The 72,089-nt window shown below is 38.1% G+C and overlaps 1 protein-coding gene and 1 non-coding gene across 2 annotated transcripts; one reads left to right on the forward strand and one right to left on the reverse strand.

The window, feature by feature from the left end:
• Positions 1-13,762: 13,762 nt before the first annotated feature.
• Positions 13,763-13,845, reverse strand: TRNAL-UAA (transfer RNA leucine (anticodon UAA)). The gene has a single exon. It is a non-coding gene; the product is annotated as a tRNA-Leu (tRNA).
• Positions 13,846-41,110: 27,265 nt separating this feature from the next.
• LOC149022733 (uncharacterized) lies at positions 41,111-42,914 on the forward strand. Its single transcript, XM_089147340.1, has 3 exons — positions 41,111-41,556; positions 41,788-41,917; positions 42,051-42,914. Exons 1-3 carry the CDS (start codon positions 41,403-41,405, stop codon positions 42,544-42,546), a joined length of 780 nt encoding a protein of 259 aa, XP_089003466.1. The 5' UTR covers positions 41,111-41,402; the 3' UTR covers positions 42,547-42,914.
• Positions 42,915-72,089: the final 29,175 nt, after the last annotated feature.

Consider the following 72,089-nt stretch of genomic DNA (forward strand, 5'->3'; position numbering starts at 1 on the left):
ATTTTGATTGAATGCTAGTCTCTCAGATGGCAAAACTTATTGGATTAGAGTGTTCATTTTGAATAAGCTTTGAGTTCAATCGTTTATTAGAGAATTGTAGGGGGCAACTTGGGGGATTTGCAGAGGAGGGTGATTTAGAGGAACGCCATAGGAGCAATTGGTCGCTTGCAGGGGGAGAGGGTGAAGGTGTAGGTAGAAGATGGGTGAAGAGAAAATAGCTTCACCCAGTTGGGTATGAGTAGACCTATAAATGGATCGGATTCGACTCGGATACACCAGTATCCGAATTTGATTAGCAAAACTGCTATCCAAATCCAAATCCAATAGAAATTTAGAGAAAACATCCGAATTCGAATCAAAAACTTTATCGGATATCCAATAATAATCTGATCCGATAAACTATTCGATTAGTGATTGGTGATTGCCATTTTTTTATTTTTTATTTTCGATTTTCAATTTTTGATTATGGATTACCGGTTTTCAAATCCGATTAAAGCCCCTTTTTTAGAGAAAAATGTTTAATACTTTACTTTAACCGGATAATTTTTTATTTCCGATTACCGGTTACCGATTACCAGTATCCGAATCCGATTATCATCCATTTTCAGAGAAAAACATGTTGAATACTTTACTCTATTGGGATAATTTTTTTTCCGGATATTATCCGATCCGATAAGCAATAATCCGAATCCAGTTGCTTAGCAAACGGATACGGATTTTTTTTTGTAAGAAAAATTCCGGAATGAATACGAATGCAAATTCAGAGGCGAATTTCGGCTATCCATTTACAGGTCTATGTATGAGAGTATCAAACTGAGGCATTATTGTTATTTCCCTATCCAAAGGGCATTTGAGTACTCTGGAATTCAAATTTTAAATGAGTTAAACAAGGATAAGTGTATTTAGAGCCTATTCGGTTAGTTGAGTCTTGAGATTTATAACCTATGGAGGCATGGTTCATAAAATTAACTACTTGGTTAGCCTTAATCTTTGGAATGAAATTTGTTGATTCATCCTGAAAAAACATTTGTGGAGTTATGGTTCAAATGTTTAACGCTTTTATAGTAGATGTGGGATTTCATCTCATACCCATAATTTACAGATTCACGTTTTTAGTAGGGGTGCAAGTTTGGCCCTAGCGGCCCTGACCCCGCCCTAAGCCCGAATAGGCCTTGGGCTAAAGAATTTGGCCTTAAGGGCGGGTTAGGGCCAAAATATTGGAGCCCTGAACTAGGGCCAAGGGCGAGCCTGGGATTACTCTCTAGCCCGCCTAGCCCATCCCGGCTGGTCCTTGATTTTGGCCTTGATCTTGGCCCCGATTCTAGCCCTGATTTTAGCCCCGATTCTAGCACTGATTTTGACCTTGATTTTGACCCCTGATCTTGGCCCTGATTTTGGCCGTGATTCTGAACCTGGTCTTGGCCCTGATATTGCCCTAATCTTGGCCTTGATCTAGGCCCATGATTTTGGCCCTGATTTAAATCTGGACCTTCCACCCATATGGAGAGGAATTAATTCTAATCTACAAGGGTGAATACTTGACACGTGTCAAATTTTAAAAACATGATCATGTTTTGTAAAAAATTAATAAAAATAAATTCTATCCTCATTACCAATGTAGTAAGCATCCATTTGATTTTGGTCCAATCCTGACCCTAATTTTGACTCTAGTCTTCATGTTAATTTAACCCTGATCATGCACTAGATTTTTACCCTTATATTTATATTAACATTGATATAACTATAAGTCTCGACTTTGACCTTCAGTTTTAGACTATGAATTCAGTTTTTATATTATTTTTTAAGATAATTTTTATTTTTTGAACTAAGTCATTTTTAGTTCCTGTTGAAAACATGGACTGAGGTTTCCTAATCAGAATAGGATTATGTTTCCTCATAAGTCTAGAGTTTTATTTTTATATTTCCTTTTTCTACTTAGTATAGGACTTAACTAGGTTGTAACTATAAATACCCTATTGAGGTCTAGTGAATAAAATACTTTTAAAGGAGCAATTCCTCACATTACAACATGGTATTAGAGCAAGGTTTTGTTTTCATCCTACAGAGGTGCTGTAGATATTTTTTTGAAGTCGTTATTCACATGTTTGTTTTCTTTTCGGGTATCCTGGAAATGTATATTAGGTGATTAAGTGCATGTCTAGGAAAATTTTGTCTAAGAAGTCTAGTATTTAAGAGGACCGGTTGTGTCCCTCCAGTCTTTCCTGGAAACTTTCCTGGTGTACTTTGATCCAACAATATATCAATTGGAGGTAACATGAGGAGATACTTTTTGCATGAATTAGTGGGAGTAATTTTGAAAATATTTCAGGGACTTTTTCGTAAATTTTGAAAAAGTTCAGGGACTTTTTGAATAATTTCTCCTTACGATGATGGATGATCCCATATCTCCTTTATCTGGTACATCTGAAGAGTCTCCCATGTCTTCCATTCATAAGGATCGTGAGTTTTCTCCACTTCAGATAACCACTGTGAAACTTAATGAGACAAATTATCTTAGATGGTCTCATTCAATTTTCCTCGCTATTGGTGCTCGTGGTCTTACTGGCCATCTTGATGGGACTTCTATAAAACCTTCCACACCTGGTCTGCAACTTTCCAAGTGGTATACAGATGAATGCTTGGTCATGGGTTTTCTCATCAACTCCATTGAATCTAGCATAGCAAAGAGTTATATCCTCCTTCCTGATGCGACAACTATTTGGAAAGTTACTAAAGATACATACTCTAGAGTTGGCAATGATGCATAGTGCTTTGAAATTAGACGGAAAATCAATCAGTTACAAGAAGGACCTTCCTCTTTCTCAGTACTATAACACTCTTCGGGGATATTACCAAACTTTAGATTTCTATGGAAAGTTTACACTGAAAGAATGCTAAAGATGCTATTGCCTATCAACAATGGGAAGATAAACAGAGAGTTTATAATTTTTTGGCAGGATTGAATATAGAATTTGATCAAATTCGCGCATAAATCCTTTCTAAAGAGCCTTTCCCTTCTCTGGCTCAAGCCTATGCCATGGTGATACCAAGGACAGTCTAAGGATAGCTATGGTACACACTAAAACATCTAATAGATCTGCATTGGTGGCTAGTTATGGCAATAATAAATCTAGTTCTGGTAATTTTTGCCCTCCAATAAAGTGCGAGTATTGTGGAAAAGAGCATCATACAAAGGACAAGTGTTAGAAGTTGCATGGACATCCAACAAATTCCCGTGGAGGAAGTAGAAATGGAATCAAGGGCAACAATCAAACATCTGCAAATCAAGCCAGTTCTAACACCCTGAGTACTCCAACACCTCTTTCCTCATATGAGCTCCAACACCTTCGCCAATTGATGTCCAGACTTGACTCATCTTCTCCAGTACCGACTTCCAGTACTAGTATAGCCTCTGTCATTGATCCCTCTATTGATCCACAAATTCCCACAGGTATTTTTGGTTGTCACAATGTCAATTTGACTTATCCCTCTTGGGTAATCGACTCTGGGGCAACCGACCATATGACAGGCTCATCTACTTTGTTTCATACTTATTCATCTGTCCTTGTTGCTCAGAATGTTCGAATGGCTGATGGGTCTCTCTCCCCTATCTCTGGGAAAGGATCTATTATCTGTTTGCCTTCTCTTACCTTATCTAATGTCATGCATGTTCCTAAGTTTTCGGGCTAATCTTTTATCTATTAGTAGCCTTACGCGTGATATGAACTGCAAAATAACTTTCGTTTCTTTCTCATTGTGTGTTTCAGGACCTAGAAACTAGGGCTTACGATTGGCAATGGTAGATAGAAAGGGGGGCTCTACTTAATGGATGGGTCCCCATCAGCTCTTTCTACAGTCTCTAGTTCCACCTCCCCTACACTTTTTTCCTTATTACAGTGGCTAGTCATCTTGGCCACGTTCCTTTACCTATTTTGTCCAAATTATTTTCTTATCTGATTAAAATGTGCAATTTAAATGATTTTTATTGTGTGGCATGTATTTTGGCCAAACAGACCATGCATGTTTACCCTATTTCAGATAATCGTAGTAAAATTCTTTTTTCAGTCATTCACTCTAATGTGTGGGGTCCTTCTAGGACCATGTCTAGTATCTGGTCATAGATGGTTTGTTACCTTTATTGACTATTGTATTAGAACCACATGGGTTTACTTCACCAAAAAAGTGACGTTTTCTCGTGCTTTCAAAATTTTCATAATATGATTGGGACTCAGTTTGGGGTGACAGTCAAAATCCTTCGTACAGATAATGGAACTGAGTACTTGGGTGGTGCATTTCCTTCCTACTTAGCAAACCATGGCATCATACACCAAACTAGTTGTGTCGACACTCCACCTCAAAATAGGGTTGCCGAACGCAAGAATGGACATCTACTTGAGGTAGCACGTTCCCTCATGTTTTCTATGCATGTGCCTCTTTGGTTTTGGAATGAAGTCGTTCTTACTGCGACATATCTAACTAACCGAATGTGTAATATCCAGCCCTATTCTAACCTTGACCCTGACCTGGATCCACTGTTGTATTCAGGTCCGAGGACCCGAAGCGGTGGAAGAAGAGATCTATGGACCATTCGATTGATGATCATGATTCGAGACCGAGCCCATGGACATTGACAATGATACCCCTTGCTTAATGCGTTGTCAGTGTTTAAGGAAAGTCTGCGCATCGGAGAAGATTAATATGGTTGATGTACCAAATGACCTCCTGTGCACAATCCGAAGGTATTCCCCGAAACTAGACTTCTTGATTTAATTGTGGAAGAAAACCTCACTCAATTTGACCTTGTATAGCCTTTCAAATCCCTACTTGAAGTTGCTGTTCTAAACTTGAGTTTTCTGCTGAAATATTTTGGTCGATCATTTTGGTCGATACCATCGACCAAAATATCCCCTGCCAGTTAATGATTCCATGGAATATTCCTTTTCTATTTAATATGACCTCGAGCCTTGAGCCTTTTGCAATCATTTTTCTCACTTGGGAGCGTGGGGAGAGCTTCCCGCAGCTCCTTGGTTGTGTGAAGGGTATCTCATCAAGACACTTAGTTTATCATTGATTCTTGTCTTCATCTTCCACACTGGGTATGACTCCTCCTTCCACTCTCTACCCTACCCTTTTCTACTCTTTTCTATTGTCATCTTGCTGATGGGACATTTGGAATGGTGTTGCAACCTTGCAACCACCACTCCAAGTGCCTACTCATGCTCAATCCATGATTCCCTTAGCCATTCATTGATGCTAATGCTTATATCTCATGCCTAGCATATGTATTCCATGATTTACCTATTAACATCATACCATTTGATATCAAACTGAGCTATAGAGTGTATTATGTTCATGTTTAACATTGCCATATGATTCCAATCGAATTTCTATTAGTTCCTCTAGCTATTGCATGCTATTCCTCATCAATGCAATCAATTCCAACTCATGTCATGATGTTTATCACTTGAACTTGATAGCTCAAATTGGGGCTTTTTAATTAGACCATTGGATTGGGTTAATTCCTTGATTTATAGTGTCCTACTACTGTTGTTAAGTATGCCTCCAAGTTTCGGATTGATCCGAACACCGGAAGACTCATTTCGGACCAAATCCCCAAAATCCACTATTCTCGCCGAAGACAATTTTGGTCGATACTTTTGGTCGATACCATCGACTAAGACCATCGACCAAAGTTGTTGCTTGACAGAACCTTGGTCGGTTTTGACCCAAATGACATCCGATCTTCCCGACTTCTTTTCTAACTTATTATTGATGTTTGTTTAGGGCCTTAACAATTCTATTGGACTATTCTTGGTACTCTCAATTCATCATCAATTCATCCAAGGTAAGGATGGTTATATCCATAAACATATAAGTCATCAAATATTGAACTGTGCTTCATTTAAAGAATGAAATCTCTAAATTTCCTTTCAATCATTATGAGACTGTTACATATGTGTTAGAACGAGCATTGAAATCTTTATACTTTTGTTGTGTTACTTTATCATTTGATTTGCTTATGATTATAATGATTTGTTTCAATATTATGATTTGATTTCTATTGTGAATATGCATTGGATGCATGAGAAATGATGAGATTTGATGTGTGATTGCTTACGTATGACTTGGGATTGGGGGTGTCCTCTGACACTTCGTCCTTGGGCATCGGAGGGAATAGTATGGGATGTTCTCCGATGGTGCCTATCGACACTCTCCCGAGTTATTGGATGACATACATAGGATTGTCTAGTTGTGTGGCTAGGTTCATCCTTGTCGTGTCAGACCCGAATCGGAAGGGCATTGAGACCGAACAACCCGTGACCCGTGGTAGTGTTGGTTGGTGGGCGTCTGGGCCGGTAGCCAATCCGGTAGGGGACATAAACCATGCTAGGGATACCTGAAGGGGCCATTTATTGGTAGAGTTGCATATGGATAGACTTGGGCTCACGGGCGCTTAAGGCCGGTAACCAATCCGTGAGAGGACGTGAGAGCTTCCCGTTTACTATTGTGGATGACCAATGGGGTTGATGAGTCCGAAATCCGGGATTTCGCTGACTCTAGTGTGAAGGATACCGGAAAGGATCCCGGGGCGAGGAATGGACGTATCTGAATCGACTTGACCGACCGGTAGATGACTTGCATTGGGCTAGGCTTTCTGTGACATGCGCCGGACTTGACCAAATGGTGATGTGAGAGAGTGGTGACCGATCCCCTTACCACGGCTTTTGATGACTTTACCGATCTTCCCGGCATTCCCAAGATATGGAAATGGGAGAGTGACTGACGACCCAAGAAGTACGGTGCTATGACTTAAAGCATGTCTACCCTAAAGACCAGCATTCATAGAGTCGGGCTCATATCTCGCATCATATGTTCCATATCACATTGCATTATTATATGTTCGAATGTGTATGATTTCTAATTATGGAATAACTTCCTTCTTGAGTTCTTCGAACTCATTCCTTTTGTGCAAATGTTTTAGATTACATTCCGGTGCCGAAGATTACGATGGCACCTCCTATGAGGCGGAATATGATTCCACTACTACCCTCCGGGTAGTGGCGTCGGTGAGGATCCGTATATTGGAGTCGAGGAGGATTACTATCCGCACCGGGGTTAGCCCCACGGTTGTGCGGGAGCGGCGCAGCGCTGGGTTTACTTCATCCGTCTGTTGAGGAGACTACCATTAGTATAGAAGAAACCCTAGCATGTGCCCCATTCCCCGGTGTATTTGTGGACCTTGGATTTGTAATTAACTTGTCTTTGAATTATTCCGGTGACACTTGGATATGTAACTAACTTGATTTACTTCTTTTCCGCTGCTCTGAGAGGGTGGCTACCACACCTTCTCACCCTTTATGATTTTGATCACACTTTATTATTATCTATATTCTGCACTCTGATTTAGTTAATCTTATCTTATTCATGATACTTAGTATTAGCTGTTTTTACCATTGATTATTACTGTTCATGATTGTGTTACCGTGTATGTGGGAGGCATGGACCTCAGATCATTGATCCTTGGACTGTGGATCACATCCCGGGTATTCCAAATGGGGTACCGGCTGGGTGGATGTGACAGAATGCCTTCCCGAGTCTTAGACCAACTCTGTCCCCTTGAGGTTCTTTTAGGTACAGCAGTCTTTACAGTCTCACCTAAGGTTTTTGGATGTGTTGCCTTTGTCCAGAACCACCATGTTCATGAAAGTTAGATCCTCGTGGGTTAAAGTGCCTTTTCTTGGGTTATCCTCCTACACAGAAGGGGTATAAGGGTTATCATCCTAGTTCTCGTCATTTTTTCGTCTCTATGGATGTTGTGTTCCAGGAACAAATTCTTTTTTTTTTTCCTACACCTCTTCAGGGGGAGAGTTTTAGTGAAGAGGTTCCAATGTTGATTCCTCCTTTCGATATTTCTCCTAAGATTCCTGCAGTTGATCCTCCTTTGGAAGACGGAATGACCGGACAGGAACAACTGGTGGATGATATACAGGGGGAGACTAGACCTCTGAAGACCTATCAAAAAAAGTAACAAGTGACCCTTCAGAACCAAGCCAGTCAAAAGCTTTGGTTCCTGGCCCTGAACAATCCATTCCTCTAGGTGAGTCTGTCTTTGACCCTTCTTCTAATCATACTTTAGACTTACCAATTGCATTAAAAAAGCAGCCTCGAACTTGCACCAAACATCCTATTTCCAATTATGTTTCATATCAGTCTCTATCTCCAAAATTTCAAAGTTTTATTTCCTCTTTGTCCTCTACTTTGATTCCTAACACTTGGTAGGAGGCATTATCTCACTTAAAATGGAAAGAAGCTATGGATGAGGAAATGCAAGCTCTGGAAAAAAAAAAAAATGTGGGGCTTTGTGACATTTGCCCATAGGAAAGCAGATTGTTGGATGCAAATGGGTGTTTGTGATCAAGTACAAGGTAGATGGGACTGTTGAAAGGTACAAGGCAAGATTGGTGGCCAAAGGTTTCACTCAGACTTATGGCGTTGACTACTAGGAGACAGTTGCCCCTGTTGCCAAAATGAACACAGTTCGTACTATTCTTTCATGTGCAATTAATAAAAGGTGGAATTTACAACAATTAGATGTGAAGAATACCTTTTTTCATGGAGAGCTCCAAGAATATATATATATATATCACTCGGGTATTCTACTACAGAGACTTATAGAAAGTTTGCAATTTAAAGAGGGCTTTATAAGGGCTGAAGCAATCTCCAAGAGCGTGGTTTGGAAGGTTCCATAAGGCAATGATATCTAATGGCTATAAGCATAGCAATGCAGACCACACTTTGTTTATTAAAAGAGATGGTTGCCACACTACTATACTTTTAGTATATGTTGATGATATTGTGATCATAGGCAGTAGTGAGGATGAGATTTCAGTATTAAAGACTTTTTTTGGGAACTGAATTTGGGATCAAAGATATAGGAAAACTAAGATATTTCCTAGGTTTAGAGTTGGCATATTCTACTAGCAGTGTATCTCTATCCCAGAGGAAGTATACATTGAATCTTCTTGAGGAAACTGGAATGCTAGGATGTAAGTCTGCTAAGACTCCTATTGAGCCTAACCTACACTTGAAGGCAAAGGAAGGAGAACCAGTTGACAAGATTAAGGTATCAAAATTAGTGGGAAAGTTTATCTATCTATCTCACACTAGACCTGACATCACATTTGCAGTTAGTCTTGTTAGCCAGTATATGCATGATCCCTATTCCTCACATTTGGATGCAGTATATCGGATCTTGAGATAATTGAAGACTACTCTAGAAAAAGGAATTTTAATTTCAGCTCATGGACATTTAAAGATTGAAGCATATACAGATGCAGATTGGGTAGGATGTCCAGATGATAGGAGGTCTACCTCTGGGTATTGTGTACATGTGGGAGGTAACCTTGTGACTTGGACAAGCAAGAAACAGGCTATAGTTGCACGGTCCATTGTTGAGGCCGAGTTTAGGGCAATTGCTCAAGGCATTTGTGAGGTACTATGGCTTAAAGGGCTGCTTCAAGAGGTTGGGACAGATTTGGAGGTTCTTATACAGTTATACTCAGATATTAAGTCAACAATCAACATAGCTCATAACTCAGTACAACATAATAGGACTAAGCATGTGGAGATTGACAGACATTTAATCAAAGAGAAGCTTGAGGCTGGGCTGATCCATATCACCTTTGTTACTTCAAACGAGCAACGGGCTGATGTGCTCACAAAGAGCTTGAGCACGAAGATATTCAATTACATTATGAGCAAGTTAGGCATGATAAATATATATGCTCAAACTTGAGGGGGAGTGTTGAAATCATGGATTGAGGTTTCCTAATTAGAATAGGATTATGTTTTCTCATAAGTCTAGAGTTTTATTTCTATATTTCCTTTTCCTACTTAGTATAGGACTTAACTAGGTTGTAACTATAAATACCCTATTGGGGTCTTGTGAATAAAATACTTTTAGAGGAGCAATTCCTCACATTACAACAGTTCCCAAAAGTCATTGATTTCTTTTTTTAGGATTATGGCGAGATAATATATTATAAATAATAAAAGCTAGTACATAAAGAATTAATATCTAACAAATCTACACCCAAACTTCTCATCATGAATATTGACATCTTTCTTTTGCCTCCAATGTGATATTTCAGGAGGAAAAAAAATAACTAATTAAGGAGAGATAACTATGTTTGTAACTAAAATATCATTTTCTTTAATTGCGAAAAAAATATCAATACTAAATTATCGTTGATTTACTTGTTAACAAAGTTTTGAATATGGATTTTTTTTTTTTTTTTGGTTGAATAAGAATATCAATTGGAGAGGTTTTCAATTTCCATCACCAAAGCAATGGGAGACTTTCGGAACTCAATATAGAATTATGAAGTATGAATTTATTTATGTTTAAAGCAACACTATCAACTTATTGACTATTTTATCATTTTGTATGAGCTTGAATCATCTTATATTTCTATGAATTTTATTTTTTAGTTTACTTGTGATACTTTAATTATTATTATTTTTATTTTTATTATTATTACTATTATTATTATTATTAGTATTATTATTATTATTATTATTATTATTATTATTATTATTATTATTAGATATATATATTAATGGGTTTACATTTGGCTATTTTAGGACAAAGCTAATCATGATCAAGGCCAAGAACATGGCTAATCAAGGTCAAGGACAGGGCCAATAATTAGGGCCAATCAGGGCTAATCAGTGCTAATCAGGGCCAACCCATCCCGACCCAGCACAATTAGGGCCAATTAAGGCAGAATGGGCTTGGCTTGGCCCTGTAGGTCTTAGGGCTAGGGACAATAATCCTTGGCCTTGAACTGGTCAGGGCGGGAATTGGCTCATGTTAAAACATATAGGGTTGGGCTTGGGATTGCAAAAGCCCGGCCCAGTTGCAGTCCTAGTTTGTAGTGTAAAAAAAGTGAATCTCTAGATTTCGTAAATTTAGAAATTCACACAACCAAACAAGTATAAATTTCCCGTTTGTGAATCTTTACAATCTCTGGATTCATGTACCCAAACATGCTCTTACGTGATCTTAGTAACCATTGTATAATTTTCTCTTAAGGGCCTGTTTGGTTACACGAGTCTGGAGATTTCAAATATCTAGAGATTTCAAATCTATGGAGTCATAATATATAAAATTAACTGTTTGGTTAACTGAATATGTGGAATGAAATCTGTGGATTCATCTGTGGTTTTTGTGAATGTGCAAATGTTTGGCGTTTTTATAATCTCTGGATTTCACCTCATACCCATAAATCTACAGATAACAGTATAAATCTCTCAATTCACGCAATAAGCAAGGTGTCATAGCTCTCAAACTGGACATGTCCAAGGCCTACGACAGAACTGATAGGATTGTCATAATCAGGATCTTTGAGTTCTTAGGTTTTGACAACCTGTGGTGTAAACTTATCTCTGAGTTAATTTCGTCACCCACTTTCTCTGTCAAACTTAGAGGATCGCCCTTTTCTTGGTTCTCTGGGTCTAGAGGGCTTAGGCAGGGATGTCCCCTTAGTCCTTATCTCTTTTTACTTGTAATGGAGATCTTGTCAAGGCTACTCGATGAGTACAAATCATTGAAGTTACTAAGCGGAATCAAGATTGCAAGGGGGGCTCCAGAAATTACTCACTTTTTTTTGCAGATGACACATTTCTATTCTGCAAAGCGGAAGTAGAAGAAGTGTTGGCCCTCAAAGCTGTCCTAGAACTTTTTTCAGTCAGTCGGAATGTTTCTAGGGGAGATAGAAATACGTTACTCTCAATTCTGAAGGTCCAAGAAATCAAAAGAGAAATAGTGTATTTGGGATCTAACTTGATGCCGGGAAGGGCGAAGACTAAGACCTTACAGACGGTGGTGGATCGAATGTCAAAAAAATTGGCCATCTGGAAGGCTTCGAATCTCTCTTTTGCAGGAAGAGGAGTGCTGATTCAAGCATCAATCCAATCAATGGCACTCTACCAAATGCAATGTTTGAGATTCCCAAAGACAATGTGCAAAAAAATGGATGCAATTTGCCAAAAGTTCTGGAACAGGCATCCTCACAAAAGCAAACAGTTGAATCTCATTTCATGGGGGAAATTTTGTCAACCCAAGGAAATGGGTGGTTTGGGTTTCAAGAAAATGGAAGAATATAACTCAGCATTATTACTCAAGCAGGGATGGCGGCTAATCAACAACCCGGATGCATTATGGGCTAAATTCTTCAAGGCGAAATGTTTCAAAGATCGAAGCATCTTTGATCTTGTGGTCTCACAAAAAAAGGGGTCCTGGGTTTGGAACAGTATAGCCAGTATCATTCCCCAGCTAAAGATAATGGTGTCTAGGAAGATTGGGAATGGTCGAATTACTTCTTTCTAGTTTGATCCATGGGGTCAACCTCAAGTACAAAGCAATGAAGTACCTCAAGACGTCGGTCGATGGCCCAGACAGGCAACAGTGGCTGATATGACAAAAGCATTCCAAAATCAAATTCAAAACAGGGAGATTTTTTCAACTCATTTATCCTCCCTCATCAGTTCTTGCCATCTGTCGGACCAGGAAGATTCTTGGTCTTCTTTAATCTCTCCAAATGGAGACTTCACTGTTAAACTTGCTTATAAGGAGATAGTTAAACAAAGGTTAGGGACCCATGACCCCACTTTGGCTATGTGGTGGAGACATATGTGGAAACTACCCATACATCCCAAATTTAAGGTGTTCTTTTGGAGGGCCTTAAATGATGGATTACCTTGTTCGGGCCAAGCTTGCTCAATGGTCGAGCATGACGGCTGATTGCGCTATATGTGGGAAGTCCGCTGAAACAATATGGCACATTCTCATATCATGTGATTGGGGAAAACGAATCCATGCAACTTGACCATTGGGTCTTAGAACCGAAAACTGGCAAAACTCATCGCTTCGCAATCAATGCATTAATATCTATTCACAGTTGAGCAAAGATAATGGGCGATGGGTTATGTCGGTTTTCATTATAACTTGTTACTTTATTTGGAAAGGTAGGAATGAGAAGGTGTTTAGTCTTAAACTGCCTAATCCATTGGTAGTCTTACAAAATACAAATCAGTGGATTAGAATGTTGGATCCACAAAGAAAGGAAGATAGGGACATACAAACTGCTCAGGAATCTAAATATACCAATCTTAACTTTCTTGATCTCAGTGACAATCTGTGTAGGTATACTCTACAATCTAACAAAAATATAATTATATGTGCAGGGGTTTCTCACCACCAGTTAGGAGTTACAGGTTGGAGTATTGGGATATGCAGAGATGGACACATATTGTTCATCAATTTTGGAAAGCGGGAACTTAATGGGATACTGGATACTATGCTTTTTGGCCTACAGTTAGGCATGCATATTGCAAAAGCGAATGGGATAAAGGTTGAAGAAATCTGGATCAATCATCATCAAATTACAAAGCTCTTACCAAGCCCGTCAACGGCGAAGTGGTCTCTTGAGGAATTACCAAAGTTAATGGACTTATCTGAAACAACAAAACATATAATTTATGTTGACTTCCCTAACCCAGTGCTCCAATTGTGTTTTGAAAACTTTGCTTATGTTGCAGCCACACAGCTGGATATTTGGATATTTCCTTTAATTAAAGTTTTTCTTCACCAAAAAAAAAAAAGTATAAATCTCTCATTCATAAATCCAAAGATTTCAAATCTCTGGATTCATGTAACGAAACATGACCCTAAATCCAAGCAAAACAAACAAGTTTACACTGCTGGCTGTGGGGTTCGAACCCACGCGCACTTATGTGCAGAAGATCTTAAGTCTTCCCCCTTAACCTCTCGGGCAAACCAGCCAATATCTTGGGATTGAGTTTAGATATTTAATTATTCATTAATTTATTGATAATCTTTCATTATACCTACAACTGCTTTCAGCAAAGATGAGAAGCAGTGAAAGAAAAAAAAAATGCATGAAAAAAAAAATCCATATACAAAATTTGTTCGCGAGATGAAAGGTAAAAGTTTGATTTATGAGAAGCTGTAAACTTGTCACCATTCATGGATATCGATTTTACATTTGTAGTTTCCACCAAGCTCTTTTTACATTTAACTCAGTGGAAATAAAAATAATCTTTCATATGATAATACAAATCACATAAGAATGATAATTATTTATAACCAAATACATGTACTTATTCCCTACTCACCATTGAATTTTGTGAGTACAAATATATCATCAATCAACAGTCATATAAATATTATTGATTCATTTTTCATCAGGCTAATTTGCAAGAATTATATATGTTAAAAAAAATGCTAAATTAATCAAAATATGATAGATCTCAAGCATCAAATAAACTTAGAAGAAAGATTATGAAAAATCTTGTTCTACAGGGGCGAAGATACCCTAGTTCCTTCAACCTTATTTTTTGAAGTTTTACCGCTAACCCTTTTTTCATATGTGAAATATTATCATTCCTCCCTCCCAAAAATTTGAAATTTCATCTCCTTTTCTTTCCCAAATTTTTGAAATTTCTCTTGCCCTTTTTCCATGTGTGAAATAACAATACTTGGTTCTGCACGATGTTAAATCCTAGCTCAGCCCCTACACCCTGCAACCTCTAGTATATCGTCTTTCGTATTTATAAGACAACAATATAGAATTATGAATTGCTTTATTATTTTGTGCTTTGAATCAAGGTTAGGGTCAGGGCTAATTTAAAGTAAGGCTCAAGACTGACCTCGTCGGGGGAGCACAAACTGCTCCCCGACGGCTTCCCAACCACACAAATACGTGGGGCCCACAGGGGAAAAATACTTTTTTGAAAAGAAAAAAAAAATTTCAAATTTTCACCTGTGGGCCCCCACGTGTTTGTGTGGTTGGGAAGCCGTCAGGGAGCAATCTGTGCTCCCCCGATGGAGGGAGGATCCGGACTCCGCGACCTGACCTTGTTGCAGCCCTAATTAACACAACCATGGTTGCAATGACCAATTCAGCCATAGCTACGTGTGCAATGACTAAGTTCTCCGTGGCAAGAATCATTCTTTTCTTCGTAATTAATCAAATTCATGATGTGTTTTTGTATGCATTGAAGTCCTTTTCTTTTCTTTTCTTTTTCTTTCAAGCTACTTGCTTTTGTAAGTGGTGGAAAGGGGTGGTAACAAATGACTTAATAGAAGATTATGCAGTGGAGGTCTTGTCTCAGACTTTTGTAAATAAAGATTCACTTTGTTTCTCCTCCCCTAATGATGATAATTATGAATAATTCTATAATAACTTTTTATTCTTTTTGTCGTGTTGTGAGTTTGGTGTTCTTTTCAACTTTTTCATCTTTAGGGCTTTTTCATTTTTGAGTTTGGTTGGTTGGAAATGAAACTTTTTCTTTAGTACCATTCGAAAAAAGAAGGAATAAAGAAGGAATGATATATTATATAATTTGCCAATTCCTTCAAGGAAGTCATTATTAACCATATTTAATTTATTTAAGAATAAATGTATCTTTGCATCTTTCACTATTTTGTAATATTCTTTTTCACTCATTCGAAACTCATAGTTAGCCAATGGCTTTTACTATGGTTAAAGTGGTTTTTTAACATTCAAAAGTAAAGAAATAGGAACTTTTACTTTTTAGTCATCATCACATACGTCATAAGGACTTGGGACTAGGGAATTTTTTATTATTATATTTTTTTTTTTGGGAGGGCGGGGTGAAAGTGGGGAGGAATAGAGATTCGAACAAAACATTTCTTTGGATTTACTATTTGATGAGTCCAAAAACCGATCCTCCTAGATCCTAGAAGAATGATTTGAAAATTTTGGTCAGATGTAACCTGACTGTACGGTCGAGTGGTCACCTCCGAAGGCTAAGTCAGTAATGAATCACTACCGATCTCTAGCTCGTTGCAGAGCTTAAATTGAAAACGATAATGGAGGGATACGATTCAGATACCTCAGTTGTGCGTGAATATTTAGTTTATATAAGGTTTACCTATTATTCTTGACCATCGGCTTCATTCTAGATCCTTTATTCGTAGTCATTCTATCTTAGGGTTTTTACCCTCCTTTCGGAATTATTGGTAGTTACCTTCCTTGACACGATCTTCCCTTCCATATTGTTGTTAGTTAGTTCATGGGACACGATCATCCGCTCCCGAATCCTAAGGGATTATGCCTCCTTCCATAATTATCTTGGTTCTTTGTCTTTCACGTTACATCGTTGGTTCGATCATTGGACTAATCCCAACCGGGGTCGTCGGCGTGACCATGGTAGAACTTGGTTCAAAGTTAATCTCCGTATCACTATTTTTATATAGGAGGTTACCATTATTGTACTAGAAGCACATTAAGCTAGGATGTTTGGTGTTGTGGTTCTTTTTTTTAGCCAAAAACTGAAACTGCATATATATTACATGAAAGATGAGAAGTCTGGGGACTTAGACAGACACGAAGAGTCCATAATAAACAAAGGTGATATACCCCCACTAAGATCTGTGAAGAAGAACCCAATAGCTAAAAAATCTGCAAATTCATTATCAACTCTGGATGTTGTGGTTCTTGTAGCTAGAGACATGTCCCCATGCCTCATTCTCTGTGAAATGCAAAAAACATCTTTTCAAGAAGATAATCTTTATCTCTACTAACGATGCCTCTCATGTCTATTCAAGACTTGTAATAAACCAATAGGTTTCCTTATTGTATGGCTGTTAAAAAGGAAGAACTTTAGTCCCCTAAGATTTTGTTCCAAAGTCTGGCTGTTGCATCCGAACATATATGTCATGCATCTCACATCCTTAAAAAAAAAACCAAAATCCCACCTTCCCAAAAAATATTTCCTACAAAAGAGAACACTGACTGAACTTGTGATATTTTCTACAAAAAGTTAAAATTTGACTCTTATAGCAACTTGTTGTACAATGCTTAAGATTTATGCTAAATTACAGGTGTTACTTTTAGTTTATTGTAAACCTAACATGGATTCAGAGTTCTTTGGATAACTTATATAATTTTCAAGTTGGTGCACTTAGAAATTTCTTAGCATAATTAAATTTCAACTTGGAAGACAAGAAACAAAAAAATATCTTCTAGGAGGTTTTTTTAGTTTATTATGAATCTAAGGAATGAAAATAATAAATTGTTTAAATTACTATATGATTTTCAAGTAGGTAAACTTTGAAAATTTCTTAGCTTAATTAAATTTCAACTTGGAATATAAAAGAATATCTTAGGGCAAGTAATATTTTAGCTTCAGTAGTGATGAGTTTCAAGGTTAGTTGCGTGCCTCTCTTTAATGGAATTGATTTATGTCAGGGGGTTCCCAATCCCAGACCTTTCGAACGATAGTGATAGCTGTGTAGTTAATTACCAATAACACTAGTGCTCCTTATTGGCCTTTAAAAGATCCCTTATTTGTTTCCTTTTGGACCACTCTTAGCTTTTTTTTTTTTTTTTTTTTTGGTTGTCCAACCCCGGTTTCCAAGGCTTTGCCTGACTAATCTGGTGTTCGACCCGGGTCACACACCTGGCTGTAGTGGATGAGTCTCCCAGTGAGAATTTTTTGCATCCACAAAGTTTCGATACCGGAACCTTGCTTAAGCGGACCAAGCTGCTTACCACTTGGATCAACCCCCGTTGCATTAGTAATTCATATAGAATTGCCTTACCAAAAACAAAACATTAGCTTTAGTAATTGATATAGAATAGCCTTACCAAAAAACAAAAAACAAAAAACAAAAAATTGATAGAGAATGGACTCCTCCGCAATTCCCCGGCTCTCCCAACTCCCTCTAACTTCACATAGGGCAAGAGCGAAATGACTATCTTACATTTACCCAAAGACCAATGTCTTTTGTTAACCTAGAATTAATTCAACAAAAAGGTGTGCAAAGTTCAAGTATATAATTTATTTTGTGGTCAGATAAAGACTTTCTTTGACAAAAAAAAAAAAAACTTTAGAATGGATAAAGTTTTTCCTTCATTGCATAAGGACTGTTAATTCACCAATTTGAGGCTTATGTTAAAAAATAAACATGTATTTATATCTTCAACTGTTGTGTTATGCCTTTACTTGCTCATTTGAAATTCATAGTTAACCAATGGATTTTCCTTTTTTGTGGTTAAAAGAAAATTCAGTTGAAGATGAAGATATTAAGTATGTGTTTGGTAACATTTATGTTCTGAGAGACCAATTCTTATACAAAGATATTTTTTAATGTCTTCATGTTTAAAGATCGTTCTTTGTTTGGAAATGGGTGTTTAATAAATCAGTTCCGAAAATATTTACAGAACACTATTAGAATAAGTTGATAGAAGAGAAAATGCATTTAGTGAAAATAGTTCTTACAACTACACTTAAGGCTGAAGAGATATATATTGCTCTCAACAAAATTAGGTGGAATTAGTTCTAATAACAATTTGTTTAAAGGGTGGGATCGGATATCACATATTTTGAAGTTCTTAGAGATTCCTTGAAGTTCAACCATAAGGTGTATCAAATTTAGAGGCCATATGCTATAGTTGTTGTCTTTGAGCATGGCTAGGTATTCTTTCTCGTGGTACCAGATCTCTTTGATAGGTAATCCTAGTTCCTTCACTTTGCTTAATCCTTGCAGAATGCCTCATGCTATTGCCTCCATCATTGATCGAGCCTCTATTTTCCCTGTGCTTACAAAAAGAAATTTTCCATTCCAAAAAAGTCCCACACTCTAATCTATATTGTTTAGAAGTTCATTATGTAGCCCTGCACACAATAAAGTGGGTGAACAAGATTTTACATACTCACATATGCATGGATTTGTGCTATGTATGTGATTTGCTTCAGAGTTCATACTAGTGTGTTGTAAATTTATGGTATATATGAAGGTCAGTTGTCCACTTGTTTACATTATTCAACACTCTAGTAGGGTTATGTTCATAATTTTTACATATCTTAGAGTTTCTTTCAATCCATATAAAATAGCAAGTTACTATGAAGAAGAAAAAAAACCCATTTCTTGGATTGTGTATCTCAATTTGAATTTAAAAGAAAAGAGTTGCATAGTTGGAGGAAGGAGTTATAGGAGATGAACTCCATCTGAAGTCCTAATGGTCCCGCCGCCCAAATCCTCTTTGTCCATTTATGAAAGGAAGATATGTCATTCTGATTCATTAGAAGCATCACAAAGTTCGCAATGCAATTTGGAAAGGACTGTCTTAACAGTGAACCTTGCATTCATGAGACGCTAGAAAAAGTTTTTAAACTTAGGATGAAGTGTCAATTTCCAAAAGAATTTCTACCATCTTAAGTAAACATTATGCATGTTGTGATTCTTTAATTTCCCTAAGGCTTTTCTAGCTTTTTTAACAGAGAATTCACCATTTATTGATATTAAAGATAGCCATTCATCAGGGGCTTGACACAAGTGGACAATACTTATGGAAATTTAAAAAGATAGATTGAGAAGTAGAATTAGAGAGGTTAGAGTTGATAAGATACTCCCTGCTTTGTTGCCTTTTAGAAGTGATTACTTCTTCCATTGTTACTTTAGTAGAGAAAACTTGAAAGTTTGGTTGACCCACTGTATGGTATGAGGTTGTTCTGACCCAAGGGTCAAACCAAAAAGATGTGGTTCTACCATTTCCAATTTTTCTTAGGATCAGGGTTTGGAGCATAGGTAGTATACATCATATACTATTCCAAGTCCAGGATCCTCTCTTCTTTTTTACTTTTAGGTCGAAAGGTGAAGTGTTAGGGAAATATCTTGCTTTCAAGAGCTTCACCCAAACGGGGTCTGGATTGTTGATCATTCTCTAACCTTGTTTTAGTAATAGAGCACACTTTATATCTTTCATTCTTTTGAAGTCCAAACCTCCGTCTTCTTTTGGTTTGCAGCACCTGTCCCATGAGATGAGGGTAAGCGAGTTGGTTTTTGTGGGTTTATCAAGCCAGAACCGCTGACATATTGAGTCCAATTTTCTACAGAAGGCTTTTGGGAAGCGGAAGCATTGCATGTGATAGAGTGACTATGGTTGAAGGATAGCTTTCATCAATATCGTTATTCTTACATATGATAGGGTTGTTGCTTTCCATGTAGACAATCTGTTCATCTTTGTGAGAAGAAACTATAGATTTTTTTGTTTTGTTTCTTCCATGGAATAAATTTGTACCAAGATATATTGCACTTTTATTCATTTCCGCTATACCCAAAATGGACAAAACAACACTCTTTTTCCCTTGTTCCACATTTTTTGAGAAGAAAGCTCCACTATTTTCAAAGTTAAATTGTTGACATGTGATATTTAAGAAAAGTTCTACAATAGCTTTTATTGCCAACACATCTTCTTTTTCAACTCGATGGAAAAGGAAAGTGTCATCTGCAAAGAAGAAATGGGAGATTTATAAGGCTCATCTGGCAATTTTAATACCGTCGAACATATTCAATCTCATGTATTCTGAAAGAAGTCTAGATAGGACCTTCATTACAATGGGAAAGAGATAGGGGCTTAATGGACACCACTGTCTTAGTCCTCTATTTCAAGTAAACCACCGATAGGGGCTTCCATTTAGCTTTATTGAGAAGGAAGTGAAAGATATGATAGCGCAAATCATGTTGCACCAATGTGCATCGAAACCCCATAATTCAAAGAGCTTAATGATTGTACCCCATTCAGCTCTATTATAAGCCTTTGGCATATCAAGTTTTAGGGAAACGTAGCCAAACTTTCCCTTTGTCTTATTCATAAAGTGGGAAATCTCTTGAGCCATCATGATGTTGCCAGTGATTTGCCTATAAGGCACAAAGGCTCATTGACAAGGGGATATAATACTTGTGAGAAGAGGTTTGAGGCTTTTAGCTAGAATTTTTGCCAAGATCTTATAATTGACATTACAAAGACTGATAGGTCAAAAATCAGACACGGATTTGGGTTGTTCTTTCTTAGAAACGAAGCAAAGTAGGGTGTGATTGACTCCAAAGGGTAAGGAAAGGGATGTGAAGAAATTTGTCACAAAATCAAAGAGCTCACTATTGACAAGATTCCAATTTTTTTGATAAAAAAAATGCATTGAAACCATCAATGCCAAGAGCTTTGTTTGGTTCCATCGAAAATAATGTAGTTCTAATTTCAACCAGTGATGGAGGTTCAGCCAGTCCAGAGGAGAAGCAAGCTTGGGGTAGTGGTGGGAAAATGCCTTCTACGAAAAGTGGATCTAGGGGGCTCGTAGAAGAGTAGAGATCCTTCATGAAGGAGGCAAATGCATCAACAATCTCTCTTGAGTTGGTGATAATAACTCCATTGTGTTCTAGGGCATCAATTTTTCTCTTGTGACAATGAATCTTAGATGCCAGGTGGTAGTATCTTGTATTTCTATCACCATTAGACATGTACTTTTGTCTAGACTTCCAAAACCAAAAAGATTATTCTACTTGAAGAGCCCATCATAAACAGAAGTATTTAGAAACAATAAGTTCATGATCCGGGTTAGGAGAATATTCTAGAGCATCAATTTCTATAGAGACATTCTCAAATAGGTTGTCGATACTCCCAAAAGAGGTCCTGTTCCAATGTTGTAAGAGTGCAAGTTTGGATTCTATGGGGGCTTATCCCAAATTGATCCAGGCATTGTGGATCACAGAACTAAAATCTGGATGTTGATACCAAGTATTTTGAAAATGGAATAGTTTTCTTCCATTAAGTATTGAAGGTTCAAAGGTTAGGAGAATGGGGTTATGATATGATTCAACAGTAGGGAGGGTTTTTAGTTTGGTGTTCAGGTGTAATACAACCCACAAGGGACAACTGAAAGATGATCTATCCTTTCTTTGACAAGATGGAGGGGGGTTTGCTTATTGGACCAAGTGAAATGGACACCATGGGGTAGGATTTCATGTAGGTCTAGAGAGATTGTTAGCTCTAGAAAAGAGGTGAGGGAAGGTGTTGGCTTGAAGACATTTCCAATTTTGTAATCCTGTTTGATAACTTTATTGAATCTCCCATAAGGATGAAGGCTTTATGAATAGAGGATGAGAATAAGAGAATTTTTTTTCCCCAGAAACATTTTCTATCCGAATAGGAAGGGGGGGGGCATAAGTGAATATAGCAACCCATTCCTTCTCATGTGTAGAGAACTTGATCGCAATGAAAGACAGTATGTATGTAGTAATGTGGATTGTATAGAGGGTCTTGTCAATACACCCCCCCTTGGCCCTTTCTTCCGGGGGTGTGTTGTGTTGTGTGAGGGAAGGTGTTGGCTTGAAGACATTTCCAATTTTGTAATCCTGTTTGATAACTTTATTGAATCTCCCATAAGGATGAAGGCTTTATGAATAGAGGATGAGAATAAGAGAATTTTTTTTTTCCCAGAAACATTTTCTATCCGAATAGGAAGGGGGGGGGCATAAGTGAATATAGCAACCCATTCCTTCTCATGTGTAGAGAACTTGATCACAATGAAAGACGGTATGTATGTAGTAATGTGGATTGTATAGAGGGTCTTGTCAATACACCCCCCCCCCCTTGAGCCCTTTCTTTCCACATCTGTTGGAGAATGCAAATAGGTCAAGGTATCTAATTTTTTTTGGGATGAGAACAAGGTGGTTAGAGCATTTTGTTTCACCACAAGAAGAGAACATTAGGATCATGTTTTTTAACCACTTTTTTAATACATTGCAAAGTGAAATTTCCATTCAAACCTCTCACATTCCAAGAGATAATTTTCATGTTTAAAAGTAAGAGGATTTGTAATAAATCACACAACAACGAAAAAGGAAGAGTAATTCTATGGACTTTTGAAAGCTGAGAACAACAACAACAGTAAGAAAAATAAATATGGCAAATGAGAGATTCTTCAAGGTTTCCCACATAGGTGAGACAAAAACTAAAAAGTGATTAACAATCTAAAGATCATTCAAATAGAGAGGCACCATTCCAGATTAACATAGAATCAAAAAACCGAAATGAAAGAGAAGAAAATAAAAAGATATATATCAAGCACTAAACCTATTTCTACACCTAAAAGGTATTTTGTTAATCTAGTAGTGAATGATTGCAAGAAGACAAATGAAAAATACAATGCAAAAATAAAAATCAGTGTCAAGATGATAGGAGAAGACCTGAGGGGCTTTAGTGACTTGTTCCAAGACTTGACTTTGATTCGGTGGTGTAGATATAAGTTGCATGCCAATGATCTCTAGAGTTTGTAGGTTGGTCTGAGGTGGGTGGTTATTGTAGCAAACTTCGATGCTTGTCCGAAATCGCTCCAACACCTCATTAGATTGTGCACAATTGGACAATGTGGTTTCAAGAAAATAGTTAAGGTTGTTCACAGGATCAAAAAAGGGTAGAGTGTCTGAGATTCTTCTTTTCTTGCAAATGGTCCGGTGGTAGCTCCCATATCCCCAGTTTAGATCTATCTATGTATGGCAATTGGCGTAGGGGGTTCATCTACTGTTGCATGTTGGGAATGCTGGTATCATGATTGAGAACCTATTCATTCTCAAGTACTTTTTCCTTTCTACTGATGAGTCTCTTCTTGCTTCTCTTCCTTATTTTATTTTCTTCTATCTGGCATGCAATTGCGGTGAATATGATAGTGTGGACTTTGATGGAGTGATTAGTGATATTAGCATGGTGCTTGATATTTTCCAAGATCAATTTTATACAATCATCCTTCAAGACCTCTTCTTCTTTTGTTGTGATTTCAGCAATTTTTGTGTCCTCCTTGCCTGATTTGATGTTAACAGTGGTTGTTGGAATCTGATGGTTGTCCATTGCTTCACCTATCTCTTCCCCCTACATCTTCCACAATTACCACAGTAGGGTTAGAGGGTTTCTGACCCTCATTTTTGTCCGCAATGATTGCAGCAGCGGAGATCTTGGTTAGGTTCTCCAAAGTTGGAATCGATATACAAGTGTTGGTGTTACTAGATTCACCAAGAGGTTGGAACAAGTGTTTGAATTGTTCCTTCAAACAAATCCTTACCAATTGCCAATTCCTCCAACAGATTTGGAGGGGATGAGATAATGAAACTGAGATTAATTATTTCCTCACATTCCTCCCTAAACTTCAGTAGTGAGGGAGGTTTTTCAACTTCATCCTTCAATTTACTGATTAGATCAATGGTCAATAGAGAGTACATGATTTCCAGGCTCTGGGTAGAGTGAAATCTGGTTACACCTCCCTCAATAGGCTTGGTTAGTAGACCTTCAAAATCTACATCAAACTCTCCTACCCACTCTTTGTTACATTGGGTAGAGGGGTGGGTAATTTACAAATCATTCTTAGTTCATATAGCACTTGAAGAGGGAACCCATTCTGCATTTACATTTTTATATGAGGCTTTGTACCCCCACAATTTTGTTGATGTCCAACATTATTTTAACTCTTGTTGCATCATTAGGAAGCCCGATTTTTTCAGGGTTCAAGTGCATCTCCACAACTCCCTTCCAGATCTCGAGCAGCCTTTCTAATATTATCAAGAGAGAGATTATCGTATTTGATTCCTCTGAATGGAACCCAAACAGCAATGGGGGGAAGGATATGACCTTCACGTTACTTAGGAAGTGGGTTGATGACTAGGTGGAGTAGACAGTTTCCTAACCACCAAGGGGAGAGGGATAGTATCCCATTACAGTGTTCTTCAGATGCAAAGAGAACTCTAAACAAATTAAGCCCCATCATAAAGACTGATTCAACTCCTAGGGGGAACCAAAAGTCAATAAGTTTATTGCAGGTTGTGACAACGGTATCCTTCATGAACCCAATAATATAGCCATAGAAAATTCGATCATTTTCTTTTGCTAATTTTGGAATGCTACCATTGTAGCCTTTAAAGCTTCCATTCCCATCAGAAGGTCTCCAAACAGCATACCTGGTTGCATCCTCTCACCATACCTTGTGAAGCCATGCCCACCTCCTATGTTTGGTGCAAAGGGTGGTCTATAAGATCTTGAACTGGGATTGTCACATCCACCCAGGGGGTACCCTATCTGGATTACCCGGTGGAGTGATCCACAGCCCAAAAGATCAAGTTTAGGAACGATCATATCCACTTAACACAATAATTTAATCAAAAGCAAGAACAAATCAAAATTTTCAAGTAATTTAATAATAAAAGTCAAGGAAAGGATCTCAGAAGGATCACAGAGAACATCAGAGTGAGGGAAATGATGCCAATAAAATAAATAATCAAAGTGTAGAATGAAGGGGGAAAACCCACTCTACAACATCAGTGGGAGGTAGAATGAATAAAAGCAAAGGTTACAACCGGTTCCCAAAATGAAAGGGGAACAAACTAAACTACAGTCTCAACGAATCAAATACTAGGTCAAGAGAGAATGGGACGATATCCCATCACTGGCACACAAGTGCAAAAGCCGAACTACTCCTAGCAAGTATCAGTCTCGTACTGATAGTCTTCATCGACGTAGTCACCATAACCAATATTGTACGAGTCTCCAACTTGGTCACCAAAGTGTTGACCATCATAGTCAACAGTAGTAGTACCTGTAGAAAAGTGTAACAGAAGATGTTGCAAAAAGGAATGAGTTCAAAAGAACTCAGCAAGGCAGTTATTCCATAATAACACAGATACATGATACAAAGCATAGCATGATGCAAGATGATATGAAACAAATGATGCAAGTATGAAACTAACTCTATATATGCTAGTCTCTATGGTAGACATGCTTTAAGTCATAGCACCATACTTCTTTGGGTAGGTCTCAAATCACTCTTCCCTCGACCATCTCGGTATCTTGGGTTCTCCGGTGGGAATTGGGTCCTGAAACCTTCCGGACAACCTTGGCTGGGGTTTAGGTCACCACTCTCTCACATCACCATTGGTATAAGTATCGGCGCATGTCACAGTAAAGCCTAGCCCAATGCAAGTCATCTACTCAGTCATATCATGTCAGATCCAGATGCGTCCATTCCTCGCCTCGAGCGATCCTTTCCGGTATCCTTCACACTAGAGTCACGGATATTACCCACCGGACTCATCAACCCTATTGGTCATCCACAAATAGTAGGTGAGAAGCTCTCACGTCCTCTCACGGATATGACTCACCGATCTTTGAGCGCTCGTGAGCCCAAATCTAGCTATTTGCAACCCTACCAATGAATAGCCCATTTCGGGTATCCGCAATGCGATTTATGTCCTCTCACGGGATGGTTACCGGTCTTGAGCGCCCACAATTCCACACTACTACCAAGGGTCGTTCGGTCTCAATGCCCTTCCGATTCGGGTCTGATATGACAATGACATCCTAGCCATACATCTAGACAAGTCCTATGTATGTCATCCAATAATTCGGGAAAGCATCGATGGGCATCTTCGGAGAACATCCCACACTATTCCCTCCGATGTCCAAAGACAGAAATGTCATTAGGACATTCCCCAATCCCAAATCATACCTAATGCAACCACATTCTCAATTCCATCATATCATACACCAATGATAGTTTTTCATATAGAAGGATATATAACATAACGTGATCAATCATATATGTAATTAACAAGAACGAATAGTCATGATAATCAAAGAATATATATAAACATGTTACTACTGTCTTAAAGTATATACAACAATCCTATGATGTTAGAAATACAACAATTAAGGTGAAACTACCAAATTTCCAACATAGAGGCATAATCCATGTAATTATGGTCATAACCGTCCTTACCTTAATCGAGTCTAAACTGTGACATCCAGCCCAAACCTAGCCCGGGATACCCTATTTCTTTTGGGTAAAACTTGTTTATGTTGACCTTGGTTGGACCTTGTTTCATGTTTTTCCTTGGCCTTAGGGGCCATATCCGGCCTTATCCTTACCCCGCCCGGCCCGGTTTGTTTGTCTGTTGTATGCCCGTGTGGGAAAAGTCCTTGTATACCCTTTTGGTTGATGATTTGGTGTCGGAGCCCAAGCCCATGGACATTGACGATGATGCCCCTCACTTGAGAGCGTTGTCGTGTTGTTTTGAATCTGCGCACCGAAGAGGGGTGAATTATTTGGTAGACCTAATGAACACCTGTCACAATCCAAAGTATTTCCCGAAACTAGACTTCTTGATGGACTTGTAGGAGAAAACCCCACCCAATTTGACCCCATATAGCCCTCTAAATCCCTGTCCGGTTGCTGAACTATGTCTGGAAAATCCTGCTTGTGCATCGAAGAAGGTGAGCTTAGTTGGTAGACCTAATGAACTCCCATGCTTGATCCAAAGGTATTTCTGGAAACTAGACTTCTTTATTGACTTGTAGGAGAAAACCTCACTCAATTTGACCTTGTATAGCCTTCCAATCCCTGTTCGGAGTTGCTGAACTATTCCCGAGAATTCTGTTGAAACTGCTGTTGGTCGATACTATTGGTCGATACTATCAACCAAAGGTATCGACCAAAACAAGCCCGAATCGTGAAAAAGATGCTGTTTGGATATTCCTTTGTCCTTTTAAGTGAAACCTCGAACCTAAATCATTATTTCACTCATTTCAACATCTCAGAGAACGTGGGAAAGCTCCTCTAAGCCTCCTCCTTGGCTTGGGTGATGATCTTCTACAAGAATCATTGTTTCTCTTCTCTAATCTCTTCTCCAAGGTATGTAATCTCTCACTCTCTCTCTAATCTACTTCTAACTCATCTTGTTCTTGCTACTGAGTTCGTGGAGAAGGTGCTGCAACCTTGCAACCACCTCTTCACAAGCTCTCTTGGGTTGATTAAACCTCTCTTCATTCTTTCCATGCTATGATTCTCATACATGATGTTCTTGCTTTCTTATTTTGATTTTCCTCTTCTTTACAACATGAATTCATCTCTTAATCTGATTTTCTCTTTCAATTAGGTCTGATTATATGTTAGTAATTGTCTATATTCTGCTGCTCATCATTCTATTGATTAAATTCTAAGTTCTCTTGCAATTGTAATGGTTTTCATTGAAGAACATGGGTCTTGCAAGTTTGAACCTAGGACCTCAAATTGGGGGTTTTCAATCCGACCATTGGATCATGTTAATTCTTTCTCGTAGTCTCCTGCTACTGTTCTTAAGCATCCCTCCAAGTTTCATATCGATCCGAGACCCGGAAGACCCATTTGAGCCAAAACCCAAAAATCCCATTTCTGTCCAGACTCGTTGGTCGATACTTTGGTCGATACCATCAACCCTGTATCAACCAACAGGTTCTGTCATAAACTTTTGCCCGTTTTGATCCGTTCGATCTCCGATTGTTTTGATTTCTTCTCTAATCCTTCATATTGTTTGTTTAGGGTTTTAAGACTATAATTGGACCATTCTCTTGTGACTTGGATCATCTTCTTCACAATTTGAGGTAAGGATGGTTATTGCCATATAACATAGCTGTATGACTTTTCACTGCTGTTGGTAACTTAGTAGACTTAACTTATTAATTGATTTTAGACATCATATGACTACTGTAGTTACCTTATGACAGTAACACCATGCTTAATTACTTGATTTATCATGTTTACTTATTCTTGTCATTTATTTATATCTGTATTATGAGATGTTATGACATGTTTTCAATATGATAATGTATTGTTGATATGTAATGGATGGAAATAAGCATGTGATTGCTTAGGTATGATTTGGGATTGGGGAGTGCCCTCTGGTACTTGTCCTTGGACATCGGAGGGAATAGTATGGGATGTTCTCCGAAGATGCCCATCGCGCTTTCTGGATCATTGGATGACATACATGGACTTGTCTAGATGTATGCTAGGATGCCCTGTCATATCGGCCCGAATCGGAAGGGCATTGCCGCCCCGTGGTGTGTGTGGTTTGTGGGCGCTCGCCGGTCCACTCCGTGAGAGGACATAAATTGCATTCATACCCGAGGGCCTTTTTGGTAGGGTTGCAATGGCTAGACTTGGGCTCCGGGCACTCGCCGGTGAATGTCCGTGAGGGCGTGAGGCTTCCGTTTACCATTTGTGGATGACCAATGGGTTGATGGTCCGGTGGTTTCCGTGCTCTGTGTGAAGGATCCGAAAGGATCCCGGGGAGGATGGCGTATCTGCTCATTATGCTGTAGTGACTTGCATTGCTAGGCTTTCTTTGACTGCCCAATCTTAGCCAAATGGTGATGTGAGAGAGTGGTGACCGAAACCCCCAACCATGGATTTGTCCGAGGGATCCCCACTTCCCCGTGTGGTGCGCTCCTGTTGGTGCTATGCTTAAGCTGTCTCCTGAGCCCTCTTGGTTAGTCTTTTCTCTTTGTCTCTTCTCCTCGTTCTTTGATATCATATGGCTTTGTTTATGGATAACTTTCTTGCGAGTTCTTTTGAACTCCTCCTTTTTGCAACATATTTTTTCTTTTCCGGTCTCCTCTGCTGTGCCGCCCTTGAGGACTGTTGGTGACTCATCCACTTTGCTCGGTGCTCTCGGTGAGGCTATCGGTTCAAGACTCATATTTGTCGGTGTCCGCCTTGTTTCTTTGTTTGTTTTGGGCTTGTTGTTGCCTTGTTGCTTCCTTTTTTTTCCTTCTTTGGGTTTGGTTGTCCTTCCTTTTTCGTCCCTTCCCCGTTGTCTTTTTTTGGTCTTGTTTTCCCTCGTGTTCGTGTTCCTTTGTGATCTTTCTTCTTTTTTTTTCTTGTCTTTTGTTCTTGCTTTGTTATTTTTGTGTGTGGTTGATCGTTCCTCGTCGTGGGCTGTGGATCCCCGGGGGGGGAGGGGGGGGGGGGGGGGGGGGGGGGGGGGGGGGGGGGGGGGGGAAAAAACCAAACCAAAAGAGGAAAACCACCCCCCCGGGGTGGGCCCCAGAAAACAAGGGGGAAACATAGGGGAAAAAACCTTCCAAACGGGGGGCAAAAGGGGCAAATCGGGCAGTTAGTTTGTTGACTTCATCTCTGTCGACCGATCGGTCAACTGGTCAGTCGACCAAGATGAACAGTAACGGGCTGAATAGTGAATTTGGCTCGAAACCGATCTTCCAGGGCTCAAATCGATCCGAAACTTGGAGGGATTGATTATAGCAGTATAAGAACACTACACAACAAATATTATCATGATCCAACGGTCCAATTAGGAATACCCAAATTGAAACCCTATGTTCTATATGCTAAACATCAAGAATTGAAATGGAATTTGTTGCAATGGCAAGGAATGATGGGGAATCAGCTAAAGAAGTGATAAGAACTAAATGAGAATCATAAACCAATAGTAAATCAGACCTAGCATACATATGCACATCAGTTTAGATCAATAAGACAAGTTGGAATGATAAGAATCATAGAAATGCAATGCTATTGATTTTATTGGAAGCATAGAATACCAAGAATAAAAGAAAAACAATGGAAGTGAATGGGGAAACACATGACCAAGTGTTTGCAAGGTTGCAGCACTTTAGCCATGGTCTCAATAGCAAGAAAGAGTAGAGGAATGAGTAGAATAGAGAATGAGAGAGAAGAAACATACGTTGGGGAAGAGATTTGAGAAGAGAGACTATGATTCTTCTAGAAGATCACCACCCAAGCCAAGGAGGAGCCTAAGAGGAGCCTTCCCACATCCCAAGAGAGTCCCAGCAATAGAATAAGACTTAAGCCACGAAGACCACTTAAATAGAGCTCAAAAAGACCCAAAAATCAGATTTTCTCGGGCTTATAATCCTCTGGTCGACTGACTGATTGATCGACCAAGCAGTCGACTAGACAAGAACAACAACTTTGGACAGGGATTCGGAGGGCTATACGTGGTCAAATTGAGTGGGGTTTTCTCCTACAAGTCAATCAACAAGTCTAGTTTCAAGAACTACCTTCGGATTGGGCTCGGGAGCTCATTAGGTCAATCAACTAAGCTCATCTTTTTAGGCTGCAGATTCTTAACTAACACTGACAATGCATCCAAGTATGGAGCACCATCAACCATATCCATGGGTTTTGGGTCAAATACCATGTCTTCTACAGAGAGGGCACATAGAGACCTCTTCCTTCACTTCGGGACATAGACCTACCCTAAGGGAAAGGTCTGACATGACTTCCTAAGGTTTTCAAAGGTAGTATCACTGAAAACAAGATCCAACATCAAGGTCTAACATTAAACAAGTCTTTCTTCACCCACAACAAATAGGGTGTCCTAGCTAGGTTTGGGCCGGATTTCACAAGGGTAGTATGGAGCTATATGGTCTGATTGCCTTCCCATTTGCACAAGCCAAAGAGAAAGAATGAAAAGTGGAAATCTGTTTGCACAAAAGACAGTTAGAATAGAGAAGAAGCAGAGTAAACACAACTTTTAGCGGAAGTTAAGGGGTGGTGTTTCACTATAAAAAGAATAGAAGTCTTTAAGGGGTAAGATAAGTAGGTGGGGTGGGTACTGCCATTGTACTTCAGCTTTAAATAGGAAAAAAATTGAAATCGATCTACAATAGTCGTAGGAGCTTAAATGGATGGAAGAGAGGGAATAAATAACATATCTGACTAGATCTATCAAGTTGGTGAGATAAATGGTGAAATAAATGTGATACAGCATCACTGAAGCAATAGCTCTAAAAAATTGTTGGGTTCGTCTCCTCCTCAGTTAACCTGCAAGAGCAACCTGTACCTGCACCTTAGAATCATCGTTCATCTTGTATAGTCATCTGAAGACCCCTCACGAAGAGGTTAAGCTAGCATAAAGATCAGCTGGAGGGGAGGGAGGCAAGGGAGTTTATGAACATTCTCATTTCTTCCGGGTTTAGTTGAGACAGTTAACACTTCATCTAAAATTCTTTGTGTCATTCACTTGAAACTCAACTCTCTCCTCCTAAAGAAAGAAAGCAAATGAGATAAACTTGAGCAACGAATTCCCTTTCACTTTACCTCTGTAAATGAAAGGCTTTATTTTTTTTATTTTTTTATTTTTTTTGTCTCAATTTTACTTCACTTCTATCCAACCTAACACTAAGTGATGGATAAAATCACTATTAGAATAAGTTGGTGTTTGATAAATTTGTTCTAAGGTTTCGATCGAGATCAATTTTATCACTTCTGTTTCTGTTCTTTGGTAAAAAAAAACATCTTTTTTATGTTTTGCAAATCACTTTTTTGACTGGTCTATTCTTAAAGAACAAAAAAACAAACTGTTTTTACAAATGCCTCTAACTCAACTTTCATTCTCAAAGAACAGAAGAACGCCAAAAACATTTTAAAGAACATTATCAAACACGCCCTATAATTCATACTAGAAAGAACACCTACGTCACAAGCCAAAAGGAAATGATTCACAACTTCCAGAAGCCATTGCTTCATGATCATAAAAACTTACTCTTATATTTGCCACTGTCATTTGATACCCCTTTCTTGTCTATTCAAAACTTATAGCTAACCAATGGATTTTCCTTTACTAGTGGTTAAAGTACAACTCAACTCAAAAGTAAGAAATTGAAAAGAAGGAATCAGAATCTTATTCGAGAGTGTCTCTTGCACCTAGACATGTGTCTCATGTCTCATCCCCCAGTGAGAAGCAAAAATCCCACCTTCCTTCCCAAAAATAATTCCTACCAAAAAGAACACTCAAGTATAATTTCACTGGAAAGGTGATGATCGACACTTGAAGCAAACTCTTTGTACCATAGTCAAGGCTCTAGGTTGAATAATAAGAGTTACTTTACTTTATTATGAACCCAAAATAATGAGTTCTTCCAATAAATATTTGAATTTTTGAAACAGATACACTTGAAATTTTCTAGCTACCATAATTAAACTTCAACTTGCAATATAAAAATGAATATTTGGGCAATTAATGTATTGACTTCAATAGACTTGAGTTGCTAATCTAGGGCCTGACCTTTGGGGTTACAGTATTTTATTTGTTTCTTTCTGCCCAGTACTCAGAAGGCGACATGTGGCATCTTCAAGATCCAAGCGACTGTGATCTACCCTACGATTGTAGTCATAGCAGTTGGATCTCAAAATGCCAAGTGTCGACTTTTGAGGCCGTACGTAAAACAGCAAACAAAGACTCCAGTAATAATAGTTTTAAGTACTCATTATTAAGGCTCTTTTTTGTATCAATTCTCATTCTCTATTATGCCTATTTAAAAGAAATAAGTACAAGAATTCATTATTGGTCAAGAATGAAAAATGGTTTGGTGAATTTTATCGAAAATAAATTATGGAATAAAAAATAAGTTGGGTGTCCAAATAAAAAATTGTTAGTAAATAATGGTGAGCAAGTGATAAAAGTGGGGAAAAAATATGTTTTTTATTAAAAAAAATGATTATTGACTATTTTACTCTTATCTTAACCATAAATTTTTAAGTAAACTTGTGTATAAATGAAGAGAATGAAATTCTCACCAGAATTCATAATAGACAAAAAGTTTATTATGGATTTTGAAAAAAAAAATTAAACTGATAATAAATGCCGAACAACTTAAAATAATGAAAAAAAAATCTCATAATTGAGAATGATAATTGATACGAAAAAGAGCCTAAGTTGGCATGGCCACGCTTCGAATCTCTTATCTAGCCGCTCTTGGATAACTCTCTTGCTCTAACATTGGCTTTACATAAAAGGAAACCTACACTTACGAATTGGACTTTTTTAGTTCCATATTATCGTAACTCTCTCCAAAATTACATAAACTGAAATGTCTGTCCTACCCTCACCTAGAACCGTGATCCACCCTTATCCGTGTAAAGCTAAAAGATTGAAATAATCTGATGATACATCCATCGAAGGGACGGGCCTTGGTACAATGGTTGGTGGACCATAATTGTGTCATAGGGCAAAGGTATCAAAAAAAGCCTCTTACGTACCGTTTGATACCTCTCTTGTTAATTTGAAACTTGTAGTTAACCGATGGATTTTCCTTCACCAATGTTTGAAGAATAATAAGATATATTAAAAAATAAAAAATAAAAAAAGCATTAGAATCTTGTTCTAGAGTGTGACTCTTGCACTTAAACATGTAACTCATGCCTCCTCCCAAATGAAAGATCCCACCTTCCTTCCCAAAAATAATTCCTATTAAAAGAAAAGTAATGAATGACTTACAAAGCAAATTCTTGTACAAAGATGAAGGCTCTAAGGTTGAATAATAGGAGTTACTTTAACTTTACTGAAGGCTCGCATTGATATACATGAATTGAATGTCCCTCCACTTCCTTATCTATCCTAATTCTTTCCAAACACGTTAAAAGGAAAGGTGAAATGACTATCCTACCCTTACCCAAAACCCTAATCCATCCCTTTTTTTTTATACAAGAGTTTCCTTCAGATGCAAGATGTCTCTCTCTATTTATTAGTCTATCAAATGTTTTTACTAAAATTTTCTAATGGGTGGCTGATTAACACATTGGTATCTTATTTTTTTTTTAATCCAAACCTTTTGCATCAAGACCCTTGTTGCCCAATTTGAGTGTGGAGTTTACGGGTGCAAGTTTGGCCCTGACGGCCTTGACTTTCCCTAGCTCGAATAAGGCTTGTGTTCAAGAATTGGGCCTTGAGGGCGGGTTAGGGCCAAAATATTTTAATCTTGACTAGGGTCAAGGGCGGACTTGAGATTACTCTTTGTCTTGCTGGGCCTGTTCTGACCATCCCCGGTTTTTTGCCCTAACCCTAACCTGATTTTGGCCCTAATTTTGTCATTGATGCTTGATCTCAATGAATTAGAAACAAGAACAATGATACGGCAACTATAAGATCAATCAAGGCTAGAGACAGAGCCAATCAAGGCTAAGGTTAGGGATATGACCAATCAGGGCCAAGGACAGGGCCTATAAGGACCAAAGATAGGGCCAATCAGGACTGGAATGGGCTTGACTTGACCCTGTAGGGTTTAGGGTCAAGGACAATAATCTTTGACCATGAACTAAGATTAGGGTGAGAATAAGCTTAGATTAGAATATATCAAACTAGACTTGGGATTGTAAAAGCTCGACCTAATTCGACCCAGTTGCAGCCCTGGCGTGGACAAAAGCAACATAGCTATTGACAAAAACTTTCAGGTAAAATTTTAACGTGCGTTCATACATATAAACTATGTGTGTTTTGGTAGCCTACCAGGAGACAAACTCTCCTGTGATCTCCTTGTTAGTTATTGCCATTACTTGTTTTTTTCCCTGTGACGTTACCCTTGATGATGCTCATATTCTTCTTCTCTTTTGTCTTACCTTCTAATTTGTCTACCCACCACGTACCAAACTCAACCATCTTCCTTCACCTCCGTGATTTCTTTATTTTCTACCAATCGTATCTACTACTTAAATAAATTTTCTTTGGATGTATTTATTCAATTTATCACTGAAAACCTTTATTATAGGAATATTTTTGAAAATAAATTATAATTTAATTATTTTTAGTGATAAATTTGATAAATATATCAAAAAAAATGCAATTTGGGGTCTCTGTGCTTTTTAAACATAAAATGGGGTGTCAGTGCTTTAAGGCATCCATTTTAGGATGCCAATGCAATTTATTCTAAATTTAAACATTCTATGTGACCTTCATCTAGTAATCCAAAAGACAAGAAGTATGAGGCTTTAGAACGTAGACGATTTGAATCCTTTCATCTCCTACACTTGCTTTTACCTCCACAACAACTATCATTAGGCCTTCGTGTTGATGAGATGAATATTACTTTTGTCCACAAGTATACATCTGATGTACGTATACATATGGAAGGAGGTGAGATGAGATGACCATACCACCTGAATGAAATAGGAAATGTCGAAGAAACACGCACATTTCTAAACATGTCTCTATTGACTCTGATGCTGACATATGACCCATAAGTTTTAGGCACCGGAATTCTCACAAATTTGCTTAGGGCCTATTTGGTTACATGAATTTAGAGATTTGAAATTTTTGGATTCATTAATGCGAGATTTATATCCGTTTGGTTGTAAAAATCTCTAGATTCATGAAATCTAAAGATTCATTCTGTAGATTTATGGGTATGAGGTGAAATCTAGAGATTTCATCCCTACTATAAAAATGTTAAACATTTGCGCATTCACAAAAATCACAAATGAATCCACAAATTTCATTCCACATATTTGGTTAACCAAACAGTTAATTTTATAAATTATGACTCCATGGATTTGAAACCAAACAGGCCCTTAATGCAAAGAGTTGGGATCATCTATCATACCCCTCCATCACATATTAGAAGGATCGTGGGCAACTTTGTTTAGTGCTCACGATGGTTCTCCCTCTCAAATGTGTGACGGAAAGGCATGAGAAGAGCATAATCTTCTACCTTTATGGATAAAAGATTTGGATTCAATGGACATGTAGTTCAAACACTCCATAGACTAAAGATGTTAGAGCCTCAAAAATGGAGAACAAGTCAAGTTCCTTTTTGAAAAAGAAGGTTGAAGGAGAAGCCAAAACACAATGAGTTATCTAGCTTTTTGTTCACCTTATCAATTGGGAATATTCCGGTCTAGAAGAGTTGTAATTCTTTGTTTGTCAATCCCCCTCGTAAATGTGTAGAAGAAAAGATTGAACGGCACAAAATCCTTTATCTGTCGGGATAGAAAATCTAGACCCCGATTTAGAATACCCTAGATGTGCAGTGTGAAATGTCACATTAGACCTGCATAGAAGTCCTCAAAATGATGATAAATTTCTCCACAACCGAAACAAAGAAAAAGAGTAACGATAAATCTTTTAAATATTTTAAAGGGAACGTGAGCATATGGGCATTATAAAGCTTACACGTACACCTTATGTATACCTAATTAGCTACTTATAGTAATAATTATGTATCTTTCAAATGCTTATTCTTCTCTACATTGCTAAACAAATGATAGTGACATATTTATCCCATGCTAATTAAAGAAGCATAATTAATGATACATTAATTTGTTTCTCATGAAAATTGTTTCAAATGCTCCCCCAAGAACAACTGGGTCATATGATAGTTACTTTTTGAAATTTTACCCAAAACCCAAAAAGAATAATTACTTTTTGGATATATTAAAGGAGCATAATTAATGACACATTAAATTTTTTTTTTTCTCATGAAAATTGTTGAAAATGCTCCCCAAAAACAACTGGGTCATATGATAGTTACTTTTTGTATTTTAACCCAAAAAGAATAATTACTTTTGGATATATTATTGAAATTTATGACATAAATATGATTAAAGAAAAAGATTCTCACGATGTCAGTGCGGATTACTTATCGTATCTTTTGATAATTTAATAATATAATTCATAGATCTCACACTGACATTCTCTCTTTCTGACATCAGATTGACGTATGTATACAAAACTATTTTTCGCGTCTATTGAAGTAGCGTGAAAGACGTTCTCTCGTTACAATGACTTCATGGAGAAGGCTTTGCTATAAGGTTAATTGTCTTTATTTGGTTTACTCTAAAGCACAAATATTTTAATAAAGAATATAAATCTAACATAATTCCATGTCACGATCATTTACGAGCTTTTTCTTTCTATTATTCATACTCTTTGCACAAAACTTTTAACTTTTCTTGTAAATTCTAAACATGAATGGATATCAGAAAACCAAATTATACGGTAAACCAAAAAAATTTCCTCACCAATGGCGAAAAAGGTATTTCTTAGTTAACAAGTTCTTATAGTTGGGTGTAACTCATCAACACTGCCATACATTATTTTCGCTTACAACGAAAGTAAATACTTTCATCATATTAATTACGAGAGAGAAGCCATCAGCTCTACGTAAGTTAGCATTGAAGAGACAAATATAAAAATGAATCAAATCGAAGACTCATGAATGAACCATGTGTCAAACATTGAGCCACTGTCGTCTTTAAGATAACAAAATTTAGTGGTTATCAAACACTCACACTTACCCAAACCCTAAAAACATAACAAAGAAAGTTAATTAATGTGATAAACAATGAATAATTTAATGAAACCTCAATAGCTACTAGAGCATGAAACATGCTAACTAGCATGTGATTTGGACTCATTGAGAATTTTTTTTCTGCACTGAAAACATAATTCTCCTTTGATATGGAAAGGTATCCAATCCTAATTGTTGCATATGGTCTTCCTCCTCACCAGCACTTTCTACTTTCATTGCTTTAAAATGTTGTAATCCCATATCAATCATATGAGCTCTGGATCCTTCCCTGGTTATGAAAGGAGTTGGTGAAGTGGTTTGTAAGCCAGCTTATAAGGTTAAATATTTCCATGATTCATACAAGTAGTATCAGAGCAATTGATATTTGTTTCCAACCTGTGCCTAAACAAAACACTTCACTCCCACATTAGTAATTGAAATGATACCTTGTTAGACCAATTCTGGATGAACCCACCGACTTCTAATCAGTTTTGAGCAAGGTTCGAAATCTCGTTACTAAGATTAGATGATAATCATTCAAACTTTGAACACATTTTTTTTTACAATTCACTTTTGTATCTTTTCACCCTCATTTTATAATGTATGATTAGATCAATACCAAGATCAATCTTGACCAATACCTTACCGATGTGACCAAAATCGATCAATTCAACCCAAGACTACTAACCTAGGTTTCAACTGACAAACCATCCATCGGGGAAAATAATGATCTATAAAACCTGTAGTCTTGAGTTGGGATTTTCTATATGTGAAGGTAGAAGATTGTATTTTCTTCACACTTCTTCCTCACATATTTAAGAAGATCTACCTTATAGTTTTCCGTATCAATACTCAAAAATAGACAAACCTTCTATTAAATGTATAGTAAAAAAATATAAAAAAAAAAACACAATCCTCTACAGTAATGGAGAGAAGATCCCAGCTCAAAAATATAGTACTATGTAAAGGACTCACAAATACACAGCCTTCAATATTTAAATGCCCGAATCTAAAGTGCAGCAAGAAAGTGATTGACAGTGACAGCAGCAATAGAACAAGAGGCACCAAAAGGAAAATATAATTGTAAATTCAAGATGGACCCCACAGTCTTTGTGGATATACACGGTTGTAGATTCATTGACAAGGAAAATATCTCCAATATATAAACAGAGAAGCAAAGTGATTGGTATCGGTATCGGTATCGGCCGGTACAGATCCGGATCTACCCACTTCAATATCGGCCTTCGTGGGTGAACCCGAACCCGATATCCGAGAGTCCGAGGGCAATTTTTCTACGCAGCCTAACATATCTTGTATAAGCCTCAGCGTCCAATGAAACCCAGTATTCAGTAGTAGCTGAATCATGTCCCTGTTAGAAGGATAGAAGCACAGAATAGCCTGAAAAGAAGAGAAGAAATGGAGCTGGACATTCAAGTTAAACAGAGTCATCTTTGTCTGATTTTAAGTGTAATCAAGTAACCAAATGAAAACTTAAATCACAACAGACCTAACATCTGAAGTCAACTCATCAAGCACTACAGAATTCATATTCATGAAGCCTACCCACTAAAATTTACAACCATATAACAACTGGGAAGTTCCATTTGTCCAAGGAGACATTATGGCTGAGTGGGAAGTTCCATTTGTTGGTCTCAAGAGCATCATAGCATGGCCAGGCCGGTCAAGAAGAGACTTGGTTTGGTTGACCCCTATACAACTCTCTGTTCAAAGATCATCTCAGAGCTCATTCATCATCACACTAAAAGAACTGAACTAGCACTTTTGTTTCTTTGATCTTTTTAGCTTAAACTGGTTTGGTATTAAGCATTCACAGCCATTATCATCTCCAGTCCTTTTCCTTGCATCATGGCAGGTAAGGTCAAACTGGAAATTTTGAAACTTGGACTGTCAATCAAAGATCCAATAAAAGGCAAAGAGAAAAGATAACCTACTGGTTTTCCACTACCCTCTTATCTTTTTAAGTGATAAGTATGGTTTAAATTAATACAACAATCAAGAACTTGTTTTTGACTCTGAATCTCAATTGGATAGACAGATATGTTACACAACTGGATCATACATCATTCCCGGCCGGTGCAAGCGTGCAGATCCATCGACGACAGGTATGGTCAAAGTCAAATCAGAAGCAAAAACACAGTCAAGTCCTTGAACACTTTTAAATGACTTATGTTCTGTAACGCAATACCCAGATCATAGCAAGCTCAATATCAGATTGCCTACCCTAAAAAAAGACAAATGGGTTCAACAAGAAACTCACCCTAAATGATTTTTTTAAGGTTCAAAAGCTTCAATTGTTTAAGCTTCTGGAACCTAGTGGTATGTCATTGGCAATGGGTTTTTAAAATTGAGAAACAGAGAAAGTAAAGAGTCTGGCTCAAGGTTAAAAGAGATTGTGAGAAACAAGCCTCATCAGATCTCTTTTTAGCTCTCTTTTGTAGAATCTCTCACTTCATAGAAACTATTATAAACCACTAAAACCATCACATTTAATAAAAGATAAACTTGGCTTCATCAGCATGTCTGTGATGCTAAGCCGTTCTTTTCTATGGCCTGTCTGCATTAATCTATCCGTACAAGATCTACAGATAGAATCAGATAATAAACAAAACCATGCGTGTAATGTTCTAGTAAGGAAATAACTAACACGTGTCCTTGCTACAGCATCTTATTCAGAATATTTTAATACCCCAATAACCCAAAACAGCATTCTTAAAAGAACAGTGACTAATAAACAAAAGATTTAATGGGGATTACCCAGAATCAATCACCTAAGCATTCAATAAGAAATGTAATTTAATCAAACAGATGTGGGAGATTAATTGGTCTAACAGTAGTTTTCAAGAAAAAAATCAACCGCCCACTAATGTGTTTTTTGGCCTATATGCAGCCCTTTAAAGCTACGTGGCCTCAAAGAGCTACTAGTTTCACAGTATCTTCATGACATAAGCCCTAAACTATACTTTTCCCTTTTGTCTTCGTTCCAGTACAATCTAATGTAAAGGATTTCATCTCTACAAGGTATGTCACCCAATGTGCTGGCATTATTAAGTAGTTCTAAAGATTCTCAAATCTTAATACAAGTAATATTCTTGAGATCAACTTCAAATACATACAAAAGAGATCTAAAACCACTAAGTTTAGGCTATGGCCCCACTTGTTTTTAAGGGCCTGGATCTATTGATGGCATAGATGCAACAGTGAACCAGTAAAGAACATTCTCTTTTTAGTTAATAACAATTCTGGAAGGTCTTTTTACTGATATGACCTTACCTTACTGCAAAGTGGGTCACCATCAGAAAGTGCTGATCCATGCAATTAAGAGAGAGAAAAAAAATGAGTATAGGGGTATTTTAGTTTCTTGATGTGGTGGTGTAAGTGGTATTTTTCTGAAGATTACCACCTATCTACTCATACAAGAGATCAACATGGATTTTGGTTGCATTTTTATTTGTTTATTTATGTGATTTTTAAGGGTTAGAGATTGCTAGGGATCATTTGACAGAGACAGTTAATTGACTGATGGGATGAGAAGCAGATTATAGGAGGTATAAATATAAGCTGCAGCATCACAAACTAATGTCATACAAGTAGGAAGCTAAATACTTCTCTGGTTAAAGGGTAGGAAGTCTAGCTTAAGTTTAGTACATGGTTGGGGAAGTGATGGCAGGACACTTGGGCTGGGGAATCATTGAAGAAGGTTGGAGGAAGGGACCTTGGACAGCAGAAGAAGATAAATTGCTAATTGAGTATGTCAGGTTGCACGGAGAGGGAAGATGGAACTCAGTGGCAAGATTTGCAGGTACCCATTCACTAACTACTGCAAAAAATCTTTAGTTTCCCCATTCAGTTGCCAACTTAATTGAGTTATCTCAGTTATGCAAGGAAGCTATATCCTTCCTTACAAGTTGTTTTAGCACAACTTTGCATAATTTCCTAATTCTATATGATGAACATCAGATTAGAGTGACATATTTGTAGAAGAAGCACAGCAGCAGTTTGCTAATTTCTTCTTTTTGCTTATTGACTTCAGGGCTGAAAAGAAATGGCAAGAGTTGTAGGCTGAGGTGGGTGAATTATTTGAGGCCTGACCTCAAGAGAGGGCAGATAACACCACATGAAGAGAATATCATTCTAGAACTTCATGCTCGGTGGGGAAACAGGTGAGACAATTCTATCCTATTTCAAGTTTATAAAGAAAGAAACATTCCAGCTTGAGCTGGTTTTTTTTTTTTTTTTCACTGAAGTCTTTAAATTTGTTTGACAACTAAATAAAGAACAATATGATGTCCTCAGGTGGTCAACAATTGCTCGGAGCTTGCCTGGAAGAACAGACAATGAGATCAAGAACTATTGGAGGACCCATTTCAAGAAGAAGGGGAAATCTGCATCAGAACACTCTGAGAAGACAAAAGCTCGACTCCTCAGACGAAAACAGCTTCAGATGCAAAAGCAGCAGCTACAACAACAGCAGCTACAACAGCAGCTACAACAGCAGCTACAACAGCAGCAACAAAACCAATTTGACATGAAAAAGATCATGTCCCTACTTGATGAGGGTGAGCACAGGGCTCAAGTGAGGCAGGAGATGGATTCCATGTATTCCAACTCCTCTGATGAGCAATGCCTACTCTCTTTCATGTTCAATTCCGACGCCTCTGCACCAGACACTTTGAATGATGAAGTTTTGTGGGGAGGCCTGTGGAACTTAGACGACAACCAAGCCAACATAGACGCAGCATTTGCAACCAGCAAAACAAGTTTCCCAAGTCTTCTCACCTCCTTCTATTGACAAGTTTTTGAGTTCATAACAAGTCTTTACTTTCTTAGTGAAAAAATCCCAATCTCCCATTTTGTCCACAAACTCATCAGCATAACAAACCTGTAGGATGTAGCCATAATTGGCTTGTTCAAATGAATAAGTGTTTTTTAGGTAATTCACCCCAAAAAAAGTGTTCTTTAGGAAAAAAGGTCAGTGGCTGTTTTTGAATGCATTTAATTTCGGTTTGTGACTTATTCAAGAAGCTATAGTAATAAAGCTCCCTGGATTTATAACAATCTGTCCATTTCCTGCATTATATCAATCTACTTCCCCACTATATTGAAGAAAACATGGCAAGCCACATTATTCTACAGTAAGGCTGTCAATAAGCCAGATAATCCTGTTTACTTCTAAACCAGGCCAGTTATATGACAGTTCAACAAACAATTGGCTGATGGGCCTCCTAAGTATAGATTTCATGCCCAACTAACCACCCGGCAAGTCTAAGTCTGAAATTGATGTTGTTAATCTGGTAGGATAAAAATCCCTTGCACCAAACTAGGAAGGTCTATTGGACTAGGCTGAAGCAAAAAACTACTAAGCCAGTGCTAGCAGCTGACCCAGAAACCCAACTGTATTTGAGAATCACATCGATGCACTGACTAAAGAACTGAGGGGCCAACCAGGGATGTGGCCTATGTGAGTCAGTATTCTTGGAAACTTTGGCTATGTCAATTTGGTTAACAGAACTTCTATAGCAGTTGAGCAATCTAAATCAATACTTTTAGTTGCCTATTTCTGGTATCATCTTTTGAAGTATGAAACAGGTAAATTTTAGATCAAGATTCAGGCCCAAATGGTCACAGGTACATGACTCTGATATGGATAAGGCTGATGTGGATCTTAAATTATGTGAGATTGATGGCTTCAGAAACTATTGTTGTTACTTGTTAATATACATAACTTTTTTCAGATTCAGAAAGAAAATTTAAATTTCCATATAAGAGGTTTGTGGTGGGGTATGTAATAGGATGGATCTCTATTCTGTTAGCCTTATTTTATGATAATCAACAGTAATCCAGATAATTTTAGGAAAAAGTTTACACTGATTGGAATGAGAAGGATAATTTTCTTTTTCTTCCAGAAGAATTGGTAACAATCAGAGTCTAATATAATTGAGTGTATGTCTTACTCTATACTGAAACAGGAAGATTACTCTCTCCTATGATAAAGGTAATAGAATGAGGCTCTAAATAGGGTAGATGTTTTAAGAGAGATGCATTTCAAAATTAGATCGAAAATACATGTAACTTCCCCTTTTCTAATTTTACTTTTTTTCATTCTACCAAAAATCTACTTCTGTTTTATATTAATTAGATTAAGTTGAGCAGACTACTGTTTCATTGGAAAAAGAAGTCCTTCACTACCAGATATTTTTTGATCAATAAATATCAAGGATGCTACTGGTCCAGGGATCACCACTGGTAGAACACTACTACCTGTTAATATAGAAACTTAACAGCTCTAGGTCTCCATTGTAGCCTATTGTAGAAAAAAGAAGTTAATGTTTGCCAGTGAAATAGATGACAAGCTGATGTCCTCATTATGCACTACTGAAATAGAAACCTTGTTGCAAGTTAACAACTGAAAAAAGATAGCCTTATAACAAAAGAACAAATACAAATTACTTAACTCAGACTTAAACCTCCCTGACAAGCTGATGTCCTCATTATGCACTACTTTAATTGCTCCTTTTAAATGGTTCTCATCTGTTAATAGAGCTCCCACAACAAAAGCATAGAATGTAAAATCCAGGGAGAGCCTGTTTGAAATATTAAAAAAAAAAAAAAAAAAAAAAAGAAAGAAGACAAAGAGCCATTTACCCAAAAATATTATGCAATGTGAACCAGGTGAGGCAGAAGTTCATGGCTCAACGGTACCTCAGTGGGTGAGATGTGAAAATTTATCCAAAATGAGTTTAAAGCATCAAGTATTCATGGTTCAGTTTATTTTTACTTTCTTGATCATACTCAAAGGACAATGGCGAAAAGAAAACAAATCCAAAAATCCAAGGCACAACAATCTGCACATTTGGAAAAGATAATTGAGGTGCTTTGAAATTGATTACAAAATAAGTTTCTTTCATCATGAAAATAAAGACTTAGTATAGGAAATAGTCATGCTCAAACTAATCAATTGTGCTTAACAACATAAATATATCTTTGTCACTGACAAAGGGAAAACTAAAATAAATGAAACTAGTTTACCCTGGAAGACATCAAGTTAAATGGAAATGAGTTCGTTTCACAAGAAAATGTTCTCTCCTCCACCCCCACCCATCCCAGCACAACAGTAGAGCCATATGTGTGACTAGAAAATGGGGGGGGGGGGGGGGGAACCCTTCTAGTTTCAGTTCATGAAATCTACAGTTTTGAACATGCTTTTACCTTTTTTTAACAAGTATGGACTATTATCTCTTTTCTTTTTCTGGATGAAAGGAAAGAATATATGTGAATAGCGAACAAGATGGAAAGCAACAATATCTAGCCTGGTCACAAATAAAAGACTCTTTTTCATTAAGTGCATCCGATTTTTAAGAGCAGATCCAGGAGGTGAGCTAGCTGCCAATGGGAAGAAGGTTGGGGCAAACCAACAGACATCCAGGAAGGCCCAGTGAGATCATCAAACATGATAAAAAAGGAAAACAAGAAATTCAAATGAAGAAACAAATTAGTACAGTTCAAAATTTATGTTTCTATTTGATAGAGACAGAGAGGAACAGGGTATGCTAGTTAGAGTCTTTAGAAAAGAGAGGCTATGAACCCTTGTCATACAAACATTTTACAACCGAAAACTGAGGTTGCAGCCACTTTCCACAATGCAAGTCTTTTGAGTTGCAAATGAGAAGCAGAAAGGCATCCAGTTTCTTCCCCATGTCACATCAAATCTTCTGCCCTCATCTGATTCACTTCAATCTTATAGCCTTCCCTAGAGATATGCCTCTCTTTAATCAAATTATTTTTTTAATGAGAACCCCATCCACTCATCCGGGATTTTTTTTTCCTGCCGTTGCAGCTGATCACTCTAGCAACATGACTTCCACCAGCACTTCTCTCACTTCGCAAGGTTAAGACTTTGCTAATAAGGCCAGTCGGGTGGTAAATCTTTATCCTACAGTTCTGTTGTCCTGTTTTTCTTAACAACAAACGTTTAATGTAGGATTATCCCTTGAACCCATCATTACAATGAACAATCAGGACAAAATTGTGTTCCCATATCCTAACAACCATGCAAGAAACCTCAAGGGAAGCCATCACGCCTTATGGTCCCATTACTACCTGTATACATATATAGGGCTTTCTAGGAAGAAATGAGGGCATTTCATTCAAGAAGAATGATAGATCTAATTTTCTTCATCAGGAAAACTGAAATCCACAAGAAGTCTCATTGTTTTTCTTCTTTCTTCAAGAAGAAAAATGCAACTGGAACCACTTTAGATCTTACAAAAATGCAACTCTCTAAACCAGGTAAACAGTATCCTTCAATCATGTAGCAATTTGACCCAGGGATGATTAACAGTGATGAGAATAACATCCAGAAATTGTGCAGACCAAACTATCTCAATGGCCAATGCTTTCCTTCCAGAAGCAGCACCAATGGTGAAAAACTTAATGAGATCACTTTGCAGGCTTTTTTATCAACAGAAATGTTCAAGACCGATATCAGTGGATGCTCTGGGAGTAACCACTTAATTGGGAAATCAGAACTTTTTTCATAGAATCCTGAAGAAAAGGTTACTATTTAGTGTTAGGGAAGTATCAATGGATCAGCGGCAGATTCCTTGGTGTTACCTTGTCTTGCCGCTTGTAAACTCTCAGCAGGAAAATACGGTCAATCTTCAAAAATGTAAATTCAGCACCAACAAAATGCTAATGAGTAACAGGATCATAACCCATATACCTTTTGAGTGTGAGCATACACAAGGAACACACACTTGGTAGTACATGCAGATAAGTATCAAGACTAAGATGAAGGTTGAGACAAATCATGTAAAGCCAAACACCTGCAGTATTAATCAAACCAGGGAAAAGTGGGAAAACACTGAAAAACGAGATAGGCTGTCAAAGACAGCAGAGTGCATGTGATTTAATCATACAGCAAGCAGCCAAAACTGCATCACTATAATAGAGCTTGGGAACAAGCATGTGAAACTAATGGGATCGAGCAACTTCTGGAAAATGCTGGATTTTTCCTCTCAGCCACACCATTCTGCTATAATAACTAGTTTCATGTACCATGACTACCAGCCCATATTTAAGCAAAATTCATCTCTTTCTGTTGCTATATTCAAGAGCATTGTTAAAGTGGATGACAATAATAAACACACCAAAGCCTATATTTTAGTATAAAACTGTTTAATAATGGAGAAGAACTCTGATTGATCGTTTAAAATGTATAACAAAAATCTTCTAAGACTGATAATCAACAAAAATAACAAAGTAGAAAAATCCAGATTGACTCTTGGTACAAACAAAGACCCCAGATATTGGAATGAAGTGAAAAATAAAGAGGAGCTCCAATCACAACTAGGAATAAAGTATGATGATGCTTGCAAACTAGCATACCTCATATTGAAAGTCGAGTAATTTTCTTGCAAGTAGGAACAATATGCTAAAGTTTGGGAGAGAAAGTCATCTCAACAGGAAGAGTCACCAGAAAGGGCATGACACAAGCAGCAGAACCAATGGTGTTAAGGTTGAGAAGATTCTCATATTTCTTTGCCCTAGACATCCCAACAATCTTCCTAGCTCTGTTTTTTTTGGCATCATCATATCTCTTTTTGATGATCTGTTGCCTTAATCCTTTGCAAATTCTTAAAACACACTATCTTGTTCTTAATAGCTGCTTAGACCTCATCATTTCACCACCAAGTCCCCCTAAGGGCTTGATTACTATCTTTTGCTTCCCCCAGAACATCTTTTGAAACCTTCTTTACATAAATCATCTTCCTGTGCCACAGTGCATTAGTGCCTCCTACAAAGTCCCACTTTCCTTGTTTAACCACTTTATCAATAAATACCCTTGGGTACTTCCCTTATAATCTCCGTTAGTTATCTTAGGGTGCAGAGGTTCTCTTCTCCTAAAATTCTGGGTACTAAGACAAATCTCCAAGGTCACTAATCTATGTTGGGTTGTTAACTCTCCCCAGAGATACCTTACAGTCCTTACATAGCTATTGGTTTGCCTTTCCTGTTAGGAAGAAATCATTTGACTGGGAAGAGTTCCACTTTTGTAGATGACTAAGTGATCCTCTCTTCTTCTTCTTCGAAGAAGGTGTTCATGGTGGCTAGATTATAATCTACCACAAAGTCTAGGATTGGAATCCCCCTTATTCCTCTCCACAACCCTGGACCCTTCATAGACACCTTCATAGCCTCTACAAACTCTCCCAATGAGGACACTGAGATCACCTCCAAAGAGGTTCCCCTTCTTGGTTATATTTTTCTAGCTCCAAAAATGCATTTCTATGTGTATCTACGATACAGTACATCTCTTAACACCACTCCACTGATGCCAATGCTCTAAACCTTCCTTACCAGTATCAAAATAAATAGTTAAGCAATGCTAACGTCATGCGGGGCATTGCAAGGATCTCTTAGAGACTCTTAGATCAGAAGAAACCTAGGTGAATACTGACTTAAAATTATTCAAATGCCATGTAGCAGCAGAGTATCCTGCTATCAGCACTCACCAAGCTTAAGAAGAGCAGCAATAGAGAGAAAATGGAGAGAAAGCTTGACCATGATGGGACAAGCTGCTCCCTGTCATAAACCACTAATACCTTTATAACAAAACCAGAAATAGACCTTTAGTAGGAAACAATGACGAGTCCAAGAAAAAGAATACCTTCTACAACTTGCAACTTGTGAATAACTAAAAGATACAAAAATATATAAACCTAATCTCAACTACTTAAAACACACACACACAACACAATATGGATCAGCCTGAGTTGGTTTTAGATCTCTTAGATTGAAAACACATCGAGATCTCAGAAATAACTTGGTTTTTTTCGCAACACCAAGATGAGATAAGATATCAGTTAATGTCCCAGATATCTCCATAGACCATAATATCTTAGTCAGTTCTCAATATGTTACTGTAATTGTGTCCTCCCCACCTAGACCCTTCTTCAGAAGAACCAAAAGTTGGGCACCACAATCTTGGTCCAACCGTATTTTTTGGCTGATTGAGGTGGGCCAAAACAGAGTTCTCAAGCCATGTGAGATACATAACAAGGAGTGTTGGGAAAGATGTTGCAGTTTAGACCCTATTGTTCATGAGATGGGCATGTTGCTTTATATCAGCCTAGTCAGTCATCTAAATTTATCCTTTTAAGTATATTGCCAACAACTGTATCTCCTTCACAATTTTTGTAGAAGTAGATATTCAGGAACACACGACACCTGACAGTGATACCAAGATGGTAATAAGCCAAAGAAAAAGTTGAAGCATATGTATATGTAGATCTGAAATTCATCTATGGTAGATCAATTAAGACCTGAAAAGCATAAATCAACAAAAATACACCCAAAGAAAAAGTAATGTGCATGACAAGGCAAAATAGACCTCCAATCCTAATCATTTTGTTGGTCCTAGATATCTCAATTTCCAAACTCCAACCCCTCCCCCCTCCCCCTTCTTCCCCCACAAAAAAAAAAAATTAAAGAGAAATGTGTATTGTGGAAGCCCCTCAAAAGCAACCATTTTCTAGATGTACACAGTAGCAATGACATTTTTTTTATTGGAAACACAAAAGAATGACATTCTGTTATTCAACTTTTGTTACTTGTGTTATTACTATTTTCTTCTCAGGTTTTTCAATAGATGATGATGAACCACGATTTCTGAGCTAAAAGTCATTTAGCTGTCATGCTTCCTCCTTTTCACATTCCCCTTAAGAATCCCATACAACACATGAGCTCTCTATCAACAACAAATTCAACAGAAACAATAAAGGAACTTATTCACTTAGGCCCTAAGGAGACAAAGTTTCATACATGATCCATATGAGTTAATAGAAGTCATGAATAGACAAGCAGGAGATAAAGGGTTTCACAAATAGCAAAATATGGAGGACAAATGATGGATGACTAGACCAGCAGCAATGGGTGGCCGATTTCTTCTCTATCTTCTGTTCACATACTTTTGTAAATATAATATATGATATAAATTTTCAGTATTATATCTATCATTATAAAGTGGCATAATTTTAGAAAAAAATTGTTTCTTCCTATCACTAAACAAAAATAACTGGAGCAATTCATAATCCCAAAAATAAGCACTACCGATTTTCAGAAAAATTATGTCATACATATTCTCATATTTTTCCATGAGTAAAGAAGGATTAAAAATATAATATTCTTGCATGTCCATAATTTCCACTGTAAGAGTCGAAAAAGGAAAACATAAAACATAAGGCCCTTTATCTTAGCTAAAAATATAACCATTTCCAAGTTATTTCCAGGAGTTCACAGGAAAACTTCAATAATCTCCTTCAACCTCAAGTGAACCTCCTATCATCAGCCACTATGCTAGTGCTATGTACCTATGTATTGTTGACTTTAAACCTACACTTGTAGTATTCTTATGTTTGGAGTGAAAGGGTATGATTGACATGCAAAAGCACATAAAAGTGAAATGTTAGACTGGGATATGACCCTATTTTGAGTGTCCAGGGCATCAAAGATTATCCGTAGGGCACAAAGAAAGTAATTCCTTCCCAGTTTTAAGCTTCAGGCAACACTGAGAGGTTTACCTTTGAATGAATATTATGAGTTCATTCTCTTCACCATTTACTTAGTCATTGTTTTAAGTGGGTGTCTTTAACATTTCAGCCAGAAAAGACATTGAACTGAATCAACTGATAAAAAAGAGCATCTCAGTGCACAAGAATCCTGCTACTAGAGAGCCTGGAGAAAATGCATTGATGAGATATTGAACCTAAACCCCACATGACTCCAGGAATAGTGGGGTGTGCCTTTGGGTATCCTGGAAAATAAAGAAAAGGGCAACCTAAGGTATAATATGATGATCAGAAATGAGCAAGATGCTAGCAATGGGGATCACCCCCTACCAAAATCAGAGCAAATAAATTATAAATCATGGTGATGAAGGTCTACAGTTAGTTTCAAATCAATAATACCTAAGGTAAAGAAAAGTTAAGTAAAAGGAAAACCGAAGGTATTACATGTTGGCTAGCGACAAACAACACGCCAGCAATGGAATCATTCTCAATGACCAAAATCATGGTGAGAAGGCCTAGAGTTGGACTATGTTTTTCTATAATGAAGTCACATTATGTTCTTGTTCATCATTTATCTAAAGGATAAGCCTCTTAATTCAAATCCACCATAACTAACTCTATCCTCGATTGATCTTTATCTCCAACCGATCAAGAAGAGTTTGAGTTATGGTTAAAGTGTCAACAAGTTGTAGAGTTTGATTGTAAACAAGTTGGAATTCAAATTTAAATATTCAAATTGTAATTCAAATAATATTAATATACATCTCTCACTCACGAATTTGAGTGTGGAAGAATTCTCTCTCAATTGAGTTTTCTCTCAAATGAAATTTTAACTTGGTATTAGTTTTTCAGCCTCTGACCACCGTCCACACGATCCTCAAGACCTTCTCTTCTCCTCACAATGAGCGTATCTGCTTCTTCCAACTCCACCACTACCATGGCTTCTCCTCTTATTTCACCTACCAACATCGTTTCTCTCCTACCTGTAAAGCTTGATCGAAGCAACTATCTCCTTGGAAATCGCAATTTCTCCCTATACTTCGTGCACATGACCTTTATGGCTATGTCGAAGGAACCAATCCAGCTCCTCCTTAGACCATACCCAATCCCTCCACCACATCACCCACACCAACCTCTATTCATAACCCTGCATATTCTCAATGGCACAAGCAAGACCAGATGATCTTATCTTGGATCATCTCCTCCCTTTCTGAAAGTGCTCTTTCTTAAATCGTTGGTCTCACCACTTCCCACGCTGTTTGGAGTTCCCTTGAACGGACTTATGCCTCCCAATCTCAAGATCGCATAATGCGACTGAAATACCAACTCTTACAAATTTGCAAAGGCCACTCTTTTATGGCCGAGTATGTTCAAAGATTAAATCTATTGTTAACCATCCATGGCCTAGCCCATGAATATGAATCCTTTGCCACCTCTATTACCTCCCGTATGACCCTCTTCCCCTTGATGATTTCATAGGTCTTTTACTGAATCAAGAAATCTTCAAAAATCAAACAAGACAACAACTTGACTTGCCTTTGTCATAAGTTAATCTATCCACCAGATCAACCCCCCCCCACCCCCCTAACCAAAATCATGGCCCCTCTCACAGGCTATGGCGAAGATGACATGCAACACATCTTCCCCCTCTCCTCCCTACCCCTACGTTGCTTGTCATATTAGCAACAAAACTAATCATACAGCGGTGCAATATTATTTTTGCTATGCACCAAGTGCCAATGCCTCCAAGCTAAATTCTTCCCCAGAAGCTTTCTTAGTACCCTGACTCAGGTGCTACTATCATGTTAAGTCCATGTAACCCACATGGATACAACAATGCCTTACGATGGTACTAATCAACTTCACATTGGTAATGGCTCAGGTTTGCATATAAAAAATATTGAAAGTGCTTCTCTATCAACCCCTTCAAAAATTCTTACTTTATCTAAAGTGTTATATGTTCTTCTATTACTAAAAATTTGCTCTATGTGAGTAAATTTACACGTGATAATGATGTTTATGTGGAATTTCATTCAAGTTCTTGCTTTGTGAATGATCTCAAAACGGGGACTATTCTACTTCAAGGATCAATTGAAGCTGGCCTCTATCGCTTCCATCCACCATCCGCATCTCCCTCTATTCATCTCAGCGAACGTGTGTCTTAAGTGTGGCATGACTAATTAGGGCACCCATCAAAGAGAACTATTGGTTGAGTTCTACTAGAAGTTCAACTCTATTAAAGTTTTTGTTCATGTAAATTTCTATTTCTTGTTTCCCAAGTAAGGGTATTTATGTAATAGTATTCTTTCCAATTTATTATAAATAGAGGGCTTAAGATCACACTGATCAATAAGTCATTCTACCACAATCGGCTTTCTCAACATGGTATCAGAGCCTCGAGAAAATTAGGGAAGAACAAGAACAGACGGAAAAAAGAGAGAAAGAAGAAGAGAAGAAGAACCGCCGCCGCTGCGCTATCGCAAACTTGTGGCTGCTGCAGCGCAAACTTACCTCTACAACACCACCATCAACCTAAGATTAACTGCAGCCACCATCGCCTTGACCTGCAACACCTCGCAGCCTTGAAACCTAACCTGCAACCACCATCAACTTGAGATTAACTACAACCACTATTGCCTTGACCTGCAACACCCATCACAACCTTGAAACCTAACTTGCAACCACCATCGCCTTAACCCACAACACCTGGAACACCTATTACTCTTCCTCTATCGTAGCAACCTAATCATAGTATCTTGTTAGTTGTTACCACCATCGATCATCTTCTCAACTCTTAAAACAGTGAGTTATTTTTTGAACCATCGATCGTAGTATCTTGTTCTTTCCTCTGATTTTTTTCTCTCTTAGTCTGAAAAATGAGAAGCTTCTTAAAAACTATTCGACCCTTGAATTAACAACCCAACTTTATTCAAACCATATTTAGGTTTTTTTCCTCCTTACCTGCGGTTCTATTAGCCTAAAAACAAAAGGGAAAAAATACTAATGTTTCAGGGGTTTCGTTGGTAAATTTGCATTTTTTCAAGGATCTAATTGTAAATTTGCATATTTTCATGGACTTATTTATAAATTTGCATAGTTTTAAGGACCTATATGTAAATTTGCAAAGTTTCAGGGGCCAATTTGCAAATTCAAATTTTTCAAGAGCTTATTTGTAATTTCCATAGTTAAAAAAATAAAAAAAGAAAGAAACATGGTGTTCCTTATATGCACCTTTTGAATCGTGGTTTGGCTATTGCATTCTGCGATGTTTCAGTTATTTTTGAAAGGGTGAAGACTGAAGAACTACAGACAACTTTTTCAACATGGAAACTACCGATGGTACTACTGCTCCCACTGGCTCCTAACATTACCCCCCTCTTCCTCCTCTTTTGATAAGATTTGATGGAACAAATTGGATATGGTCTCGATCTGCTTACCTGACTATTGCCGAAAGAGGACTTGTTGGACACATTATGGGCATCATTATCAAACCTACTGCCACAAGTGTTTCACAGGATAAATTGATCTCGAATGACTCTCTTATTATGTCATTCCTTTTGAATTCCATGAGTCCAAATATTGCCCGTAGATACCTATTACTTGATACTGCAGCCCAAATCTAGAAGATTACTACTGAAACATATAGACAGTTGGGGAATGATGCACCAGTTTATGAGCTACAAAAGAAGCTTCATGAGATTACCCAAAAGGAACTGACTGTGGCCCAATATTATGCTGAGTTACGATCTCTTTAGCAGAAGTTGGATCATTATGGGGATTATTACCCCATTAATCCAAATGATATGACTACTTATAGGAAGCACGTTGACAAGATTTAGATATATGACTTCTTAGCAGGTTTGAATATGGAGTATGATCAGATCAAAGTGCAAGTATTAAGTCGTTCTCCCTTTCCTACACTAGAACAGTCTTATGCCCTTGTTCAGTGTGAGGAAAGCCATCGATTAGCCATGCTTCATGCTCCTATTTTAGAGAAATTAGCCTTACAGTCTGCTATTACTAAATCTGATTCGGCAAAGAGATTGTCAAGTGTGAGCACTGTCACAAACCATATCATACTAAGGCCAATTGTTGGAAGCCCCACAGGAAGCATGCTGATTTTGAGCCAAAAAAAAGCACAAAGAAGGGGAAAACCAAAAGCTAATCTTTCTGAGATAGTTTCCACAACACCCTCTGCAGACATTGATTTTTCACAGGAGAAGTTAGCTACTCTGCGACATATCCTGCAGTCTTTTACTGCCGATACAGCCTCTACTACTACTTCCTCCACTACCCATACCAACTCCTACCTTGCTACTTCAGGTAAAACTTTTATAGGCTACCATGTTTCTTTAGTTTCTGCTCCCTGGATCATTGATACAGGAGCCACAAATCTTATGATAGGTTCATCCTCTTTTTTCTTACATTATGCTCCAACTTCTGGAAAAGATAAAGTTCGAATTTCGGATGGCTCTTATTCTTCCATTGCTGGAAAAGGGACCATTCAGCATTCTCCATCCCTTTTTTTGTCTTAAGGTTTACACGTTCCCTCTTTCTCTACTAACTTGCTCTCTATCAGTAGTCTTATACATGACTTGAATTGTAAAGTGACTTTTTTCCCATCTTACTGTGTCTTCTAAGATCTAGTAATGGGGAAGGAGATTGGACGTGGTAAACTAGACAATGGACTTTATCTGTTGGAGCCAATTGGAGGATCTATTACTGTTATGACTGCATCTCCTAATCAGGTCCATTCAGTAATATGAGACCTTCAGAGGTGGCACTGTAGGCTAGGTCACCCCCTTTAGGAACTCTTAAGAAAGTATTTCCCGATTTAGTTTCTTCTTGTAAAAATAATGAATTTTTTTGTGAAGCCTGCATTTTTGCGAAGCAAACTCGTTCTACTTATTTACCTTCTCTTCATAATAGAAAATCTATTCATTTTGGACTAATTCATACTAATGTGTGGGGCCCTTTCTGACGTGTGTCTATTACTGGCCCTAGGTACTTTTTTATTTTTATTGATTGTTACTCTCATTCTATATGGACTTATCTTTCAAAACAAAACAAAAAAAAAAAAAGAGGTTTTTCGATGTTTTCGTGATTTTTATAATATGATTAAGACTCAGTTCAATGCCACTGTGAAAATCCTTTGCAGTGACAATGGCACAGAGTATATTGATAGTGAATTTCAGAGATATCTCTCTAACTCTGGCATAATACACCAAACCAGTTGTGTTGATATAGCTGCCCAAAATGGGGTTGCCGAAAGGAAGAATCGGCATCTTTTAGAGATAGCCTATTCCCTTATGATTCCTATGAATGTCCCTAACCAATACTGCAGTGATGCTATACTCACTGCCCCGTACCTTATGAATAGGATGCCCAATAAGATACGTGGTTTTAAATGTCCTAATGACCTTCTCCAGGGAACCTCTTCTTTTATTATCCCCCCTAAAGGTTTTTGGATGTGTTTGTTATGCCAGAGTCACAGCCCATCAAAGTAAGTTGGCTCCCCGTGGTCTACGCTACATTTTTCTAGGGTATTCTACTACTCAAAAAGGATACAAATGTTATCATCCTCTTTCCAAGAAAACCATTGTCTCCATGGATGTAATTTTTAATACCCTTACTATACACCTCTCCAGGGGGAGAGTCCTAGAGGAGAGGTGCTCTTTCCAACTCTAGACCTTTCTATCACACCACCACAATACAACTTAAAAGTTCAAGAAGTGTTTCCTGACAAGGGGAGACTTCAGCCAGTATACATGAGGACTCTAATTCTCCCCCTCCATTTTCTAAACCATGTGAAGAACCTGGTTAGGGGGAGACCAATCCTGTGAGGCACACTATTGAGGTTTTTCAAAACAAGATTGACCAAAATAAGGAGGTGTAGACTTATCAGAGGAAGAATTACAACCAACTAGAGCAGGTGGAGAAAGGTGACACGTTACCACTTCAGTCTCTTGCTCCAGAATTAGATTCTATTGTTCCCCTTGAGGTATCTTCTTCTGGTCTTCTTATTACTATTAGAAAAGGAGTCAGATCTTGTACTCAGCATCCCATAGTTAAATATGTCCCTTATGATGTCTGACTCTTACCGTGCTTTTATATCCTCACTATCGTCTATATCTGTTCCTAAAAGTTGGCAGGAAGCCTATGCTAATAAAAGATGGAAAGCAACTATGGTAGAGGAAATGCAGACAATGAAGAAAAATGATAATTGGGAGTTGGTTACACTTCCTCCAAGGAAAACAAACTAATGAGCTGCAAATGGGTGTTTGTGGTTAAACAAAATATGGATGGATCAGTCAACAAGTTGAAGGCTAGACTAGTTGCAAAGGGGTTTACCCAGACCCATGGGATTGATTATCAAGAGACTTTTGTCCCTGTTGCGAAACTGAACACTGTTAAAGTTTTGTTGTCTGTAGCTATGAAAAAAGACTGGAACTTGCACCAACTAGACGTAAAGGATGCCTTTAGAGGAAGAAGTCTATATGGAAATCCCACATGGTTTCTCCGATGACAATACTGCAGGGAAAGTTTGTTGGTTGAAAATGTCAATTTATATGTTAAAACAGTCTCCTAGATGCTAGTTTGGACGCCTTTAGAAGGCAATGACTTCTACTGGGTACAAGCAAAACAATGTTGACCATAGATTATTTGTCAAGAAGTCAGGTACTAACATCACACTTCTCGTTGTTTATGTGGATGATATTGTTATCACAAGGAATAATGGTGAAGAAATTCAAAGGTTAAAGGACTTTCTTGGTAGAGAGTAAGATTAAAGATCTAGGGAAGTTACAGTACTTCTTAGGGATTGAGGTGGTTCGATCAAAGAAGGGTATATTCCTATCCCAAAGAAAGTATGTCATAGATTTATTATCAGAAGTTGGAATGTTGGGGTGTAAAGCAGTTGATACCCTTATTGAAGCTGGAGCTAAACTTAAAGAAAATGAGGGAGAACCAGTGGACAAAGTAATATATCAAAGGCTAGTAGGGAAGCTTATTTATTTGTCCCACACCAGGCCAAACATCGCTTATGCCGTGGGGATAGTGAGCCAATTCATGCATGATCCATATTTAGCTCATATGAAAGCTGTTACCAAAATACTACAGTATTTGAAGGGAACTCCTGGAAAAGGAATTCTTTTGTCACCCACTAATAATCTAAGAGTAGAAGCATACACTAATGCAGATTGGGCGGGATCTTTAAACAAGAAGTCAATTTCAGGTTACTATACCTTTGTTGGAGGTAATTTAGTTACTTGGAGAAGTAAGAAACAGAATGTGGTAGCTTTATCCAATACCGAAGCTGAATATCGAGCTATAGTTCGTGCAGTTTGTGAGCTACTATGCTTGAAAGGCTTGCTACAAGATATTGGAGTCCAAGTTCTAAACCCTATGATGCTATATTGTGACAACAAGGTTACTATTAACATTGCTAAAAATCCTGTGCAACATAATCAAACTAAGCACATTGAAATTGACAAGTTTTTTGTTAAAGGAAAGCTGGAACAAGGGCTTATCTACATGCCATTTGTGAGGTCCGGAGACCAAGTGGGAGATGTTTTCACTAAGGCTTTGAAAGAAGGAGATTTCCTTCCTATTGTAGGCAAGTTGGGCATGACTAATATCTATACCTCAACTTAAGGGGGAGTGTTGGTTGAGTTCTACTAGGAGTTCAACTCTATTAGAATTTAGAATTTTTGTTCATGTAAATTTCTATTTTTTATTACCCAAGTAAGGGCATTTATGTAGTAGTGTTATTTCCATTTTATCATAAATAGAGGACTTAAGATCACACTGATCAATAAGTCATTCTACCACAATCGGCTTTCTCAACAAGAACTTTGGACTCTCTCTTTCGCAGTTCTAGCCTACACCAATCTTCATTTACTTCACCAGTTTTGTGTGTCCCCTGCGAGATGGGAAAATCGCATAAATTACCTTTCAAGTTGAATAAATCAATGGTTGTATCTCCATTCCAATTATTGCACTTTGATATTAATATTTAGGGCCCCTCTCCATGACCATCTACATAGGGTTATAATTATTATATTTCTTTCTTGGATGATTACAGCAGATTTACATGGATTTTTCCACTTATACATCGTTCAGATGCAATTTCAGTATTCAAGAAATTCTATTATTATGTAGCCATTGTCTTTAATTCCAACATTCAAGTTTTTCAATCTGATGGAGCCAAGGAATATGAATATTTTGATAAAAAAATTTAAAAAGAGTGGTATATCTCATCAGTACTTATCCACACACTTCTGAACAGAATGGGAGAGCGAAACGGAAGCAGACATATAGTACAAACAGGCCTCACTTTTATGGCTCGTGCTTCAGTCCCCCTTATTTTTTGGTCAGCCACCTTTAAAACAACCGTCCTTTTAATTAACATAATGCATACACCGGTACTTGAGAATAAATCTCCATTTTAGGTGTAATATCACAAAGATATAAATCTATTATTTCTCAGAATCTTCGGATGTGCATGTTTTCCTTGGTTACTGCCTTATAACAAAAACAAGCTCCAATATCACTCCAAGCAATGTATTTTTCTTGGATACAGCAACACACACAAGGGGTATGTATGTTATGATCCAACTCTTAGCCAATCCTGCATCTCTAGACATGTAGTTTTTAATGAAACCAAGTTTCCCTTTGCAACTCAACCTCCCAACCACCCTTCCAACTCTTACTCCACTCCCACCATAATTACAGTTGATAATCTTTTTTCAAATTCAAATTCAAATTTTAAAACCTCCCATCCCACCCGAAATTCCAATTCAAATTCAAATTTTGAATTTTCCCACCCCACCCGAACTTCTAATACAAATTCAAATTTTAAAATTTCTGAAACTCTATCTCAACCTCTCACAGCACCCGAAACCCTATCCCATAGCCCACCTAAAAACCTAGCCCAAAACCCTAGCCCATAACCCACCTCCACCATCCCAACCAACTCAACCTCAACCATGTGCAAACCCGATCCAAAACGATTCATCTTAAATCCATCTCTAAATTGAACCTCCTAGCCACCTCTCTTACTAATAATCCTGAAACCAAACCCACCTCATATACCACTACCAATAAAGACCCCAAATGGAGGCTTGCTATTAGCGACGAATTTTATGCTCTCTTACGTAATGGTACTTGGAGTCTAGTTCCTCATCAGCCCCACATGAATTTGATTGGAAATAAATGGGTCTATAGAATCAAACAAAACAGTGATGGCTCTGTTTCACATTATAAGGCTCGTTTGGTCACCAAGGGATTTCATCAGCGTGAAGGAATTAATTATGTTGACATTTTTAGTGCCGTTGTCAAACCTACTACCATACGTTTGATTCTATCACTAGCAGTTGCCCAAGGATGGACTCTTCGCCAATTGGATGTTCAAAATGCATTTTTAAATGGTGAATTATCTGCAGAGGTTTACATGGTTCAACCATAGGGTTTCATTAATCTAAAGAGACCTACTTATGTATGTCACCTTCAAAAAGTTTTATATGGTTTAAAACAAGCCCCTAGGGCATGGTCTCATCGGCTTGGCAGTTATTTACTCACTCTGGGATTCTCACAGTCCTCATCTGATACGGCACTATATTTTCGTACTTCATCACATCAAACCATCTATCTTCTTGTATATGTGGATAACATTGTCCTCACTGGATCTAGTTCTTTCAAGGTCAATTATGTCATTACAGCCATTGGCAAGGAATTTGCCATTAAAGATCTCGATGACTTAAATTACTTTTTAGGGGTCGAGGTCAATCGCTCATCTCACGATTTACATCTCTGCCAATCAAAATATTCTTCAGATCTTTTGCAAAGGACCAATATGCATGAAGCCAAATTAGTAGCAACCCAGACCTCCATCACCAAAGCAACCTCTGAGGAACCTCCCCTCTATGATGATCCATCCCAGTATAGAAGTACAATGGGTGCCCTTCAGTATTTGAGTCTCACATGCCTTAATATAGCATTTGCTATCAATAAGTTTTGTCAATATATGCGTCGCCCTACAATTGATGATTAGGCAACGGTTAAACGAATTCTTTGTCATCTAAAAGAGACCCCATCCCATGGGATTCTATTTCGGCCCACAACTAATCTTTCTCTCACTGCCTTTAATGACGCGGACTAGGCCGGTTCAACTACTGATCAACAATCTACAAGTGGCTACTGTGTATACTTGGGCCCTAACTTAATCTCTTGGAGTTCCAAGAAACAACCCATTGTGGCCTGCTCCTCTACAGAATCTGAATACAAATGGGTTGCTAATACTACCGCCAAGTTTATATGGTTACATCAGCTACTGCGTAAACTTAGGGTTGTCACTTCTGCACCAACTCTATATTGCGATAATATTGGAGCTACTTATGTTGTTGGTGATTGGTCTTCCATGCACGAACCAAACATATCGAGATTGACTATCATTTTGTTGGAGAACAAGTTGCCACCAAAAATCTTTCCATCCGATTCATTCCCACAGGAAACCAAATTGCAGACATTCTCACCAAAGGCTTATCTACTCTGAGATTCATTTTTAAAATCCAAGCTCATTGTCTGTCCCCAACCAATAAACTTGTGGGGGAGTGTAAAGGATAAGCCTCTGAATTCAAATTCAAATCCACAGTAACTAACTCTATCCTCGATTGATCTTATCTCCAACTGATCAAGAAGAGTTTGAGATATGGTTAAAGTGTCAACAAGTTGTAGAGTTTGATTGTAAACAAGTTGTAATTCAAATTAAAATATTCAAATTGTAATTCAAACAATATTAATATACATCTCCCACTCACTAATTTGAGTGTGGAAGAATTCTCTCTCAAACGAAATTATTAGATTACGAAAAATCAGTAAAGCAACACAAATATGACCTCTTTTAAGTTTACCCAGCAGAAGAATGTTCAGGCAGCTTCGGCATTTTGACAGCACAGCTCCAGTTTGGTTGCAGAAGGAGGAGTCCTAACTGAAACCAACAATTTAATACCAGAGTTGAGCACGTCTTCTGAGAATCCAGTAGTACTGCTCTTACAGGAAAATATGCTAAGTCATCAAGGCTTTGCCAATGGGTTACCATTGGTAATGTTTTTTCCTGATTCTGCATTTCCAAAAGTATCACTTAGTTGAGATATATATTTATCAATTAGATCAGAAGTTGAGAAACTGAAACGCTCCACAGGTACATAAACTCCAACATGAAACTAATGTTAAAAAGGAAAAGAGTGTGTGTGTGTGTGTGTGTGTGTGAGAGAGAGAGAGAGAGAGAGAGGGAGGGAGGGAGGAGAGTAAAGAGAAGAATGAAAAATGAATTGATAATAAACATCATCATCTAATATTTAGCATTATATTGAGAACACTTTGGATTGATTCAGGATGGGTATCCAAGTAACTGGAAAACCCAGGATCAAAGTTAAAATTGGGGTTTGGCGGGAAAAACCTAAACCAAAATCAACTTTTGGAGTTGGAAACTGCAAAAACAATAGAATTTAAACCCACAAACGAACAACAAAAAGAACACTACGCATCAATTTCTTAATTCCGAATAAATGGATAGTAAGTGGTAACATAACCTGACTGAGAACATACAAATTCTCGATGTTCTTACGGTAATCAGCGATGATTTCACCATCTTATAACCTTTCTCTCTCAACTTAACACCATCAATCGGTTTCAAATCTTCATTGCAATTAAAACGCATATCCTCAATGGCTTCAAACAGTAATAACTACTGATGTATCAACAATCACATAAAGTGGGACGGAGAGATAATCAGAGAACACAAGCTTCTAAATAAGAAGGCTGAATCCTGAATTGACTTCAAAGTCTAGGTGGTCTGTTTGCATGCCTCTGTTTTGTCAGTTTTGTCAGTTTTGACTTTCTTCTTCACTAGGAATCATTTTGAGGACAAAAAGGGAATAAACGAAAATCTTTTCTGTTTTCACCCCATTGATAAAAGAACGGAAAGTGCAAGCTCAGTCATTCCTTGGTCAGTTTTTTGTATTCTTCTTTCTTAATAATCAGTGGAGGACCAATAAGTTTCCCCCAATACCTCTTAGCTTAGAGGGCTTTGTCCTTAACAGTCTTAGTGTTTTGTAGATAGTTGTTATTGTCCATGTACTATAGACATCTTGTATTGGTTACCCATATATACGTATTGTACATTGTATTCTACATTTAAGAAAATCTCAATTCCTACATGGTATCTTCGAGTATTCCTACTCTCGCAAGCTTCTGAGCGAGTTCTAGAATTCTTTGAGCTCATGTTGGATCTAGAAGCTTCCTTTGCTTTTGGTTCTTGATCTTCATCATTCTGCAACCCTTTTGTATCTCTTGATTTCCAACATGTGAGAACCTATTTCTTTCAACACCTCCCCGTCGTCACATTCTCTAAAGTTAACCTCGACAAATTATTTGTTATGGAAGGCACAATTCTTGTCGTTTCTTCATGGATATGCTTTACTCGGCTACATTGATGGTTCTTATCCTCGTGCTACTAAATATGACTATGTTGAAGGTGAATCTTCTATTGATAGTGACTCTCATGACATTGAGATGCTCCTTTGGGATCCGGTAGATGCTTCCTTGGGTATTTACTCCCTTCTCTCCTCCTACATCATGGATTTGAAAGACTTATTGTTTCGCCTCTCCAAAGGAAGTAGTTCAATCTCTGAAAATCTACTTACTATTTGTGCTATTACTAATGCTTTAGCAACTACCGACAACTCTATTTCAAATAAGGACGTCGTTCTTGCTACCCACAACCCCATGTTGGTATATATGTCAACCTGGGGTTGTGGGTTCAACCATTACCCCTGGTACCTTTTTGTACTCGCATAGATTCACTAGATGCATGGTCAATATGTATCCAGACGTGTTTGCCTAATGAACTCAATTGAGTGCTACTACCCTTTCGGCAGGGGTATTGAAGCCGAGTGATGGCAGTGGTGGGTCATGGGAGCATCATGCAAGCCCACTATGATCATGTAGTGGTTGGGATGCATATGTTAGGGTTGGGCTCATAGGGCATTCAAAAGTGGGGCGTGAGGAACAACATTCCTAGGTGGGAAGGATACACGGACCAAAAGGGCACTAGGCATAAAGGAAGGTATCTGGATCACATGTAATATAAGACATAGATGACTTTGCATTGGGCTAGACTTATCCCTGGCACACGCTCAAATTCTTAAACCAATGGTTGGTGAGAGTGTCACATCCACCCAGCCGATACCCTATTTGGCATACCCGGGATGTGATCCACAGCCCCGAAGATCCATAGTCCAGGGACCACATCATCCACATCAACAATAACACAATTATGAACAATCAATATTAAACTAACAATTGATAATAATAGAATTCAGAAATGAGATACCAAAGATAATCAGAGTGCTGAAGTAAATATCTTATCAGATAAGTTAAGAAGGCAATGGGTGGAATCCACTCCTTCAATCAAGCGGAAAGTGAGGTCAAAACTGGTAATTTACAAATCCCAAGTTATGAAAATAAATTTAAAGTTATTACAATTCCTCCAAGTTTAACTGTCACAAAAGAAGGGGGTGGACAGCTACGCATAAATCTCCTCCACAATAAATAAATTTTCTTCAAAAGTGAAGACCATAGAGATCCAACATCGCTGCTCCCAAACTATCCAAGGGCTAACCCGATACGCCGAAGGATCTGCTTTGGTACCATCACCGAAGTCTTCATTGTAGCTAGCCTCCGGATAGTAGTATGAGGTATCCGGGTCCGCCTCAGGGAACATACCATCAGAGTAATCACCTGTAGAGTAGTCTAGCAAATATTGCAACAGAAAAGGAATGAGTTCAACTAGTAGGGCCCATAAATCCCTTCTACCACCACTTCGGGTCTTCGGACCTACAAACACAACAATGACCGGGTCGGGTCAAGGTTAGGTAAAAGCTGGATTTTACAGAGAGAGTGGTGACCCAAATCCCAGCTGGTATGATGTGACTTGACCCAATTGCTGCGGAGAACCCAAAAGACATGCTTGAGTGCCGTGAGAGAGAGTGACTTGACTGCCCAGAAGAGGCTGGTGTTGTAACTTAAAGCGTGTCTACATAGAGACTATTTGTTAGAGTCTAGGATCATATTTGCATCATCATCATCATTCATTATTTCATTATAATTATATTGTGTATAAATGTGTGTGACCATTGCACAATGTGAGATTGTGTTAACCTCGCTGAGTTTTTGTGGAACTCATCCTTTTATGTGTATTTCTTTTTAGATTTTACTGCAGGTTATGAGGACACTTTTTACTTGGAGGGTCGGTTGCCAGTAGAGGCCTTCGAGGGACCGGCAGGAGAGGACATAGAGGTACATGGAGAATCATGCCCGTGCTCAAACTGCGCCTATAGAGTCTAGCCCTTATGAGGCAATGGAGATAACATAGGAGCGAGTAGTTGCCTTAGTGGCCATCACTTATATCCTATACTTGTTTGTTAGGTAAAGGCATTACTTAGACTCCTAATCTTCTTTGAGAATATGTAGACTTCCACTATTAAACAATTATTTGTTTAACTCTGATTTGACTCTAACTGACTTTGAATTTACAACTTATGGATGATTGTAATAACATTTAATATTTAAACAATTGATACTCTATTTCCCTTTCCTGCTCTTGGGTTATGTTACGTTGTATTATTGGTATGGATTGAATATGAACTTAGATCCTGTAGTGTTATCATCCCCACAGGATGTTCAGGCATGTCCGGATCTAGGTGGGTGGGGTGTGACAACCTTGGCAGGTCTTGGTGACGAATACATGGACTTTGCTACTTTTATTCGTCTTGAATCTAAGTTGGTGATGTTCTTAGAGCTCTTAGGCCTTTTACTGAGCCATGAGTTGCATTTCTCTACTTTGGCGACAACTCAATGGTGTCCATTGTTACTATTAATATTGCCATTGCATCCTCTAATGGTTAATCCACTTCTCGAAATCCTTCATCTAAGCTCAATGATTGCAGGCAGTTTTATAATTGGTGCTTTTCTAGTTGCCATAGGGGTTTTAGAGGTCGTTCCTCTAACAATCAGGGTCTTGTCATCCTCATGTGCAAACTCTAACGCATGGATCACCATCTAATTCTTTGGATGCTTCCTCATTTGCCTCTACTCCCCACACTACTTTTCAAATTTGTTGCCATACTAGATGCCTTGATGCTCAATGCCCCCAATGCTTCAACCATTCTTATCTAGGTAAAGTTGCAACCTCTATTTTCCATTCCTCTTCTCGTCTTGATTCTTCATTTTGGTTGCTTGATAGGGGTTCTAACAATCACATTGCTACAAACTCTATTATATTAGGAAACAACTAAGGTATTTACATCTAGTCACTCATTTGTTCTTTGTAATGTCTTTTGTGTGCCGTCTAATCATTGTAGTCTTCTCTCGGTTTCAAAATTTTGTGCTAATAATCACATTTATTTTCATTTTACTGATTATACATTTCTTGTGAAGGATACCTTAATGCATTAGATACCTTGTCAAGGCTAGAGTGACTGTGGTCTCTTCACCACCCACTTCACCCTTCCTACTTCATTTGCACTCTCTATAAGCCTCCAACATCGGTTTCTCTCTCACTGATTGGCATAGGCACTTGGGGCATTCCTCCTCTTGTCGTGTGCATGAGGTTCTTTCTTCAACATCCATTCCTTTTACAAATTCTTCTAATACTTCATGCAATGCATGTAACTTAGACCTGTAAATGGATAGCCGAAATCCGCCTCCAAATTCGCATTTGTATTCGTTTAAGGGTATCCGTATCCAAAAATTTTCTTACCGGAAAATATCCGTATCCATCCACTAAGCAACCGGATTCGGATTCAAATAATTGCTTATCGGATCGGATAATATCCGGATAAATTTTTATCCAAATAGAGTAAAGTATTTAACATTTTTTCTTTAAAAATAGATGATAATCGGATTCGGATACCGGTAATCGGATTCGGATAGCGGTATTCGGTAATCGGAAATTAGAAATTTATAATAAAAAATGTAAAAAAGTGACAATTATCAATCCATAATTGGATATTTTATCGGATCGGATTATTATCGGATATCCGATAAAGTTTCAGATTCGGATGCGGATGCCTTCGCTAGATTTTTGCCGGATTCAAATTCGGATTCGGATAGCGGATAGCGGATTGCGGATTTGCTAATCGGATTCGGATTCGGATACTGGTGTATCCGAGCCAAATCCGGTCCGTTTACAGGCCTAATGTAACTATGCCAAGGCACATTGTTTGCCCTTTGGAATTTCGACTTCTATTACTACAACTCCATTATAACTTATACACATTGATGTTTGGGGCCCAACCCCTGTTCTATATTTTGATTTATTTCATTACTATGTTCTCTTTGTGGATGACTATAGTCAGTATTGTTGGTTATATCCTATTAAATTTAAGTTGATGTTTACAATTTTTTTATGCTTTTTAGATTTTTCGTGGAGAACTTTTCCCAAACCACCTTTAAATCTCTCATGTCTAATGCTAGAGGTGAATTTTGTATGCTCACTCCTTTTCTTTCTTTTGTTGGCGTATCCCATAGTTTTTCCTGCCTCCATACTCATCAATAGAACGACACTATTGAACGAAAGAGCCACCATGTTGTTGAGTCGAGGTTTGCATTACATCTTCATTCTGGTATGCCTGATCATTTTTTATTGTATGCTTTTCAAACTATGTTCTATGTTATTAATTGACTTCCACTTAGTTGTCTTAATAGCATCACTCATTATGAATTTATTTTCACAACTTCTCATGATTGTTCATACCTTACGGTCTTTAATTGTCTATGTTGGTCATGGCTTCAACTTTATATTCCGCACAAACTCACCCCTAGACCTATTCCATGTGTTTTCTTGGATATTCTATTTCATATCGTAGCTATCTTTGCTTTGTTCCTGCAAAAGGCCAGGTGTATGTGTTTCACAATGTTGTATTTGATGAGAACACCTTACCCTAGACTTCTTTAACCTTGTCTTTATCTTCTTTGCCTACTCCATATGTTGCTTGGTTCTCCCTACCCCCTGTTATTTTGCCTTGTTCATCTAAGATCCCATCCTTTGAGTCAGTCCCTACTAATGTATCGCCTTGTTCATGCCTTGAAGTTGTCAAATACCTCCATTAGATCCTCCCCCCCCCCCCAATTTGTTGTCAAATTCTATTTATATGCCCTCTATTACTAGTTTGGTTACTGAACCATGTGTGGTTGGGCCTTTTGTTGTTGAATTGGATCCAGTAGGGCCTTCAGATGACGGATTAGCCGCTAGGCCTTCTAATTCTTGTGGGTTGATTAATAGTCCCAGTGATTCTAGATCTGTTATTTCTTCCATTGATGGACAAGTAAATACATGTAATAATGGGCTTAATATCAACATTAATACTAATATGAGTGTGATGCACAGCGATACTCCTGTTCATGGGTTATATATGCCCAACTCAACCCACCAAATGGTGACTCATTCCGCCACTAGCTCTTTGAAGCCTTTTCGATGGCTTAACTTAGTGGCTACTAGCCCTAATGTGGACAATGATGTTCCCACTTGCTTCTCTCAAGCAAACAAAAGCCCACATTGGCGTGTTGCTATGCATGAGAATTTAGCATCTTGGTTGCAATGGCACTTGGGTCTTGGTGCCTTGTTTTCAACCCAAAACCTCATTAGTTGTAAATCAGTTTTTTGTATTAAATGAAAACCTGATGGTACCATTGATTGACTTAAGGCATGGTTGGTTGCTAAGGGGTTTTCTCAATGCATTTAATCCGATTTTAGTGAGACATTTAGTCTCGTGGTTAAGCCTACCACTGTGCGTGTTGTTCTTTCCCTAAGTATTACTCATGATTGGCATATAAGGCAGCATGGCGTATCTGATGGCATCTAGCACGGTGACCTCACTAAATCAGTTTTCGTGGAAAGCCACCTAGGTTTTAATATTTAGCTTGGATTGACTTTGTATGCCATTTGAAAAGGTCCCTTTATGGGCTTCATTAGCCCCTCATCCCTGGTACACTAAGTTGAGCGGCTATGTGGTTTTTTATATGGCTTTCAACCCTCCAAATCGGAATATCTGCCTCTTTATCTACAACACCTCGGCTGATTGTGTACTTTTTTATTTACGTTGATGATCTTATACTTTCTAGCGACAAGGCCAATGCCTTGGTTCTGTTCATTAAGTCTCTCAATGAAAATTTTGCATTGAAAGATCTTGGGCCTCTTTTCTATTTTTTGGGCCTTGAGTTGAGTTTCATTGTACTAGTGATGGGCTATCCATGGTTCAACATAAATATATGATGGATCTTCTAGCCCATACCAATATGACCAAGGCTAAGCCTGCTTCTTATAGCCCAAAATCAGCTCTTGGTACACCATTGTCTAACGGTACACAATATCGGAAGGTGGTTAGGTCCCTTCAGTACCTTGCTTTCACTAGCCTTGACATTGAGTTTGCTGTTAGTAGAGTGGACCAGTATATGCTGCTCCAACTGAGGCCCGTCAAACGACAATTAAGGGGATTCTTAGATACTTCTATGGCACTTTCTACCCATGGGCTTTAGTTTCCATGCAAGTCCACTATATCTTTTATGACATTCTTTGATGCCAATTTGGCCAGTTGCCCTGGCGATAGATGGTCCATAGTTGGTTATTGTGTCTTTGTGGGCTCCCATTTAGTGAATTAGGCATCTCGTAAGTAGCGCATGATCTCTAGATCATACCAAAGTTAAGTATATGGCTGTGGCAGCAGTCTTAACTAATTGCTTGGCTTCATTCCCTTTTGGATGAGTTGGGTTTTTTTTTTCCGATTGCCCCCTGTTTGGTGAGATAATGTGGGTACGACCTACTTGACGGTGAATCCGTTATTCCATTCCTAGACAAGGTCTCCACCAGTTACAAAGACTAGGGACCAATTGGCCTAGGGGATGAGAAGGGGGAAAGGTGTGGTGGGACAGAAGTTAGAAACCAAGATCTCCTTGGACTTACTCCCTCCACATAGGAGGTTGTCACCACTATACAAATCCACATAATAGAGGCTTATGATAAGGCTTGTTTGGTATTTGATTTCCGCTCTATAAGCCTCTATGATGTCACCTAATATACACCACTTAGGGGCATGATATGGAGTTTCCGATATTTCGCCGTTTTGGTAAAGGGTGACATGACATTAGGGGACAAAACAACATTTGCATTAAATCGGCAAAAAAAAACTCAAAATTTCAGCCAATGGAATAAAATTCGATAACCGGCGATATATACCCAAAAAACTTAAAATCTCATGAAACCCATAGGTCCATCTAGCTTGCCAAGTTCATAATTGAATTGGCCTTAACTCAATTGGGCCCACGGCCCACCCCAAATATGAGGAGTTGTCCTCATTGCCCTCTAATTGAATCCCCTACTATGGCAATTAATATTGCTCAAGTTCAACCCAAACATTTTCCATTTAGCTCAGCCCAGACCACCACAAATGTAGGTGAAATTTTGCCAACATTGTGGGGTTTCACCAGGAGGTGGAATTCTTGGTGTTGGCGAAACTTTGGACCTTGCTTAGGGGCCAAATAACCTTGTTTTCCTTTCTCCCAAAATGTAAGTACAAGGCTCTCCTACTATTATATTATATTATATATTAGCCTAATCTCACCTTAAACCCCTTCCCCCCCCCCCCCCCAATCTTTTTTTTTTTCCTTATCAAAGTGGGAATTTCACAGGGAAAAGTATTGTCTACTGTGCATATCTCTCTGTTGTGCACAGTAGTGCGCCACTATAGATTGACACCTAGATTATACCAAATGAAGCGATGAGATTAAGATACCAATTTTAAGTGAAAAATACCCAGTTGAGAGAGCCGTTTTAACCTATACATGCCCATTTCCAAGACCCACCCACAATTTTCCCATCGTTGGGATTCTCTTTCTTCCTCCATGGAAGGTTTTGGGTTTTCAGTTCTAATTTGCATACGAAAGGAAACGAAATCACAATAGAGCTGCATTGTAAAATCCATGGAGGGGAGAAGGTGTAAAATGAATGTTGAACGAAGTATGATTTAAGCTTTTGTAAGTATTTTCCCAACCTGGAAGGTGGTATAGGATTTGGATTTGTAGTACGGGATGATGATCGATTTTTTTCTAATGGGATCATTTTCCTTCTAAAAAATTGTGCTGGCAGAGAGAGGAGAGAAAACGTGCGGTTAGGGTTTTGATTTTTCACTTCTCTTTCCTCTTCAGTGGTTTCCTGCAAATATCTATTAGCGTGGATTTCAATATGTCAGAAGTGTCATGGAACTAAACTCAAGTGAAGACTTGAAAGCTTTGGATAGCTGGATCCTTTTCGTCTATTTTCCCACTAACTTCATGCAACTCTCTTCAAAGGTCAAAGATTTCTTCTCGGATTCTATTACAATTACCATAGCTATGCTTTTTCCGTATACTTGGCTTCTTGCTATTCCTCTTTGGTTCATCTTAGCTGTTCCTTTTATGAGTGGGCGATTCATCCTACCTCTAGGTTTTATAGAGAGACGACATTGTCTCAACCTATATGATTATTACTTGTTAACCCTACCTAGGTTAGACCTCTATGTTGCATCTTTTCCTTCAGCTTGGGTTCATTTTTGGCATACCTGTCACCAAACTGTTATATCTGATTGCCAAATAACCCTGCCGTTTGCTTCCCATCCAATGGATTTACTTCTCTTCTCGCCTTTCTCACGTCATCTACTTCGCTTTATATATAGATGCTTCTTATATTTAGATTTGGATATGTGGTTTCGATCTGTCATCGGTGTTGATGTATTCGATCCTCTTTGTTTGGGCTGATGAATATAAGGTTGCTACCATGTATCCCTTCACTACCCCCGCTTCATCTACCTCTCTTTTCCTTTTGGAGGATGCACTTGACCTACCTATTAGATGCCCTAAAACTATCACAATCTCGGTTGAAAAGTTAAAGGCACTGAAAGAGGCAACTAAGTATTATGTTGTTGGGTATGTTCCTAATGGACTATCATTTAATATTCTTGAACTACAGTTCCTAGCAAAAAGAGTTTGGCAGCAAGATGGTGTTACTGTATCTAATTATCATCTGGTAGAGGGTGCGCCTGATAGATGTATCCTTCAATTTCCCATGGCCAAGGATATACACTGCCTACTATTTGCACAACCATGGAGCTATAAGGGACATCTAGTGTTCTTGCAACCATGGGATCTATCAATTTCTCTACTATCTATTCCCTTCAAAGTAGGTATCTTTTGGGTTTAGATTGTGGATTTACACTAGACATTTTTTTTGATAAGGAGGTGATATATCTTCTATTTTCCAAGCTTGGACACATTTTGGACATGGATAATCCCCCCAGCATCCTTCTTCTTCAACCTTCACTCCAGCTGCAAGAATGATCATCCCTCTTGACAAAGATCTACCCCCATGGTGGTGAATCTAGATCTTCCTAATACTCCCACAATCACTGTAACACTTGGCTATGAATACAGGCCAGTCAATATGTGCTCGGTTTGCCACTATTTTGGTCATCGTCAGAATGATTGCCCTTACTTATAGATTCCCTCTATTGCCAAATCAGTAGCTAAAAGACCAACAGATTCGTTCAGCATACCAAGAATTGTGATTTCACCTAAGCAACAGGGTCTTCTCAAAACTGTTGTGAAAACATATGAGGAGTATATTGTTAAGTCTTTTAGAGTTGAGGCGCTGAATCCTGCAACTATTATGTCGTTG

The sequence above is a fragment of the Hakea prostrata genome, chromosome 3 (assembly GCF_041222555.1).
Source record: "Hakea prostrata isolate BN-2017 chromosome 3, UWA_Hpros_2, whole genome shotgun sequence".
In the NCBI taxonomy this organism is placed as follows: Eukaryota; Viridiplantae; Streptophyta; class Magnoliopsida; order Proteales; family Proteaceae; genus Hakea; species Hakea prostrata.

Excerpts from the sequence above, each read along its gene's own strand:
- LOC149022733 (XM_089147340.1), top strand. The coding sequence starts at position 41,403 with ATGGTTGGGGAAGTGATGGCAGGACACTTGGGCTGGGGAATCATTGAA. Across the intron at positions 41,557-41,787 it reads CTCAGTGGCAAGATTTGCAG|GGCTGAAAAGAAATGGCAAG; the intron begins GTACCCATTCAC and ends TATTGACTTCAG. Across the intron at positions 41,918-42,050 it reads CATGCTCGGTGGGGAAACAG|GTGGTCAACAATTGCTCGGA; the intron begins GTGAGACAATTC and ends TGATGTCCTCAG.